Here is a 54038-nt window from a genome sequence, read left to right as displayed (position 1 = left end):
CCTGAAGTACCTTCTTCAAAATCCACTTTTAGTAGTACCAAATTAGTCTTCAATAGAATCTTCTTCGAATCACAATCAGCTTTGTCGAACATAGAAAACTGCTTCTAATAATCCTTTGAGTAACAAATTGGATTGGGTCATCAATGTAATTCCATTACCGGTTCTGAGAATCTGGTATTTGAAAGCCCGGTGTTTGTCTTGTAATCTGTCAGCCTGATCTGTCTCAACTAAATGTCAATCTAATTTATCTTGGAGTAGAATAATTAAAAAGGTTACGGGACACTTGATTATTTAAATTAAGTTTAAATTATAAAGAAAATAAATTTTTAAAAAATAAGTTTTAAAAGATAAAAGAAAATAAAGTATAAAATAAACTTAATCAAATCTATAAAATAAATTTAATTATATTTAAAAAATAAATTCAAATAAATTCATAATAAACTGAATAAGTTTAGAATAAATTTATTTCAAATTCATTTAGTAAATATATTAAAATTTATTGTATAAATTTAATTTTTGAAAATATTCAAGTGTCTCGTCTCCAATTAAATCATAGCTTTCAAAACAAAATAAATTGAACCCTTGAACTTGAACTTATATCCATAATCAGTTAAATCCTCTTAAATTTATATTCTAGATTTTAACTTAAATTTAAATCATAAACTATACAAATTTAAATAATAAATTTATAAAAATTTATGATAAACTTGATAAAGTCTAAGAGTAAACTTTACAAGTCTAAAATAAATTTAAACAAATTTTATAATTGAATTTAGTAAAGTTTATAAAGTAAATTTAATTAAGTTTATAAGATAAATTTAATTAATTCATAATAAACTCAATTAATAAGTTTAAAATAAATTAAGTCAAATTTATAAAATAAACTTTTTAAAATTTAAAGTATAAATTTTTAAGTCCTGGTCCAAAGTTCAGTATCCGACAGATAATCCTTGCTTAGGCCTACAGACAAATTCAGCAACACAAACCGGAAGAACATTTCCCCTAATCAAATATCGAAAGCAAGGTTCTTGATTTTCCGTACGATTAGGATCCTGATTTGTATATCAATCAGCCTGCTCTGATGCCAATTGTTAGGTCCAAAGTATCGTAGAAGGGGGGGTTGAATACGATACTCACTACAATTTAAAATTCTTTCGAATCTTGCGGATAAATAAATTGCAGTCCTGTAATGGGTTTCGTGTTCCGGATATTTATTAGGTCGGTTTCTGAGGATATGAAAATATTAAACCAACACACAATATTTTTCAAGGTATATCTGTATATTGATAAATACCTCGAAGGTGCTATAAATCCAAACCCAAAGGTTGGCTACAATGGCTACTACTACTTACACTCACAAACCCTAGCTTCTAAATATATATATAATACAAAACTAAGCTAGAGTTTATTTGTGTGTAGTAGTGTGCAAGGCACAAAGCCATTCCACCATAAAGGTGGTGGAGAGTGTGTTACAAATGAGAACAAAATCCATGGGTATTTATAGGCTTTTCACTAACTAACCCTAGTTAACTTCATCAAGCCAAACTTGCGCCAAGATGTATATATATACACAAATGTGTATATCAAACTTGCGCATGAGTTCGTCCCTTTGAAGTTGCGCCAAGTTTATCAGTGTAGAAGAGAAGGTCAAATGTCGTGCTGGTCAATTGTTGCGCCAAACTTCACAGATCTCAGTATAGTGACTTAGAAGAAATTCTTCTAAGTGTAAGTCAGTCAAACTTTGCGCCTGGGAGGGTCAAAAGCTGCGCTATACAGTGTGACACTGTGTTTGGGACTTAGAGGAATTTCAGGGAGGTCAAATGATGCGCTGAGATGGAGAGTTAATCTTAGGTCAATTGTTGCGCCATAGTACACCCAGAGTATTCATATGACTTAGAAATATTTGGGAGACTTGAACTTGCGCTTGGTAAAGCACTGCCACTCTTCTCTCTCTTCAAGTTGCGCCAGAATACATATATACACATATATGTATATTGAGTTTGCGCCTCAATGGGGTAAACCATCCACTGTTCTCTCTCCTAAGACCTTCTTTGATTTAAACTTGCGCCAAGGAGACTCCTGTATACTACTGTTATCACTCCTCCTGCAATGCCTTAGAATATAAATCAAGTGTGTGTGAAACCCTAGCTCAGGAGAGACACATGCAAACCCTAGGTTGCCCTTGACACCTGACATCATCACATGCATGCATAATATATATAATATAATATATTATGTTGTTATTATATTAATAAATAAAAGTATATATAAATATATACACACATATATATTTTATTTATATGAACATATAATAATATATGTATATATATTTAAATATATTCTCATATATTTAAATATATATAATATATAATTATATGTAAATACAAATGTAAATATATATATATAAATATATATAAATATATATATAGTTATTTATAAATATAAATATAAACATAAATCTATATAAAGAAAAGTATATATAAATATATACATATATATAATATTTATATAAACATATAGTAACATATATATACACATATATTTAAATATATTCTCATATATTTAAATATATATAATATACATATAACTATGTGTAAATATAAATATAAATATATATATAAAGATATATATAACTCTCTCTAAATATACATATATTTATGCACATAATATAATATATATACACTTAATTATATAATTGCTTATGTAAAATATAAATACATATATTATATACATATATATTTATTTAAATATACATACATATAAATATACATATACATATGTTTAAAAACATATATACATATATATTATATATATTATATTTAATTAAATATACATATATACATATATATAAATATATTTGTACATATACAAATATATAAGTGCACACATATAAAAGATAGGTCACTTCCTGATATGGCTTTGTGTGGAAACTTGACAGTTGAGCAGTAAGCATTGGCATAGCTTGTAAAAGGAGAGCATTTGGCTTGGCTTGGCTTTGGAACAAATGACTTGATAACTTGATCAATTTCTTCGATCGATAAATACTTTGCAAAGCTCCGTACGTGCTGACGCTTAGTGCACTGGTCTGGTTCACAAGCGACTAACACTGAAGTCAAACATTGTACCTTCTTTGTCAGCAACCATTGATCAGTCGGTTCCGGGTTAGTTTATGCTTCAGTTTGTTGATTATAAATAACCAACCAAGATATATAGAAATATCTTGCTTCAGGGGTTGCACTGAAATCTTTCGAGTACTTGGACAACATCTTCATTGCTTCCACAATCTTGAATACTTCAATCTTTATTCTTCACTGAGGCATGAACATATTAATGAACTTCTTCCAGTGAACTTATTCCTTCAAGACTGTAGATGGCTTCTTCAACCTTTGTCTTCGTATCTTCCGATTCCGGTGCAGGCGTAGTGTTATTTACTTGTCCTGTTCTATTTGTTGAGTTATCATCCCTATGTAACAGATAGGGTTGTCTTTACATTTAGACTTACAGTTTTTAAGTTGTAGTGGTGGCAGCATATCAATCTGCCCGACGTTGCAACTTCTCAGTGTCTACATCTGAGCGTTCTACCCGATATATACTTATAATATCGATATATTGAAACTAGTGGTCTAGTACTAGTACTGTGGAGTGTCCTGGATTTGTTTTGCATTTTTCAGTGTCTAATGTACAAGTGTCTAAATGTAAAACATTCAGTGTTGTTAACTTGTTATAAGGCACTATATAACAATGACATACCATGTGGAACCTTTAAGGGTCATGGACCTGTTACCATCATGTTTGTGTAATATATTAATATTTTACTGCACAAGTTCATGTCTTGTTTTTCCAGTTGCATTTATTTTTGATTAAATGTTAGTTATAAATGTTTTTATCATATACTTATTGGATATAAACCCGAACAAATAAATTTAGTTTGCATACAATCTCCAAAAGAATATAACATATGCCTCTTCATATACTTCTCTGAAACACAGGATGACGGATAAATCAGTGATCTGTCTTGATCACTAATCCCATGGACTCAATGAACACTCCTCAAGCAAGGTTGGGAACCTTTTTGTGTCCTTGCAGTAATCATAAATAACAAAGTTTATCTCAACCAAAGCAAAATCAGTCTTCTGGTCCTTGGTAAGATGTCAAGATTCATATTGATCCCACCAGTTCTTTGTTGTAGTCGATACACAGGCAGGGTAAGGGTCTTCCCACTAGCATCCTTCGACGTTAAATTCCTTGTATGTCGACACGAATGGTGCTTTATTCCAATCTGTCTTCTCCAGTCCCCCTCTTGTTGCCCATTCATCTGCATTCGAAATGCTCGAAAACAAGTACATTAGCTTCTCATTGGGAAAAAAATTATTCTCGTAGTAAAATATAGATAGTGTGATAAATCCTTTGCAGTGGTTATCCAAGGGCAAGAAAATATTACCTCTAAATGTTGCGTATTTCTCATTCTCTACTTCCATAATCTATGGATCCTGAACTTTTGAATTTATATTTCTTTACTCTTGATCTTGTACCTACCATCATTAGATAAAGTTAGTCAAGAAAATATATTAATCAACCAAACAAATAATTCTAGACAATTCCTTATTTTTATACAAATTATTTCTATAACATAAAATGATTTTAAAACAGAATATAAATTTGATTTTAATATGGAGTTGTAATATGTAATATAGTACTCTATTGGACAATCAATTCAAAATTTTAATCGACAAAATGAATAGTAAGTCGTGCTTAGGTGCGGTTTACCTTGGTTCACGTAGTTTGCAGGCTATTGCGTGAGCTCGTGGGTTTACCTAGTGCGCACCCAAAGGGTAGCGGCTGCGGGTTCCTACGTAAAAAAAAACATGTATTCCATAGTAAAATTTCCTTGCATAGATTAAATCTATCCCATATTTCTGACCTTGTATTATATCAACACAGGTAGTGTATTGAGGGTTGAGGGAAATGGGTTGGCTATTTACTATTGAAACGATTCAACTATAAGAACTTATCTCTATGGTGTATATAAATTCACAAAATAATTATAGACAATGCCTTGTATCTATGAAATATTTTTCTATAGTATAAAGTGATTTTAAAACTGAACATAAAATTGATTCTAATATGAAACTGCAATTTGTAAAACATTACTCTATGGCAGAATCAATTCAAAATATCAATCAATAAAGTATTGTAATCTATAAAATTACAATACTTGTAATTTGCTCTCTACTTTAAACAAAAATATTTTATTGTTGAACGTAAGTATAAAGTCATATTACACATTTAATCTGCTCTCTAGTATAAACAATGATTTATTCTACCGTAGAACAAATTTGATATATTGGTAATATATTCAACTGTAGAAGCAAAAATACTTTATTGTATAAATCAATTTATTCTAATATAGAACAAATTTGATAAAATTGTAATATATGCTACTGCAGGAGTAAAAATACTCTATTGTATAAGCAATGAATTTATTCCACTGTAGAACAAGATTAACAATGAATTTATTGTATAAAATCTATTGTAATTTACTTTTAAATATAAACAAAATTTCTTCTGTTATAGAATATGCATGCTTGGAATAGCATTAAAGGATATATATATTCTATTATAGAACAGGCTTGTCCCGAAAAAAAAAGACAAATGTAAATTCATATTTTACCTATTTGCCGGTGCATCTTCAAGCTATTATTGCTTCTCCAAACAATCTGAAACAAACAAAATGAACAAAGAATGTTATAAATACAAATCGAAATGTTCTAGTTTAGAACTTTGTCCAACCAAAATAGAATAGATTTTGCTCGATTAGATTCTAATCACTTCGATTTTATGTTGCAAATCTTCGATCTGCTCTTAAACAAAGCTCGATTTCGTATTGCAAGCTCAGTTTTATCTTAGTTGTTGTGTATCTCGGTCCCTGGAATGTGTGTATTGTAATGTGTGTATATAGGTCAGAACAGTTTTTAAGTTTTAAGTATATTACAACTAAATAAAACATCTTTAATCACAGCCGCTCATTTTATATTTAATAGATCAACGGTTCAGATGGTGGTGTACTATATAACTTCATATAAGGAGCCCTCTCTAGAATGCCACCCTATATATATATATATATATATATATATATATATATATATATATATATATATATATATATATATATATATATAGTTGGGTTCCTTGGAGACCCACATAATTGGAGTCTTTGAAGACCCAAATCTAGACCGTTAGATCTACAACACAAAGGACAATTAAGATTAAAAATTGTGAATAATTACAATATTTATTAAACGGCTTAGAATTTGGGAGACAGTGTTATGTACCCGTAAAAAGAAGAGCAAGAGCAATATTGTCCTGCACATCACTCGACCAATCTGGGCAGTTACAAATTAAAATTATCTTGGGGACGCCATCATGAAAGCAGCAAAGTGGAGATAAGTGGTTTCATTGAATTCATACGATGAGAGTGGTAAAGTCTTGTCACCCACATGTGTTTGCTTATACAATACTGATATTGACTTATCTTGATTTTGGTTTAAGGTTCCTCTTGATTCATTAATTGCAGAACAATAGAACATTTGAGTTTGGGAGAGATGATAAAAAAATAATGAAACAATTTTGAAATACATTGAAGGACAATTACGCGCACTGAACAAGGGAACAAAATCCATGTTGAAAGCCTGGCTCTTTACGGATAAACCGCCCTGCACGAAGATTGCTTGCAAGTGAGTAACAATTTTAATGATCTATCCATTCCTCAGCCGTTAGATCAGAAAAAGATGGACGGTCTAGATGGAGGACTCCAATACTCCAAATATAAACGGTCTCCAAGGAACTTAAACCTATATATATATATATATATATATATATATATATATATATATATATATATTATACATATTTCCCAGAATAAAACATTTTGTAATGTTCAATATAAAAAACGTATATGATATTCAAGATTCTAAATGAAATAATGATTTTGTACAACATGATTCGCAAAACTATTCGGTTTGCAATATTTTACTTGCCGGACATAAGTGGTCTCCACGGTCTCCAATAAAAGTGGTCTACATAAAACTTAACTATATATATATAGGGACATGATCAAATAAAAACTTTTTTAAGTTACAAACTTACAAACTTTTTTTTTGAATTTTTTTTATTCTCCCAGCCTGTTAATCCTTAGTTATAGAAAGTATTTATGTTCAAAATTATTGAAAAAACGTCACAATTTTAAAAATAACGCATTGATAAATCGTGCATTCAACACATTTGTAACTGAGGTTCAACATTAGGTGTAGAACATTAGTTATCATTGTGTTGAATACATATATAGAGATGCTTAAATTATACCTCTGGGTTTGGGTAGGGTCTAGAAATATAAATATTGGTTATATAATAGGTTTAGCTTAGTTTTTACATTGAAAAATTGGTTTATGTACTTCTCCAACACAATTTTGATCGATGTTCAACAAAATATCTTAAAAAATGTTGAACTCAAGTTATATATGTGTTGAACAAAAAAAGTTTGTAAGTTTGTAAGTTTGTACCAGAACCCTCCCATATATATATATATATATAGAGCTTTACTCCAATAGAAACCTCCTTATTCTAGAAACTAGAAACTATCACTAAATTTCTAAGAGAATATCACTAAATTCTCAAACAACCCCATTTTCTGCCTTCTTCTTCTCCAACCCACCAACCCTCCACCCCACTTCCGGCAGCTTCACCCTACCACCCTCGCCAAGTCTCTGCTACTCTCTCCACCTCCATGCCGCCCGACCCTCCATAGCCACCACCTCCATGTCGGCCTCCATTATTTATATCACCACCAAATCCAACCCCCCTCCGGCCTCCACCGCCCCTTCCATTCCACCCCCACCTCCACCTCCACCTCCACCTCCACCTTCGTCCTCACCTCCACCTCGGTCTTCCTCACCTACAATACCGTATATCTAGCTTAATACCGATTTAAATTCCAGATCTTTGCCAAAAATCTGCCGGACAAAGCTAAAGGCTCCTTCCATGTCCACCACCTCCATCTCCACCTTCACCTCCATTATCTCCACCACCGCAACCACCACCTGAATCGGCAACTAGAACAGATTCAGAAATTCTGGGCAGTTTCCGCAAGTTTTCACTAATTCGTGCAACACATATCACTAAATCGTAAAGAGAATATCACTAAATTGTACTGAGGATATCACTAACTTGTATTGGTTTCTAGTTTTTATTTTAAAAGTGGTTTCTATTTGATCATGAGCCTATATATATATATATTGACAAAAGTTATATGGAGTTCTATATATTTTTGGAGTCTTGGAGTCCCAATCCAGGCCATCCAATTTGTTTTAATCCAATGGCTGTTATGTTTTTTGATGTAATCTTTTATTTGTTAGTTTTATATTTTTTAAACACCAGCCTGTGCATTTTTAGAGTAAATGTCACGTGCTCCTTATGTCATGCGGCAGTTACAACTGCCTGTGACTGTTTCCATGAGAGTTCGTAGAAGAAGGTCCTGCACTGCTCAAACCATTTTTTTCCTTTCGTTTTCTCCTATTCGTATTTTCATAATCAGGAGGCAATATCTATAATACTTGGATCATCTGTGTTTTTCTTTATAACAAGTGTCTAATGTCTAGTAAGAAGGCCGAATCAAGTAAGTTTTGCGGATTTTTTACAGCATCTTTTGTTCATTTTAAATCCTGTACTACAAGCTATCATGTGCCTTAGTTTTTGTGCAGGATTTGTTTGCATTATTACAACGTAATGGTTGTTTTTCGTTCTGCATATTTTATTATGCGTCTTTCGTTGTGTTCTGCACATATGATTAAGTGCTTCTGTCGAATTTGCAGTACTTTGTTTTGATGGTTGCGTGGTTCACCGTGTAATTTTTGTACTGTCCTTTCGGTTATGTGGTCGTCTTGCAGTCTTCTTCCCAGAGCTATCAAAGCGCTCTCGAGGAGTGACAAACTCATCGTCTTCTTCATCAAGAACGTTCGAATGCATCCTATCTACATCCATCCTTTCACTACGTGTGTCCAATCTAGGCAATTGTCTCGACACCTCCACTTGGGACTTGCTGAACACGCTTCCACGTACCTTTTTCTTAAGCAAAGTACCGCCGGAAAAAATTTCGGCAGGCCTGGAACTATAGCCGCTGTCATCAATACTTATGTATTCAGGTTTCTTCTTAGTCCAGTTGTATACTTACGGGCTACTGCTTCTTCTTCGACCTAAGCAAATGAGGTAGAGTATTATACACTTAGCAAGACACGTAAAGAACACCTAACTTCGTGCAAAATTAACAAAAATACTAGCATTAGTAAAGGCTTTTCAAACACTAATATTATATTCAAACAATTAAAGTTGAATTTCATGATCATGTCTCTCTCACATTAGCTGTACAAAGTCACAATAACATCACCAAAATCTACTTCGGCAACATAGAAAGGCATGACATAGCTAGTAGACTTTTACCAAACAGAAAAAAAAAAACAATAAAAAAACCAAAGCTCCAAACTATAAACAAATGTTCTGCGATGTCTTACTGCAGCACTCAAGTTAAAAAAAAATAACATGTATGCTACAAATGGAGGTTCACAATGTACCAAATATCCACACAAAACATACAGAGTTCCTCTAGATATTTAAACCACAACCGTAATACAACCCATTAGATATTTAAAATGGCATATTACAAGCTTGCAGGACAGATTTTCTCAATTTTAGAAGAGTTTCCGTGTGTGGGGAATATCATCAAACTGTTTGCTCGCATCATCAAAATGCAGAACATCAAAAGAAATTTCCAGAGGGCATACATAACTCAATAACAAAACAATTACCAAGTGCAGAACAAAACACCAATTTGCATTTTAAATTTTAAGAATAAAAAACACAGCTTAAGACCCAAATTCACCGGAAACACTAATTAGTCCTAAAGATTACAATCTACTGAAATTTAGTTGCATTGCCGACTTAAAACACATACAAACTTAAATGCCCCCAAAAAAAAGAGGGGATCTACGAATTAAAGCCATCAAGTGCAGGACAACCCACTGAAGCGTGCTGCATGGGTTCATAAATTCCTGCAATTGAGTGGCGAGAAAACCGACATACAAGGCGATTGAAGGACAAAATGATGAGAAAGCAGGCATACCCAAACTCATTTCCCCACAATATTAATTCGTCCTGCACACCCACAAGCAGAAGGTGATTGATTATGGTCAATCATTGCGAAAAATAAGGGCTTCTTGGTAACGGCCGCTCTTGTATCTGTCACCGGAGAATGCGGGATACGACTCTGAAGAAACGTGCGCGGAAGCCAAGTTTAATATTGGGTGAAATTTGTAAATTGTATTTTATTATTCTTTAAATCTTGACCGCAGGATCTGTTTCTAATTTAACGGTGGATCTAAGGGATTCCAAATTCTCAAATGTAATGGATACCCACAGAACTCCACTTATATTTATATTTATGTAAATTTATATTAGATAAACGTTAAAATATCCCGCATATTTCCAGTTGATCAAGCTTCATAACCAAATTTATTTTTAAGAAAAAGAATATGATAATATATGCATCATATATGATACTCCTTCTGCTTCATAATAAGAGGCGCTTTGATTTTTTACACGTAATTTAAAGTATAAAAAAACATAAATCTACATATTATTTTTCAAAATTTTTTTTTGAATAAAAATTTAACAATATGTAGAAGCATATTATTTTTATAACTCAAATTACGCGTAAAAAGTCAAAACTGATAGGGAGTATAACATTATAGAAGTTTAATTAAATAAAGAATTACTATTTGTTTTCATTACACACATTCATGAAAAAAATTCATGAAAAAAATGCAATAAAAGAAAATAAAACACACACACACTAAAAATTCCCAAAAATCCCAAAAACCCTAATTCAACCTCCACACTCAATCACCGATCACAAAAATGCGCAACCGGCGATTCGCGCAAGTCGCGATGAGCGACGACGAGGACGACGCTCCGGCGAAGCCTCCGTCTCCGGCGCCGCACTCCGACGACGATCACCGCCGGAGCAAGCGAAAGCGTAAGCAAATGAAACTAATCGACGAAGAAGAAGAAGAACAGAAATCTCCGAGTCCTAAAAAGAAGAAAACGAAGCAAGACGAGAGCGAAAACGAGGAGGATGCGGAGGAGGAGGAGGAAGAAGAAGCTGTGGTGGATGCGAAGCCGATTGGCGAGCCGGTTAAGTCATCCGGAAAGGGGAAGAAGCTGCGTAATCATTTCGAGACGTTCGAGTATGACGGATTGCGATATGAGCTCGTAAGTGTTTTAATTCGTTACTTTTGAAGTCATAACTTTTAAATGTAGTATAAGCTCGGTGTTTTTTTTGTGTGTTATTGCTTCATTTCAATGTAATTATTTGATATGTAGTATGATCTCGGTGTTTATGATATGTACTTGCTCGTTGTTTACAAACTCGTAGGGTTTTTATTTAGTCTTTTTGCCTGGGCACTTTTTGATATAGTGAATCTTTTATTTCGTTTTGTTGCTTCATTTTGTTGTAATTATTCTTCTATATAGCATGTGATTGCTGTTTATGATATGATCTTGACGTTTTTTATTAGTTTTATTACCTGTAAACAAAACATTCTGTGATTTTGTTTGCTCATATAATTTCGTCCGGTTACTGCATTTTGTTGCAGTTATTTTATTATATGGTTTGAGGTTGTTGTTGTTTATGATATGATCCTATGAGGTATTTATATAGTTTTATTGTATGCGATTATCATTTAATACTCACAGACATGCAATATGAGCAAGCATTACTGTTATTAAATGCGATGTGGGCACAAAAACACAAAATGCCCCTGGCAGTGTTAATTAATGGCGCTTTGCGCTTAGACGCAGGATGTGCAATTTAAGTATTAGCAATTTAATGTGATTCTGAAATCAGCAAAAAAGTGTTCAAGATACGTGTTTAAGCGCTGAAAAACTCTAAAAAGCCTCAAGTTCAGTGGGTGTCCACGAAGACAAATGCCTTAATTAGAATGATTTGTTTATTGCTTGTGGGGCTAAGGAACTTCTTTATCATAGGAGACACTTGACACTTCTATGCCTCAAAATTCAACTCACAGGCCTTTATTTTCAATTTTAATAGATGAAGAAGAAGAGGAAGAATGAGAAATTGAAGTACCGGAATTTAAACCAAATGACTCCGAAGCTTTTGAATTATTAAACATCATTGATAAGTACTTTATTATTGATAATTTTATTATATTAGACATGCTGTGCTATGTTTGAAAGTTGAGAATCTAATAATTAATATATATTTGCCAAAAATTATAATCTTATTGTTTCGACAAAAAAGTGTGCAATCAATGGTATATACATATCTAAATGGTATATAATGTAGAATATTGTTAAGTTACAGATACGGAGACACATAATGAGTAAAGAACCCAAATTCATCATCATATACATTAAGAGTGAACAATTTAAATTCAAAGTAACAAAGAAATGCAAAGTTGGTCCATTCTTCTTCCTCTTGGTCATCAACATTTTACAAAATAGTAAAATATATATTTTCCTTTTTGGAACGCCCCACTTAATTATATACATTCCAAAAATAGTAAAATTTTATAATAATAAAAATTTAACTACACCCACTATTTTCTTTCAATATAGCCACTTCATATACTCCCTCCGTCCCAATGAATTATATACATTGGGTGTGGACACGGAGACCAAGAAAAAGTGTAAAACATTGAGTAAAGTTAGATGAAAAGTGGGTAAAGTAGAAGGACCCATTTATATTTAATTATAGATTTGCAATAGTGGAGGAAAGTAGTGGGTGTAATAGTGTTTATATTATTATAGAATGAAAATAGTAGAAGAAAGTAGTTGGTGCAATAGTATTTTATATTATTAAAAGTTACTATTTTTGGAATGTATTGAAATGATGGGACACCCAAAAAGAAAATTGTATAGAAATGGATGGGACGGAGGGAGTATTAAATAGGGATTTTCTACGGTGTGCCCATAGGCACACAATAGTCACTAACTTTCATGAGAATGTTAAGTTTTGATTGGTGGATGAATAATAAATGTTGATGACCTCCTGCATGCACACAAAATCCACCAATAAAAACAAGCCATTTTCATGAGAGTTGGTGCTTATTGTGTGCCCTTGGGTACATATTAGAAAGGTCGTATTAAATATTAGTTGGTCCCACCACTTTACCCCCGCTACACCCACTTTATATATTAAATACTAGTTGGTCCCACCACTTTACCCACTTTTCTTCACTAAACTACATTTTTTTTAAAATCCGTGTCTCACCCCATGCGTATACTACTCCATGGGACGGAGGGAGTATTATTTGGATCGGTGGATCCTCAACAAAGTGTTCTTCATCGTCATCCTCAAATCATATGCATAAATACAAAAAATGTATGTATATACAAATCTGTATATACAAGATATGTGTATCTATACGCAAGAATCATATAAGAATAAGCACTCAAGGCACATAAAAGCAAGCCCATCACTGATCTCGCATATGCGCGCTTCTAATAGCACTGAGTATAATACAACAGTTTATGATATGATTTTGCAAGTTCTCATTTTGTTTTGTTTGTCGCTTGTTTTATCTTGATTTTATTATTTGATATATGATATGTACTAGAATTAATGAGTAATATTCAGTAAAGTTGATGTGCTATATTTTATTTTATAATTTTGTCGATATTTTGGATGGTTTGTTCTCTTTTGTAGGAGGACGCTGTGCTTTTAGTGCCCGAAGAGACGAATCAAAAGCCTTATGTGGCTATTATTAAGGTACATTGTTTTTTTGTAAAATGTAGGGCTGTCAAAAAAATTCGAAAAATCCGATATCCGTCCGAAATATCTGTATTCGTATTTGGAAAAAAACGGATATTATCCGTATCCGAAGTGAACCGGATATTATCCGTATCTGAATTCGAATGTTTAGGATACGGATACGGATATAGGCACATCCGCATCCGAAAATATCCGAATCCGAATAATTAATTAATTAATATATTTATTATATATTTATTAAAATATAATATTTATTTAAGTGTTTACTATAATATACGAGTATATACTCAAGTATTTTGATTTTTGGATCATATATTCCTATTTGATTAACAGTTTAACATCACTCATGACTCACTAGTTCACCCTAGAATATAAATCCCTAATAGACTTACAGTCTCCCACAGCCCCCTGCCTATTCATTTTTTTCTCACGCCGCCTCCCACGATCTTCTCTGAATCTTCGATACTCTCTCTCTAAAAGAAGGATCGATCCACAACTGACTTGCTTGGCATCTGATGACTGATTGTCTGGGTTATTTGCAAGGTCTTTGTAATGCTCCTGGCGGAAATAACTATTTCATTTATCTACAAAACTTTATCATATTTTTTTGCTTATTTTTTTTAGTATTTACAACTTTTATTAAAAAAAAATCAATTTTTGATAAATGATTTCGGATCCGGATATTATCCGAATCCGGATAATATCCGACGGATTCGGATACGAATATTCATTTTTCGGATATTTCCGGATCCGGATACGGATTCGGATACGGTTCCGGACTTCCGGATTCGGATTCGGATATGGCTGTATCCGTATCCTAATTATCCGTTTGACAGCCCTAAATGTATAAATATTTATTTTTGAAGTCTGCTACAGTTTTTTATGTTCGGTGTAATGCATAATTAAGAAATTAGCTTGTTCTTGACTACATATAATTTATAGAAAGATGGTATCTGTGCAATGCAAGATATAAGAAAGCACTTTAATGTTCTGATGCTCTGTAATTGAGAAATCTTTGCATTTTTGTGAAGCCCCCAGCTCATTTGTTGGGTTGTAGTATTGCTGGTGTCTTTAAATTTCTGCCCTTGGTAGTATTTCTGGGAAAAAATGTTAGTTAGAATGATTGACTAAATCATTATGTATTATGTACTTATTTATGTAACATAATAGAAGGGTCCCATATATGTAAACAGTAGGTTGTAGGGCAGAGCACAAAAACGGACCAAGGAGCTGGTTACAAAACCTCTCGACTCTCAGACACAGAGTTACACCTGTCTGATAGAATTAGGTGAGACCTCTGAGCAACAAACTTCCTCTCGGAACAAACTTGGGAGTGGAAGAACTTTCCATTGAAGAAATTATGAAGAGATGGGTATATTCAGCCTTGTTTTATTCTGTCCCAATTGAACATGGAGAAAGTAGCACTAAGAACATTCACTTAGAGAATGAAGATATCATATATGAACTATTATTTGATAATATTAGTTGATAAAAGAAAATAAATAACTTCTTGAATTGTGTAATGCTCTCAATTTCATAGACTAAATAAAAAAAATCTTGGGATTCTTGACAATTGAGTAAAACAAGTAATTATTTAAGTAAAATTGTGACACGAAGGGACAATTTAATCGATTGTTTGGTTTTAAGTTGAACCGTTCCCACCGACTTGTTCGGGTTGGTTTTATCTGGCCTTACAAAACTTACAAAACTGACCAATGCTCTTCCCTGTTGGAAGTAATGTCATCGAGTGTACTAAGATGTTACAACTTTGATCTATTTGATGGGATTGGACTAAGAAAAGATATATAGATACAAAGAGGAAATACTTTTACTATTAGCATAGACATTCTCTATGTCGGGTTTTTTTTTGAAACTGATCATGGTTTTGGCAGTTCTTACCACTTTATGACCATGCCTTACAACCTGTTTGTCTGGGCTTTAAGCCGGGGGTTTAAAGCTGTTTCTGACTTTAAACTGAAAAATGTGTGTTTGTGTAATAAGCCTGAAACTGACTTTAAGTCAGAAATAAGCCAGAAACTGACTTAAAGTCAGAAGTTAGTTTGAGGTACTTTTTTCAATGACTTAATTTTTTAAAACAATTTTTTTGATAAAAATTATTCATAAGTTATGAGTTATCCAGGAATCACTTTTATTTTTTATTATTACATTTTCAATCATCCACAAGTCATTAGTAAGTCAAAGTTATCCAAACAGACATTTTTTTTTTGATAATGAGAATGAATCTCAACGAATATGAAGCGGCAATTCACCGTGATAATTCTTTCATTCAAGAAAGTATCCAAACAGACATTTTAACCTCTCAGCTTGTCACATTAAGTCACGTTAAGTCATAAGTCACAATTAAGCTCGGCCAAATGGGCTCTTAGCCCATTTACCTCGTATAGTTTTAGGTCATATTTCCAGTAACGTTTGTAGAGACTATCTAAGATTGGTGTTCTTTGATACCTGCATCCTTATTTGTCTATACTATTCTATCGGCAGGATATCATGCAAGACAAGGAAGGTAATGTGATGGTGCTTGGGCAATGGTTTTACCGTCCGGAGGAGGCTGAAAAAAAGGGTGGGGGAAACTGGAATTCTTCTGATACAAGAGAACTCTTTTACAGTTTCCACCGTGATGAGGTGGCTGCAGAATCTGTAATGCACAAGTGTGTGGTACACTTCATTCCTTTAAACAAGCAGATCCCAAAGCGTAAAGAGCATCCAGGATTTATTGTCCAGAGAGTATATGATACTGAACAAAGGAAACTCTTTAAGCTGACAGATAAAGATTATGAAGATAGCAAGCAACATGAAATTGATCTTCTTGTTCAGAAAACCTTTTCACGGCTTGGAGATGTTCCTGACATTGAGACTGAAGATGGTGAAGCTAATCAGGAGGATCAGTTGAGAAACAAAAGATTGTTAAGAAGAAAAAATATGCTCCCGTTAGATGTTTCAAGAGTGGATGAAGACCCTGCCAAGTCTGGAATGTCTAGTCAACTCCAGAAAGCAGAAACACCAGGAAGCTGTAACAGTAATGGCTCAGAATATTACAAAATTCTGGCCAACTTCAAGGTCTTGACCGGAGAATCACAGCGTGATAAATGGCTAGAAAAGCTTCTCGAGGGGATTCAATCTATATGCACCCCTCCAGCAAGCAGTCAAGCTGATGGTAAAGAAAAGGCGGAAACTGAAGGCAACAATGTTCCAAGTGAAGAAAGTGGAAGTGCTCCTGAGGAGAATAGTAAAAATGTAAGTAGATGGTTTTTGCAGTAACTGTTGCGTTGGTCCTCGACTCCTCGTGAAACGTAATTTTGTCTTTCTGTTGTGTTGTCTTTAATTAAAGTGACAGCTTTTTACTTGGGCTTAATAGTTGGATGTGACTCCTGATTTCTCTCTTAGGGGAAGCCTACCTTTCTTTGGCCTGATGCTGCTGTTCCTGCTATAGCTGCTCTAGAGAAGGCATCACATGAAACTTTTTCTGGTGTTTTTGAGAAGTATAACCAGAAGATGCGCCAGCTATCATTTAATCTCAAGGTAGATAGAGGGATCCCCCTTTGGTTATTGTATGTTAATATTTTGGATTCTGAGAAGTTTGATCATGATTGCCTTGGTGAGCACATGTAAGAGGTGCCTGTGTTAAATTTCTATTTCGCAGTTCTGTTGATTAATTAGACATAATCTCGAAAGATGAAAATAGATAACCATGAAACTAAAATTAGTAATTTTAAATTCGCTGGAGTCCTTTCACAAACTTCTTATATTTTTTAATCGTTCTACTCTCGTAAAATAAGTGTATCACATATCAGTTTAGGGAATGATTATGTGAATTGAAATGGTAAATTGACAAGCAGCAGACAGCAGACTTTTTAACTGCGAGTCAGGAGTCTTTTGTGAAGATCTTTCTCTGTTGCATGAGTATGTTAAATTGTGATTTTCTGGAAAAGGTTTGATTTTTAAACTCATTTATCTTTACACTAATGCAGCAGTAATAGATGAGTAACAGAGAAGATGCTGATATGTATTATATGCGATGGTATTTGCACTGAACATTCTTTTTCTCTTATTCTTTGGCAGAACAATGCACAGTTATCTCGGCGTTTACTTGCTGGAGAGTTGGAACCTATAAAAATACTAAAAATGTCCAGTGTTGAGTTGAAGGTATAACCTTTTTAGACAGCTTTTGCTGATTGCTATACTTCATTTATCTGAAGTTCCTGTGCACTGTGCATACTATATCTCACTATATATTGATGATTATTATAGGTTTAAAATTCAACTATCCTAAAACATAAGTTATATCATCAAATATTAATATGTTACTGAAAAATCATTTTTTATTCTTTTGAAATTATATACATGCCTTTCTGTATTTTTAGATCATGTTGATATATATGTTGCTTGCAACATAGAAAATTTGAAAAACTAAGATCACTTCTGGACTTATAGATATAGACATAGTTTGGTTTTATAAGTTATAATATATTCATTATTATTTCAATAAATATAACCCACTGTTGCAATTATATAAGGATAAATGCCACTCGCTGTTTTTTTTCAAGTTCCATTCTTTATTGGTCACATCCGCAACTTGTTGAACTAAGACTGGACACTACAATATCATTCAAAAGTCGGTACTTACTTTTTCTTTCACCATTAGGAGGGACTTACTACGGAGGAAATAGCAAGCAAAGAGCCAGAAGAGTCTGCACACATACAGGTTTGCTGAATTTTTTCTTATGTTTGTTGAGGGATCTATTAAACTATCTTGTACTGGGTTTTCCATGATACAATTAAGAGCTTATTACACTTTGTAACCCCACACTTTGGCTGATTAGCAAATCAGACCCCACACTTTGAAACGTGACAGTTTGTAACCCTAAGTTTCATTTAGCTTTCGGTTTGTAACCCTGGCCCACACATCCGTTAAAAACAACCGTTAATTTTAACTGTTTGAGAGGTGACAATATGTATATTAGTTTCTAACAGCTACTTTACCTCCTGTGACCTCATGTATTATATTTTAAATTTTTTCTAAACACACACAACAATATATATTAAATTACAGATAATTTTTAAAATATGTATTTATTTTAAAATTTTAAAATAAGTTACATCGTTTATGTAAAAATAAATAAATTTTCAGATTCTAAATCTAAATACATATTTTAAAAATTATTTTAAATTGTTTTACATCGTTGTGTGTGTTCAGAAATAATTTCCAAATACGATACATAAATTTTGAGGAGTCACGTGGAGTAAAGTAGCTGTTAGAAACTAATAGACACACTGTTATCTCTCAAACAGTTAAAGCTAACGGCTGTTTTTAACGGATGTGTGGGCCAGGGTTACAAACCGAAAGCTAAATGAAACTTAGGGTTACAAACTGTCACGTTTCAAAGTGTGGGGTCTGATTTGCTAATCAGCCAAAGTGTGGGGTTACAAAGTGCAATAAGCTCTACAATTAACTATTTTATCAAGACTACTAATTGCTAATTTGCATTAGAGACTTTGATTTTTCTTCAAAAAAACACTTATTAAATTGATTGCATGGGTTTGTTCGTAAACAGATGACGGATGCTCGTTGCAAGAGATGCATGGAGAAAAAAGTGGGTCTGACAGAAATCATCCAAGCTGGACATGGAGATCGATACCGGGTATCTACATTGATCTTGTGCAAATATCAACAAGTTTTTCTGTATAAAGTAGCCAAATAGTTTTGGACATTCTACTAGTGGTGATATGATTTTTCTCTTTTAGTGCTAATTTGGTGTCATGAGAGCTCCAGGTTATATGTAGAGACATGATATATAAGTGGTTTGATCATGGGGAAAGGGGATAGAGGAGTAATTGTTTGATCATGGGTCCTTTTACCAGGCTAATTTGCGAATGCCCAATATTAAGCTCCTCTGTATTTCTTAAAGTTATCTTATTGTATTTTCAGCTGGAGTGCCATGCTTGTGGTAATGATTGGTGGACATCCAGAGATGAAGCATCTACACTCACAATAGATGGGTCAAATTCTAGGAACGTAGGTACTGCGCCACTGGCCACTGCCAAGTTTGAAGATGTTGAGAAGCTGGTTAGTCCCCGTGAACACAAGAAGTCTGCAACTGATCTTCTTAAGAAAACCACTGAAGCCAAGATGCCTGTCCTTGATAACCAGAGATCTTTCAACAAGTCCAGATCTGAAGATAATGTAGCAGCTACAACTGCCGAATCTTAGAATATCTCCTCATGCTCGGATCCTGCAAATGGTTGCTTCACTGTTAGTAATAGAACATGGCTTTGCTTAATTCTAGAGGTTGGGCTTTTGTGGAGTCAAGTTTGACATTACTTATATCGTGGTATTACTGTTTTGCTGTCCAAGGTTGGTGCCTAAAGATGGCAATGAATGAGTAATTATAAACATGGTTAAAGAAGGATCTTATTATAGCATCCTGTAGACGTTAAATATTACATAAACTGTTCCTTTAATCTTTTTCTTATGCATGGTCTCAGTTGCATATGATTCAAGAGAGAACTCAGAAAGAAAGATCTTCGATCAGTGCTGCCGATATCCGGTACCAGATAACCAGCGGTGCTACTCAGGTAGTATGTGGAAGCTAAGAGTGATCATAGGGGAACTATATATGCTTTCTTTCAAGTCTAATTCTGATAATGTAGTGTTTCTTATTAGTTGGGAAATAAACAAATGGACATTTCTCCGATGAATGTGGTTATTGTCATCTGCCTAATTGCATATGTACATGTCCCTCGTTCTAATGTGACCGCCCACCGCCCACAAAAATTTGATTCCTCCCGCCTAAATCAAATCACATGACCCATATGACCATATGCTTTAGTAAATTGTATTACTCCCTCCGTCCCACCAGGTTCTTTACAGTTACCTCTTTTGGACGTCCCATCCATTTCTTTACATTACAAAACTTTTCCAAAATAGTTAATGGGTCCCACCACTTTATCACTTTTCCTTCCTTTTCACACTACTTTTACTCCACTATCTCTCTTTTATATATTAAAAATCGATGGGTCCCACCACTTCACCCACTTTTCTTCCTCTTTTTCACTACTTTATACATATTTCTTAACCTCCGTGCCCAAACCCAATGTAAACAATTGGGTGGGACGGAGGGAGTATCATTTAGGGCTGAGCATCCGGTTCGGTTAACCTGATACCGAACCAAAATTACCGAAATATTTCGGTTTTATTTCGGTTATAGTTTTCTGTGTATTTTAGTATTCGGTAATTCGGCTCGGTTTTTACCGAATAATCGCCCTATTATCATCTCAGTTTGTAATATCAGTCGCAAAATTGACGGATTGATTGATAGTCCTATTTGAGGGTGTTGTTCCGTTATCACAATTTCACATAATAATGACTCAAGTATCATGTCCGAAAAATTTGAATACTTGGAGGATAATAATGTTTGGAAATAATAATTCACAGTTTTTCCATGTATTTTTTATTGGTATATCAATTACACACCATTGGGTTGTCTTGTATTTTCATCATACCTTGTTTACTGGATGCACCCACCCAACTATTTTTTCCCGAGCATGAACCTAACCTTTTGGACAAACTAATTAATTGGATTCGGGTGTTAACAACAGGAGTAATCAGTAACTCTAGTACTAAAATCCAAGTAAATTATTGCTTCCCCTGTTCCCCAAACATTAAAATATTATCGTGCGTCAGTTTTTGTCTACAATCTATTCACATGTCTCCCGCATTTAATACTCCTAATCTACCGCTTACAAATCATTCTGCCTTAAGTGTTTTAATTTATCTTGTCAAAAAAAGGTGCTCTGATTTAAATTTTATTTTGATACAAATGATTCTTAATTATACACATTTTGTAACTAACTATTTATTAATCAAATAGTTATAAACATGTTACTAATATATATTATATAAATTATTTAAATATATTTTAAACATATTTTTTCATAAACTATACAATAATAACTGTTTTTTATGTAGATGATAAATTTTTTATTCATATACATTTTTATATGACATCATTATTATTAATAAAATTGAAGCTAATATAAATTTATTATTTAATATTATTTTCTGCCGATACACCAGAAAAATCGTAAGTTTAAAATCTAAAATTTCATATCCAATGAAAATTTAATATCAAAGACTACTGTACACAAAAATGTAGTGCAGGTTCTATGTAAAAAAAATGGAGTATCATTTTTTAAGTGTTTAACCCAATCAAGATTTTTTAAGCCATGCCTCCACTTTTCTCTCTCTACTCCTTTGACTCATTTTCTCTCTCAAGAAACTTTCTTTTTGGTGTTTTTCTTTTGTTGGGTTTTCGTGGGTACTGTTGTTTGCTTCTGTCTCCATCTCTCTCTCTCTCACTGTTGTTTTCCATCTCTCTCTCTCTCTCTCATTTGCTTTTCTCTGTGAATTCTCACTGCTTTTTTGTCATTTTGGACATTTCTTGCTTCACATTGCTACAGGGCTTCTAATATATCAGCAGCTGCATAAGCACTTCATTTTACATATAATCAAGAAGACTTAAGCTCAAAGTGTGTAAATCATAAATATATGATTGCTTCAGTGCCCACCATATGTTTGTGTTGGGGCTTTCTTTGCATTCACTTCTCTGAGATCCACTGTTGCAGGGTGTGTTTTCTTTCACATTTGCTCTTGCCATTTGATTTTTAGTTATTTCTATGTTTTCTTGAATAGAAAATGTGCATAAAAATTGAATCTTTATTGCTTTTGAGTTGGGTTTGGTTGTTTTTAATGTTGTTCACATTTCAGATGTTATGAAAGTCACTGATTTTGAATCAATGGGTTTAGTTTTAGTGGATTTGTGTGCCAGGGTTTTTCTGATCTGCTTTATTAGGGTTTGTTTGCATTTTTATTGACAATGTCTGTGCTCTTGAGTGTAAGTCTTCTATCTGGTAAAGCTTCTAATTTGTACTTGTAGATTTACTGGTATAGCTGAATCTTGTATGTTTGTATTTGAATACTTATTTAGGTATTAAGGTTTTGTTTCATCTTTGTGAAGAGCAGACACTGTACATAAGCCTCTACTTGGGCTCGAACCTCGACCTCGTGTTACGAAGAAAAGAGAGAATTAAATGTTTATGCTCCACAGATTAATTTCCTTTGGTTCGGAATATGTCTGTAGGATTTCATGTGTTTGTTGTTTTGATTTGGATATACAATGTGTTAGTTTTTATTTACTAAAATTTCCACTTGCGGCCATTTTTTTGCCTTAATTATGCGTATAATTTATGATATCCTAATTGGTTGAAACTTGTCCTCGCAAGTCATATGTTTGGATTTTCACTACTTTTTTTCATTAATAATAGGTCGCTGATTCATAAGTGAAACTGGGAATGGACCTGGATTTTGATAAATACTGTGTACTAGATGGAAGTCCTGATACTGTTCTTCCATCACCTCGGCATTCTTCCAAATCTGACAGTAAAAAGGTTAGAGGAATTCCCAAATGTGGAAATGACCTATTGAGCAGAAAGAAGGGCTTTGCGGATATTAGTTTTCAACGGTATCGTAGTGCATCCTGTAAAACCATCCAACATAGAACGGAATGTCATTATGAAGTGCAAAGGAGGGGTTCAGTGTATCAAAGCTCTCAAGAAACTAGGAATATGAAGGAAATGCGAGATGATGGTAGTAGGAGGAAAATAGAATTTCCACGAAGTAGTGCCACTGCCTTGTCATTTGGTATTATTGATTCCCTGTGTAATTCTGATGAGGATGACATGGAAGTAGAACAGAATAGACCCACATTGAAGTCAAGAAACCGAGATTCTTTTACATCGTTAAAAAAGGCTCAAAACCTTCATCTGGCTCACCCGTTACGGCCTATTCTAGAAAAGGGGGTCTCAGCAGAAGCAAACCAATTAGCTGAAGAAGTAGAGAGACAGATGGTTACGGGTTCCAAGGGCAGACATGATCCAGTTATCCGTCCTCTAAGAAATGGTAATAGACCTCGAGAAATAGATTCTTCTTTCACTTTGCACAAATCACTTTCTGCTAAACTAGCCCTGCCTCATTCACCTTCTCACTCAGAAAGTGATTGCTCTAATTCGAGCAGTCCCAGATCCCGTTTCAGCCCAATTAGGAAGGTGTTTGATCCATTTACAAAGTCCAAGTTACAGAGAAGTTCTTTAGACTCTGCCTCCAAGTGTGTTGAGGTGTCTTCGGTAAAGAAAGGTTGCAATACCAGGGCGTTGTGCAAACCTCCGCTGCATGATTCTTCCAATATGTTTTCAGATGCACCATCTGATTCGCAGTCCATCGAGAAAGAGTGTGATAAGACCCTTAGATCTTGTTCACCTGCTCATTTATGTGCTACTATGAAGTTACTTAATAAGCATGGGGTGCTATCATATGAGTTTTCCGTACAGAGTCTGGAACAAATTATCGTGGCAAAGGCATGGCAAATAGGAAATGCTCGAGATTGGGTGTATACCTTTCATAATTGTCAAAATAAAAGGAAAAGCCATGCTAGTGGGCGGGAATTTAGAGAGGGCAACAAAGTATCCTCTGTGGTGGGACAGATGCAAGTTTCATGTTCTTTGTATGCAGAACTTGAGGATGCCAGAGATTTTGACAACTCTCTCCGTACAGAGTTCGTATTATACGATGTTGCACAAGTAAGAAAAAGTTTATCTACCCAAAGTAGTTCTCTCTCTTTACTTGACACTGCTACAGCTCCCATTGTTTCCAATGAAGCTTCAGCTGGGGGAGCATGCAAGTTGGATGTAAGTACCGAATCAAACAGTATTAAACATCGGCAGAAACATTTTTCTGAAGATAATATTCTAAGACCGACAGAATTGCATACAAATCTTGAAATTGCAGCCATTGTTATAGAAGTTCCATTTGAGAAGAGGGAAAGCCTGAAAGGGAAGAAAGGGGATCAGAAGAGTGATGAACCACTTCACGACTTGCTTGTCCTTCCCGGGACTGAGCAGAGAACAGATTGCTCGATTCCTGCAAAGGTGAATGTTGTGACTACTTCCGGAAATCACAGTATGCCGACCACTGAAAGTCCTGGCCCTTCAGGGCTGCTAGATAGATGGAAGTTAAGTGGAAGTTGTGACTGCGGTGGCTGGGATATGGGGTGTCCCCTTGTTGTGTTTGGCAGTTCAGATATTCAATGTGCTAAAGATGTTCCCATTGTCACGGGCCAACAACCTTGGGAGCTCTATGCACAGGTAAGCTTCTCTAATAGTAAGGATATAGAGTATATAAGCATAGCATGGAATACAAGTGCCCACACATAAGTATTCTGGATATTTATATATAACTTGATTCTGTGTGATATTTAAAATCCCCTATCCCTCATAATTAGCAAACAAGTCTGCAAATCGTCCCACATGCTCTTGATTTTACTTCTATTCTAGACCCTCAATTTACAAGGGAAACAAGACTGTAAACTGTAGAAGGCTGAAGAATTTGGTTAACTCAAATTCTTGTGAATTAATCATGTATAAGAGGCTTTCTTCTATAAAATAAGAAAGCCAAGTAAAACAAGTCATGTAAATTATGTTCTCTGTTTGTTGACTATTATCGATAGACACTATCAGAAACATATATTCTATTTGCATGTAGCTCTTGTTATTAGTCTCGGCAATAGGGAAAGAAGTTTACCAGCTTACATGCTATGGAAATGGACTAGCTTGAGCTTACTTACATGTAAAATATACCAAAATTGTCCTTTTGCTCTTGAAAGTTGCATTTTCAAAAATCAGTGTACTTAAATATATTCAAGTTTCATACTAATATGATAAGAAGGTGGTAGCATTTGGTTTATCAGTCACAGATATTTAACTGTTCTCTCATAAATCGAAATGATTGCTTGACTGTTACTATTACTGCAGAAAACAGAAGTTATTAGAAACCTTAACGTTATTCTTGGATATCATCGTATTTGAAATGCATCATCGTTTCATATAGTTTTGAATTAGATTTCTAATTGTTGTTTGATCATACTTGTGATCAGGGACGGAAAGAAGAAGCACTGTCATTCAGAATGACAGTAACTAAGGAGGGAGAGTATGAAGTTGACTTTCATGCGCAATTAACCACTTTACAGGCCTTCTCTATATGCGTTGCTATCTTGCATTGTACAGAAATTGCAAGTGTGCATGAGAGAAACAAGAAGTTGCTGAAATGTGATCCACTCAGGTTTTTTGTAGATGAGGGTGTTAAATGTTTAATTGATAGTATCACACTCGGGGAAAAGAGAAAAGCAGGTCCAAAGATTGAAACACCCCAGTCTTTTAAACTCGATCCACCTTTTTCCCCAATAGGCCGAGTGTAGAATTAAAATATATGCTTGGCATTGTTGAGATACTGACCTGGAAGTTTCCAGCTAGATCTAGAGCTGCAACATACTATGTTTTAGAGTTTCAAAGATGCCTTATATCAAATATAGACCTCCCAGAGTGTGGAGGTTAAGTACGTGGTCAGATTTGTTGAGATGAAGAGCTGGGAGTTCCCAACGGGCTTTCGAGCAGCAGGACTCTATGGTTTAGAGTTTCTAAGATGCCAAAGATGAAAGATCAACTCTGTACCAGGTTTGTAAGCCTCCTTTCCTTTGCTTATATAAGAGTTGCTGCGAAGATTTCAACATATTCTTGCGGCATACACAATTTGTCAAAGTGACACTGCATATAGTTAGTTAGTAGTGAAAGAGATGTCTTCATTCAAATTTTTCGGAGGTAGTTATTTATGTATCTATGTAACTTATTATATTAGAGTAGAAATGCAAAACAAGAATATCGCATACATATTGATGTATGTTTGAATAAAGAGTTGAACCCATGAATCATCCCTTTTACGCCAAACATTATAGAAATCGGGACTTTACCTGTGCCTTTCATGATCGTAAACTCTGTCTCGCCTCTTGGATGCTAGTAGATGGTAATGGAGTTAAGTGTAGTAAGCTTCTATGATTTTCAGCCTGAAGGAGCTAGTCATTTGGAGTCAGATGTGTGCATAGGAGGGGAGTGACCATACTTTCATTTTTTTTCGGTCTTTGTTGATAGTTCGATTCTTGTGCTCGAATGGAAATCTTTCCCTGACATCGCAATACTCCCTCTGTCCCAACGGATTGTAAACGTTCGAATTGTAGACGTTTGGAACAGAGGACTCGGCTTCTGCAAGCTATACAAAACACTGTATAAAAATGAGCGATCGTTGAAAGGGGCACATATATTTGGAAAAAGGTTTACACCTAAATCCTAATCCTATCTTATGGTATAATCATGTTTGGTGAACCCGCTGGCCCACAAAATATACGCAATGTTTATTTGCCTTTTCTCTGTGCCTTCTTGAAGCTAGCATATTTTAGAATTTCTTAAAGATGAAGAGATCGGGGCAGCGGCGTTTTTTTATATATTGAGTCGAGAAAATTTATTTTTACATTCAAAATAATTTCTAAATTTAAATATTTGGTCATTTAGTTGAAATTTGAAATATAACAAAATTTAAAAATATTTTATTCTGAATTATAAATTATGCTTCATATCTATATCGAATCCGACCATTAATATAATCCATAATTTAAAATGACGTTTGTAATCGCTTCATCAAATTTATAATATATATTTAAAACTTAGATTTGTTATAAAATTATTGGCTTAATTTAAGCGAGAATCAATCCTACCAACTCCCCTAAATTTTTTTTTTTGAAAGCAACTCCCCTAAATTTATGATTTATTAAAATTAATCCATACTCTCTTAAGTATTAATTGTTTAATTCTGGGTTAATAAAACAAGCATTGAAATTTAGATAAAATTATTTCGTAGTTTACTTATTTTTATGTTGGCATCTTCATATTTAATACTACGTATGAAAAGTATTCCAAAAACATAACTTTCTGAAAATCAACATTTAATTTAAAAAGAAAAAGAAAAAAAACAAGAAGGGAGTTGCCAGTTGCCACTCTCAATTCAAAGTTCTTGAAATTTTCTTGTTTGTATTTCATCACCATTTTGTCTTCACACACCCCTCCCCCTTCTTCCCCTCTTTTCAGTTTCAAATCTAGGGTTTCTGTGTACTCTTTACAGCCCATTCTTCCCTTCAAAATTTTTGAGTTTTGCTCACATTTTTAATCAAACCCTTCTGTTTTCAACCAAGATTTCTCACTCAGCAGCCACTAGAACTATAAAGATTCAATCTTTATCATTTTTTAGGGCTTTTAGAGTGGTTTTTAATCAAACCCATCTTTTTTCACTCAGCAGCCACTAGGAATGTAAAGTTTCAATCTTTATCATATTTTAGTGCTTTTAGAGTGGTTTTTTTTTCATATTCTCATGTTTTAGAACAACCCCATTAAAGCTTTTGTCAAGATTTTGGTAAATTGTATTGATATAGAATCTGGGTTGGTGTTATTTTGTCTTTCTTGAGTGAATTGCTGAGTAAATGCATGGATAGTAGAGAAGAAATGACACTTTCAGGGTCATCACCTTACTATTTTAACGGAGGGATAGGTGGGCCCGTCCTTGATTCACCTGAATTTAAGGACTTCTCAAACCCTAATGATTCAGTTGAGACCAATGTGATGGTTAGTCATCTGGGTCCTACTCAAAATGTTGAAAATTTGGGTACTAATTTTGGTGAGGAGATGAACATGGTTATGAATTCTGGTGGTTATGGTGGTGGTATGGCTTCGGGGGAGGTTGATTTAAGTAAGAAGAAGAGGGGGAGGCCTAGGAAATATGGGCCTGATGGGGCCAATGTGGCTTTGGCATTGTCCCCATTGTCGTCGAATCTTTCAGCTGGTTCGGGTACAGAGGTGGAGAGGAAGAATAGAGGGAGGCCTAAAGGGAGCGGAAGGAAGCAAAGATTAGCATCTCTTGGTAATTTTCGGTTTATTGAATTATTGTTGGTTTAAATGGATTGATTGTAGTGGAAGGAAATCACATTAGTCTTGTTAATTTTTGTTTGGAATAATGTAATTTAAGGAGATGACTTATAGTTGATGTTTTTTATTGCTAATATATGTAAGGTTGTTTGCCACTATTCTATTTACCACTGTAGCTATATGTATAGTGTATTTGTTGTAATATTAAGTACTTGAAAATAAATTACTTAAGTGGCACATTTTTTGTTGTTATGAGTATTTGGTGTGTGCTTTGCATTTTTTATGAGGCTTCTTATTTTTGTAAACTTTTTATGGTCAGTTTAATCATGTACCGGTCTTATAACTTTATTTTACGGTTATAAATTATAAATTCTAGAGATGGAAACGTTGGAGTAAAATCCACTTCTTGAATAGGCTCTCAAGTAATAGCATAAATATTTTTGCTAATTGCAAAATCCATTTTTTTGCAGGCGAATGGATGAATAGTTCAGCCGGAATGGCCTTTACACCACACGTCATTCACATTGGAGCAGGAGAGGTACAAATCTGTGTGACAACGCCTTTGATTTAGAAATAGGAGAAGAGAAAGTGAGAAACAAACCTGTTCGAGAGGTCTCTGATAATATTAATCAATTTGTAGAATTTTTTCAATTGCCTAGCGTGTAATTTCTGTATATGTTACGAAGCACCCAGAAGCTGATTTTACATGTATCCGTATCTTCAAAATTATAATAGAAGTTATAATGCAAAATGAAAATGAGGAAAATAAGAGTGGACACAGTCAAAATGGCTGTTCTCTGCAAGTCGAGACAACAAATACTGACATGTTGTAAAAAGGCTATATTTACGCGGCACATCTTAGATATCGGAATTGGTTGCTTCTAATTAATTGAGAAAAATAATTAAGGGTATTTTAAAGAGGGGGATTGGCTGATGCTACTGAAAATTGGGGCAGTATGGGGAAGAAAGGAAGGGTTGGTTGATGGTGATATTTGAGTATAGTATATCTTCATGTTACTTCTCAAGCAGATATAATTTTTAAAAAAAAATTAAATTGCTTTCCACTAATACTTTATAGTGATTGGACTGGTGCTAATCATGCACCGATTTAAGTTTCTTGGCCTTGTAAAGGTAGTTATGCTATTCTATACTGCAGGATATTGCATCAAAGATTTTACTCTTCGCTCAACAGAGACCAAGGGCTTTATGCATTATGTCTGCAAATGGCACAGTTTCTGCTGTGACTCTAACCCAGCCTGAATCTTCTCATGACTCTGTCACATATGAGGTTAAACTTCAAACACATGTTTTATTTTTATATTTCTTATGAGGGGTAGATCTCATTCTCTCTTATGAGCCGAAATAGTAACAGTTTGGCATATTAGCTTTTTATTTCCCGAAGGCGACAATAATTCTAATTCTTAAAAGAGTAATTTGATACAGTTCATCTAGGCCAGGCTTTTAAAGTTATACTGTGGATGCATGCATTACGTTGGCCAGTTTAGTTAATTTTTGTATAACTATTTTGGTCATTTTTTGTTTGGTGCTTGACGTCCATTGTCTTCATAACTGTATTACAGCTCATAGCTATTAATATTCGCATGTGATCTTGTAGTATGCAGCTCCTGCACTTTTTATGATTTTTAATTCTTGATGACGTGTAAGGCGCATATGGGTTTTTATTGGATTATTGATCAGCCATTTTTGTATTAGTTAAGTCTGCAACTTTAAGTAATTGGATACATTCTACTGTTACATGCTGTTTTTTGACATAGATTTATGAATTGCAACTTCTACCAAATTTCTGATCTTTGACTTTTTTCTTGATAGAATAACAAAATTATTATATGGATTAAACAAGAACTAAAAAAGAACCCCATGAATTATAGTGTCTAGTTGTACTCAAATTAGCTGCCGCTAAGTTTGTATAGGGCACTATGCGAGTTTATAAATGGTTCAAGATTCAAACTTGAAGTGGAAATACAAAGCTGCAATTCATTTACCAAGTAGCTCCAAAAAGAAATCAAATTAATTTCGACCGTCAATTATTAGTATTATCATTTATTCTTCTCATGACTTGTCCGGGATGAAACTTCTGGATCAGTAAACAATCTTAGAAGTTGGACGTGTGTCTTCAGGTTTTCATCATTTGTCTTTTATTGTCCTTTTGTTTCTGCAGGGCCGTTTCCAGATATTGTGTTTGTCAGGTTCATACTTGCTCTCTGAGGGTGGCGGACCACGTGATCGAACTGGGGGTCTAAGTGTATCTGTCTGCAGTCCTGATGGCCATGTGATAGGAGGTGCAGTTGGGGGAAGGCTTATTGCAGCGAGCTTGGTTCAGGTTTTCCCTTGGATCTCCCCTCATTTAATTATATAAAATCATAAAATATATGTGATGTCAAGCGTGTTCTCGCAATTATTCATGTAATTTTGAGTTTCAACAGAGTGTGTGTTGAACATCACTTGTTGCAGGTCATTGTTTGCAGCTTTGTATATGGTGATTCAAAGGCAAAGATCAATCCAAATGGGGCAGCGGCCAAAGCTGACCTTGATTCCGAAGTGCAACCCACAGAAAAACTATCTACTCCAGGTAGTGCAGGGCCCAGTGGAGATATTACCCCCAACTTGGCACCAGCTGGTGCTGAAGATATTTCCCTTAAACCAGCAATTGCTGATTGTCCCCCAGATTCTCAGCCGGGTATTACTGATATAAAAACGGAAATTGACCTAGCCCATGGTTGAGGCATTTACTGCAACAATGATGTGGAGAAGTTGATCATACCTTGTTACAAGAGCTTAGAAAATGGGTTTAACATAACTGTTGATGTAACAGAACGCCATTTTGGGGTTCTCAAAGTAGGAATATTAGGAAGTTGGTGTAGTTAAACGAGTTATCGTATGTTTTGATGACAATGTAGGTTGGTAGTTGTTGGAAGCTGTTTAGTGGAAACTTTTAGCTAGGCCTAGTAAACTGTTGATGATAATGTTTGAATTTGTTCTAATTTGTGTCGAATTGTGCTTTGTATGGAGAAACGTTTCCGCATTTTGCAAATTAGGTTGTAAAATACTCCTATTCATCCTGATCATTTATTTACCTTTTACTTTTTATAAATATCCCATTTTTTTTACATTTAAAAATTTACCAAATTTAGCAAAATTTTGTAATATATAAATTAAGTAATCATACTATTTTTCTTGACTATACTTCATATATATTAAATAGATCCCATCAATATACTCACTTTTTTAATTTTTCACTCTTATTTTACTTATTTTCTTAATTCCCGTGCCCAACCCAAATGGGTGGGACTGGAAGGAGTATCAACAGCTGCAATAAGGCTGGTCAGAGGCCATCAGCTAAGGTTCAATCTTGATTCTTGAATGTAAATGTTTTGCAATAGACAACTGATAACCATATGAAAATTGAAGTCATTCCTCTAGACATAAGTTGCCTTGTAAAAATGGAGTAAACAACTGTGATTAGTTGGCACATTTAAATTACAAGACAATTGAACAAAGTATCTTCATCAGTGGCTAAGAAACATGCAATCTCAGCTTGTACTGTATCGATGAAGTTACTGAACATCTGGTATAACACTCCGTATGATCAACAAGAAGAACGGCCTTAAATGCATTAGTGACCTAACAGATTCCTTACATCCCTCTGCAACAGAATCATTGAATCAAATGAATCAACAATGCAGAATACTGGTGTTGCATACATTTATGCAAAGTGAGAGAAAAATATTAAGCTAAAGAAGCGATTAATTTTATGTAGTGAAGAGTAGCTTACCTCAATGGTAAGAGGGGAAGTTGTAGGGTAATAGCGGTCAACAGCTTGCCCATCCTTATTCACCAGGAACTTGGCAAAGTTCCATTGAATTTCATCGCCAATAATTCCCCATTTTCCTGTCTTCAGAAACTTGTACAGCGGTGCAGTATTGTCGCCATTTACTTCAATCTGGTTCATAAAACCAACAATCTTCAATTTAGTATCCTTGAAAACATGCAGCTTATTTTTTTCAGGGCCTCGACTCAGGTATGCAATAACTATAGAGTTGTTCATTGTAAATGTGACAAACAAAGCTACTACACATTTTACAGTTTGTCCACTATCAATAAATGATAGGCTCTGGCATTAACAGAGGAGACAGTAGAAAGATTTATCATTTGCATTGTATTATACCAAAAAATAGAATGAATCACTTTTATGCTAGTAACTTACCTTATCGAAGATAGGGAACTCTGATTTGAAACGAGTGCAAACAAATTCTAAGATCTGATCGCTGCTTCCCGGTTCCTCCTCACCAAATTGATTGCAAGGAAATGCTAATATCTCAAAACCTGTGTTTAATGTTTGTTAAAGATGAATCATCAACCTTTTTTATTTTTCAACATTTCGAAAAATGCAAACTAGTTTTCGACACTATTCTGTGAAACAAAGGACTGTATACAGACTCGTCCAATAGGTATATTTACGAAAAAACCTCACTGTTACATATAGAGTCGAAGTAGAGCCCCTACTCTTTAATGTACTATAGGAGGGGAAAGAAGCTAACAATTCCACATAATAAACTTGTGATTAGTTTAAAAGACGAGTTTGGCAACTGCAAAGACCTCAAAATCACAGACCTTGGTCTTTATACTTTTCATATAACTGATTCAACTCGGTGTAGTTTGAGTTCGTCATTCCACTGCAAAACCATATATACATATAATATCTGTAGACATCAGAAAATTTAATAATCATCCATCAAAATTAAAAGTTCTGCTACGAAAGACTGAATGATTATGACGATGGCTGTTAACATATAAACTTGAGTGCCTAGATCAAGATGGATAAGAGCAATGAAAATTTGTCAGACAAGTTGAAAATGGGTTTTTACCATTTAGAGGCAACATTGACAATCAGCAGGACTTTTCCCTTGTAAATGTTGAGATCCACATCCTTTCCCATGGCATCCTAGGGATTTTATAAGAATTCCACATCATACTTTTAGTTACTGAAAGATCTGTGTAAAACATATAAATCGAGGTCTTGCAGCATATTTCACATAGAAAACATCTAACACGAATCAATAGTGTATATCTGCAGGTTTAAAGTAAAAGGAAACTGCACCCGCAAATGACAGTAGACTATAAAATTCATCGATATAAATGTTAACCCTATCTACTAACATCAGAAATGTATTGAATGACACAAACAGTAAGCCTTTTTTTTTTTCTTCCCAATATTACCTTTCACCATCTTACTCAAACAATGCTTCCACAAGTGACACTGGCAAAAATCATACATCAATGTGACAATAAACGAGATTAAAAAAAAAGTTCTACTAGGACTAAAAGACCATATAGGATTACATTCAAGTGATTCGACATCATCATATCGCCCTTTTTCTTGAACACGAGTCACATGATTCCAATTCCCATCAAAATCTCCTCTAACCTAATATATTTTTACTTTGATTATATCTACAACAATCGCTTCACTTGCCAAACTATTTCTTGCGTCTGCAAGCTTAATAATTTTCAATTTCTAAAAAATCAAAATTCTTTTTCCTTTACACTTTAAAGAGTTCCACAGCTTACAGATTCCTAAATTGTTACTATTAAAATTTAATGAAAATGCTGGAAAGATGTAACACACAAACAAGCTAATCAAGAACCAACAAATGTTACCACTAATCAAATTCAAATTACGATCTTTATAACACACAATTATTCATATTTTTAAACTCAGTGACAAGTTTCGACTCGACATCCCGAAAAGGGAGAGAAATCATGAATAAGATCTTAATAACACACAATTGTTTATTTATATTTTAGAGATTGTAAGGTTATAGAAAGAAGCAAACCTTAACAGTAAAATCATAGACTGAAACTGGGTTCTTGTTTGTTTCACTTGCCATTCAGACACTTCTTAGTTCTTGCTGTGATGTTTTCACCTGAGCTGCCAAATAAAACCAAGCAGAGAAGAGAACCTATTGTTCTTGTTGACTATTTTGATGTGACACAAAGCTGATGAACTGAAAATTAATATGATAGGATATCTAGATTTTTATAAAAATATATTTTTATAGCATCCTTTTATCAGATGTTGAATGAAGTGTTAAGAAGAATGCTTCTAACCTGGAGCTGACACCTTTTTGACACAGTTCTAGGCTCCTCGCCAAAGATGTCTTTGGAATCTTCCTCTGCCTTGTTATGATTTTCCCCTTTTTTTTGTTACAAGAGCAAATCCAATGCAAGATGCAAAATAGCTATAACTATTGTTATAATTTAGCATTAAAAAGTGTTTTTTGTTGCTAAAATTGAACTTCAACTCCAATGCTAGATGCATTTTGCATCCAAATAATTCCAAATTTAAGTAACTTTAGTCCCTCTCTCCTAAACTTTATTTAAAGCTCACCACTATACATATCAATTATAACTAGTTGATGATGTGGCATGGATGCATAAATGCATCCTTGGTTTCAAATTTAGAACCAAGGATGCATATATGCATCTTTGCATCCAAATATAGAACCCCATTGGAGTTGAGATTTTTTGCATTTGATTTCAAATTATAGAAATGGCACCACTTATAACATTGCATTGGACTTGCTCTAAGTTGCGTTAATATTAATCCATCTCATGAGGGCTTCCAATTTTATACTCCCTCTGCCCTCTTTTTCGCACAAACTATGAAATATATTTTCGATTTTTTAGAAAAATATTAAAAAACTTAATGATATTTGGGGACAATAGTTTGACACACATTCTAATGCTCCAAAAAAACAGAGTTCTGTAACTTACTTTTGAGTAAAATGCATTGTGTGTACCTGCACTTTAAGCGAGACACCACTTGTAATACTACACTTCTAAAACCACCATATGCAATATCACATCCCGTCTATAAATCTTAATGCTGTTAACAAATAAAAGGGTATTTGTATAATTTCACTTTGTAATGGCTCTTTTGTGCTTCTTTTTGCTATTTAACGAAGCTGCAATCCTCCCAAATCATTCAACAGCCTCAAACCATCCTAATTTTCTCCCAGTTGTCTCATATGCTAGCTAGAAAGTTAAGGTTGCGTGAGGCTGTAGAATGATTTGTGAGGGTTGCAGTTTCGTTTAATGACAAAAAGAAACACAAAAGAGCTTACAGAGGTGAAATTATACAAATATCTCTTTATGTGTTAACGACATTAAGTTTTATAGACGGGCCTGCCGAAATTGTATTAAATTATGGACTGTGATATTGCATGTGATGGTTGTGGAAGTGTAGTATTGCAGGTGGTGTCTCGCTTAAAGTGCAGGTACACAAAATGCACTTTACTCCTTACTCCCTCCGTATCTTTTTTCTTTTCCTATTTGTAATGTCGGTACTGTTCATAACATGAGACAAATTACTAATTTACATCTAATTTATAAAACTAAATATAGTCATGAGTGATCTTGTTAGATTCGTATTCACGAGTACTTTAATACAGTGAAGTTTTTATATTTAATGTTACTACGAAATGAAAGATATTAACGATCAAAAGTGTGTGTTGGCAAACGTGAAAAGTACAAATAGGAAAAGTATTTAGGGACGGAGGGAGTATTTTTTAACTTTTTCTTTTGAATAAAATTTAATACTTGAATTTTTATACAATTTTTTTTTTAAACAAGTTACGAAACTATATTTATAAGAGGTTTAAAATGCATGTCGAGTATTGAAAAAAACACTAAAGAAATGAGAGGGACGGAGGGAGTATTTAATTTGGTTTTAATTTTTTGTACGTAGATTGAGGTGTGAAACAAATATTATTTCATATATTATTTTTTAGTTTTATTTAAATTAAATTATAAATAATAATTTCTTTTTAAAAAGAAAGTTTGAAAATAATATGTAAAATATATTTTTATTTACAACTAAAAGATGAATCTTATTTTGTAAGATGAAGAGTAACTTTTAAATTACTCAAAAAAAGAAAGAATAACTTTTAAATATTTTTAGTATATTTTTATGATGGGGCCAACATGGGCTGATAGAAAGAAAAAAAAAAGAGAGGTTAAGTTAGGCACGGGCTTTTATGATGAGTCCCAAATCCCTTGTTATACGGAAAGTCGGAAACATCAGCGACTTATAATCAGGGTTTCGACAGTATACACATGCCCGGTGGATAAACCCTAATACTCCTTCCGTCCATGTTAACTGCTTTTGATTTTTTTACACGTATTTTAAAGTGTTAAAAAAATCAAATCTATATATAATTATTCTTTATAAAATTTATATCAAATAAAAGTTTAGAATCTAAACTTTTATTTGATATAAGAATTGAATTTTTTTATTAAGGGTAGACATTGTCTTTTTACATCAGTTAAAATGGGACAGAGGAGTACCTAATATACACATGAAGAGGAAGAGGAAGATGAAGATCCCAAATGTGTGCTCCATCGAAAACATACGAGATGAATTATGTGCACCAAGGCTCGAAAATAAATATGATATGAGTTTTGTGCCTATCAAATTCATGTACATCAAGAAGTTAATAAATGTTGTTCTTGATCTTTACAATGTCCAGTATACTCAATGGTCTGCTGTTTTTCGCGACGCTGCTAGGGCTCATAATCTTCTTCATCATATTGATCCCGCTATCATTAATAATATTGATCATAGCACTACTCTTTGGCGTCGACAAGAGGCCATTGTTCTTTCATGGATTTATGCCACAATCTCCCCTTATTTACTTGTAAGGCTGGTCACTGAAACGCGTGGGACTATTAGTGCCATCAATGCCTGGGAATTTCTCCGTGATATGTGTGAACAATATTCCAGCTCCGAAAATAAGAGAAAGAGAAGGTTCATTCACGTTGACCTCGATGAGAATTATCAAGGGGGTGTTGATTTAATAAGCAATTTACCTGATGAGTTGCTCGTGTGCATTCTTTCTTTGGTTGCTGATATGAAAAGTGTGGGGAGAACATGCCTTCTCTCTAAGAGGTGGACACGTCTTTGGACTTACCTTAAGCATCTAGATTTTGGCGAGCCTGAAACTCTTCTGAATTATACATGGTATCCGCAATCTAAAATGGACAAATTTGTTGAAAGGGTTAACAGGGTTATAATTGCAAATCGAGCTCCATATCTTGATGCCTTTAGAATAAAGTTTCCGCTTAATAGTTTTTATTCTGCTCATATTCAGAGTTGGCTCAAATTTGCATTTGATAAACAAGTTTGCAATTTGGACCTGGACTTTCTAGATATGTGTTATCCACCTATCCATTTTTCCAACATCTTTTCTACGGATCCTGCCTTGATTCTCAATACTACACTCACATCTCTTCACTTGAAATCAGTGACTCTAAAAGGACCTTTCCTTCAATGGGTGTTAACTAACTGTATTAATCTTCAGCATCTGTTGTTTCACCGCTGTAAGGCCAGCTCTGATGATGACACTGCATCTTCTATGCACCACCGAAGACTTGTTGTCTCATCCCCTCAGCTGAGGCACTTGGAGTTTTATCACAGCTTAAAGTCACTTAACATTCAAGTGCTCTGTTTATCTGCTCCAAATCTTACTTCATTTATAATTTACGAATCTAAATATGAAGTGGAGTATCGTAGTGTTCCATCACTTGTGGATGCTACTTTTGGATGGTTATATTGTCATCACCTTTTCAAGAATCAAGACTCCATATCTAGTTTCTCTTTCCAGCTTCAAAAGCTGTCAATTTGGTGGCACATGGTTAGTTCACTGCTTTCTATTATGTTATGTCTTGCTAATTGTTCAATTAAGCGATAATTTATGTTACTTAGACCAGAGTACTGCTATACTTGTTTCTGTGCTCAGCATCAATGCTTTTGATCCATTTTCATTTTGTAGGAACACACCGTATATAGTCAATTCCCGAATTTTGCTAATGTTCAGCAATTGGAGATAATATCCAAATTGGGGCACGGTGACCTCATTCTAGCGACCTCCTTGATAGAAGCGTGTCCTTTGTTGCATACATTCAAGTTAAAGGTCAGATGCATCTTTTGTTGTCATAAATTCTATACAGTACCTTGTTTTTTCTCTGGCATGGAGGACAGACATCAATTTTTATGTTTTACTTTTTTAACTTGTCCAAATCATTCGATTTCTTTTTGTAACTGCTATGCCATCCAGTATTGACACGAATTTATGCTGGTATTCAGATGATGTGTAGCTACGAGCTAGAATCGACAAGGCAAATTTCAGCTCCAGACTATGCTCAAGAGAATGCAATACGTTGCCATCAGCACCTTAAGGTTGTAGAGTACCTTGGATATGAGGGTTGTGCATCTGCTGCCGAGCTTGCAGTTTGTCTTGCTAGGCATGCCCCCATGCTTCAGAGGTTTATCTTTGATACTCGTAGGCCCCACTCTATAGAAAGCTTATGCAGAGACACGGCCTATGATTATAGGGATAAAGTGGCAATTGCGAAGAAAACAGAGCTTCTTGCAAAACGGATTCAAAGGAGGCAATTTCCTCTGGATGTGGTGATTTTATGATTGATTGAATTCAAGTTTTTTCATATTCTAGATTCAACAAAACCTCTGAACTTGAAGCACTATCTCATGCATGTCTTTCGAATATTAATAATCTTGTTTACCTCTATTTATTTTATAGCCATAATATTTCAGTTGAATGGAGCTTATTTTGCATTTGGCCGTGTCTTATGAAAATTATTTGTACACAATTTTGTGCACCTAGCACTACTCTTTTAATAGTCAATTCCCGAGTTTTGCTAATGTTCAGCAACTGGAGATAGTTATACATAATAGAATGCAATGGGGGGAAATTGAAGAATATCAAGCATCATCGGACCATGAGATCTGCATTGATCCCCATTCGCTCCTCGGAACACCTAAAGCAGTCCAAACAGCTTCAGAAGCATCAACAATATTATCATCACAAGGGGGCTGATAAGCATGATCTTGATCACACCCCGTAGTCGAATCACATTCATCAACCACCACTGCTGTCACACTCATTCCATTACCGTAAATAACAATGTTCTTGTTACATCTACTCATGTTGTTAAACCATCCAGTCGACAGAGCCACTACAGGAGTCTCATTCGAATGGTACTTCTGATCACACTCAGATGGCGCGCCGCCATCTCCATTATCCTCAAAACTGTTCAAGGTTAGAGTCGCGGTTGTAGCTCCCGAAAGAGGTGGAGAACATGTGAAAATGTCATAAATCTTGTCTTGTTCGCAGCATGCGGCTCCATAGGCTGTGTTGCATTGGCCATTTGGAGGGCTTGTCCCTGCAATTGTCCCACTTGACTGGCATTCTTGAGCTTCAACACTAATAAATGACAAATTATAGAACACTAGGAACTGGATTAGACAAAAGTAAATATGTTTCATCATTCTTTGCAAGGAATGAGCAAAGCAGTCTTGTCTATATAGAGGCAGAGCTGATATTACTAGGCAACTTGGATTTATGGATGAATTGAGTGCATGGAAAAGTTATTTACATAAGTTAACTTGCACTTTGTATTTTTTCTGTTTTGATTATGTATTGTCACAATGTGCCAGGTTGAAGCCAGGTTATATTACAATGCTGGAACCACCTGGACCTGAACAAAGGACCGGTCTGCTAGGCCCGGGTCTGGTCTTTAAAAAACCCGGGCTTTTTCTGATAATGCTAGGCACTGCACTAGCTCATGCATGTGATCTTGCAGTATGCAGCTCCTGCACTTTTTATGATTTTTACTTCTTGATGACGTGTATTGATTAAACAAGAAGTAAAAAAGAACCCTGTAAATTAAAGTGTCTAGTGTACTCAAATTAGCTGCATGCTAAGTTTGTATAGAGCACTATGCAAGTTTGTAAGTGGTTCAAGATTCAAACTTGAAGTAGAAGATATTGTGACATCCTTGCTATTGCTAAACAATATTTCCGGCAACAAAATTGTGGTTAGATGTTTCTCTGTATCATCAAAGCTTGCCTGAAGTTCTTCTTTGTATATGTTCCTAGGATTCAGGGAAGATAGGTCTGTTAACAAGAAAGGTTCTCACAAATTCATATAGTATTGCATGAAAATAGAGCGCCTGGTAATTTTGTACTGGAATCTAAGATAGTGGATGCATCAGCAGGTTTCATATATCCAGCTTTGCCGAAACATTTCACATTTTCATCCAATATCTGGATCGCATGATGTTTCTCAGAGTGCATCGATTCAGGTACTTACTTCAACCTTAACTTTTAATCAAATAAATATTTTTAGGAGAAAAACTCCCCCTTTTTTATGATTACAAATAAATATTTTTAGGAGAAAACTCCCCCTAAGAGCATCTCTAATGGTTGACGCCCTTCAAGGGGTGCCAATTTTGACACATAACTCAAAATATTATATTTTATATTCACACTAGTTGAGAAACCGCGCGTTGCGGCGGCCTATAAAAATTATATTAATGATTCAATATTAATATTTGTAGAATAAAAACAAACAGATAATGCATGAATAATTTTTTCCTATATACAAAATGAATCATATAAAAATTAACAACAACAAACATGTCCGATGAACAAAACAAATATTATAAAAGAATAACCAACAAACATACATCTATATCATCCATCAATATCATGTCAAGACTGTATTCTTTTCCCGTGTTTGGATATGTCGACTCATATCAAGGGAGAGGAAATTGTGTTTAGATGATCCAAAATCCTACAATCTACAAAGGTATTTATAGGTGCAGAGAGACTTGTATGCTACTCTTTCCCATAATTAACTAATCTGAAACAAAATCATATTAAAACTTTCAAGCTATTATCTTCCATAAATAATCTGATACAAAATCAGAGAGACTTGTGTGCTACTCTTTCCCATAATTAAATAATCTGAAACAAAATCATATTAAAACTTTTAAGCTACTATATATATTCCATAAATAATCTGATACAAAATCATATTCTGAAACTTGCTTCTAATATACACGAAACTAAAAAAGGTAGTTCTAATTTTTGATATTTTTCATCCAAAAATTCCAGAAAATTAGAAAAATAGAACAGAGCGATGTGAGAAGCGCCACTTACACGCCCTCGCTTCTCCTTTATATAAATTAAAATTAAAACTTTCAAGTTATTATATTCCATAAATAATCTGATACAAAATCAGAGAGACTTGTGTGCTACTCTTTCCCATAATTAAATAATCTGAAACAAAATCATATTAAAACTTTTAAGCTACTATATTCCATAAATAATCTGATACAAAATCATATTCTGAAACTTACTTCTAATATACCCGAAACCAAAAAAGTAGTTCTAATTTTTGATATTTTTCATCCAAAAATTTCAGAAAATTAGAAAAATAGAACAGAGCGATGTGAGAGACGCCACCTACACGCCCCACGCTTCTCCTTTATATAAGTATATTGACTCTTTCAAATCATTTTTAGCATCCTTATTTCAAAATACACTCCAATGGTTGGCACTCCAAGATGCCAACTTTATTAAAAGATAAATAATATTTTATGTATTATTGGGATCACAAATCTATATTTTATGTATTATTGGGACCACAAATGAAGTTGACACACTACTTTATAGGTTGCCAACTTTTAGCACCCAGTAGCACTCCAACATCTCCAATGGGGTGCCAACGAGAGTGCCGGTCCATGTCATGCCACATGGTATTGGCACTCCTCTTGGCACCTCCCATTGGAGATGCTCTAAATCCCTGCAACTTAGGCACAATTTCAAAAATAAATAGCCTTGAATGATAATTCATAGTAATAAACATAATAGTTCATCAACAACTTCACATCACGGATTATAAGACACTATAAATATTTATAATGTGTATAATACTAAGTTAGCCAGCTAAGTTGTAATCATCAAAATTAAAAAGGTTTCAAAGTATTCATATCGTGGTTTGGATCCCTATTATACTTTCGGATTTGAAAAAAAAAAAAACCTATTATACTTTTGATTTTTAGTTGGAATTGGTTTAGAATGAGCAGTGGGGCACTTTGAGGTCGGGAGTGATATCCCCGTCACGATTCCCAAACCCCGAACTAGAATTCTTCCCCTCCCCGATTCATGTCGCAAACGGGGATCCCGAAAGAATTCGGAAAATTTTATTTTTTAATAAAAAATATAATATTATAATATATAAATATATTTTTTGATAAAAAACAATCTACTAACTCGTAATATACTAATAAAGTGATGACATTACCCCGTATTTTTAACATTAAATCATATTAAAATTGGTTTTTAATATAAATAAATGACAATTTTTTTGTAAGGAAATAAATGACAATTTTAAACTTATAGAATATAAAAAAATGATGAACAAAATTATAGATTATTTTTTAATTTTAATAATATTACAAATGTTATTTGTTTTTAATTTATTTAGTATAAATTTACATAAATATATTATTATTATTATTATTTATTGCATCAGGGTCGGGGGATTGTGGCAAGGAGATACAAAATCCCGACCCGTCCCGATCCCAATTTTTTTAAAAAAATTATGTTCCCTCTTTCTTCGAAAAATTCACTGATTTTCCGATCCAAACGAAGCGGGGATTGGATCGAGTTTGAGCGGGGCGGTCGGAATGCCTCACGCCTATAAATATCCCAGATGAACACGAGTAAAAGACAAAACATAGAGGAAGAAAAACAAATCAAACTACAAAGTAAGAAACAATATCAAGAATTTAAGAAAATAATGGAAGATGGGGATAATTATAGTCATCAACTTATGGGTTTCTTTTTTGTTGAAAGAATCAAATTATAAGTATTTCAGTAGCAATGATCAATGCTCGTCATTTCCGTCAAGCGGAAATAGATGGTGATGCTTGAAGACATGGTGGCTCAAAAGGCACAAATTTAGAATGAAATTATTGTGTCTAGGAATGAATTAATGAGGCACTAGTCTCGACAACTTGACATCGCAAATTTTAGATTTTCTCAACTGAATAGGAGAATTAATGTCTTGAGACAGGGACGGAGTGCAAGATTTGTTACAAATGAGCAAATTATTGCAATATTTGTTACTGATGTGCTAGAAAATATACCTTATAAAATCGCAAGCGCACGATCACCGTTTTAATATTTATGATTCGTCCACAGAGATTAAAATTATTTTCCGCAAATTCCTTTACTTTAAATCTAGGCGAATTAGAACAATAAATTTGTGAGGGAGGTTTTTCTTTTAACGAAATCTAAAATGTAAGTCTAAAAAGAAATTAATTAAACTAAGTAACCAGCCGCAAATCCACACAAGCTTTTTATAAACCAAGATTCATTTTAGAACAGTGAAGTTATAACGCGTACAAATCCAGGCATAATTTGACTAGTTAAACATATAAAGTCAATCGCACTCAGCAACAACCAAAAGGAAAAATGCAGGCCCTTATTATACTATTACTTAAACACACTTCTGTAAACTCAGGCCGTAGACTTGAACAAAACTGTGGCCGCATCTAACCCAGTAAATCATCAAAACTCAAAACTGAAAACTACGACAAAGACTCGGTTAATCGGAAAGTGACGAAGTGGTAACAAAATACAGAGGAAGTGACTCGGCAACAGCAAACAGCAGGAAAAGAAGAACTCGGCGATTTGAAACAAACCCAGCACCTTAAACTCGCTAAAACAGTGGACTCGGAAACAAGCAAAACTCACAACAGAACGAACCAATGACTCGACTATACTGCAGCAACAAAACACAGCAACGAAATTAAAGACAAAGCACACTAAAGACCTGATTCTAAGCAACATAAACCAAACCCAACTAATGAAGCAGACATGGCAGACTCGGTGACTCAGTTCAAAAACGAAAAAGAGCAGAAACATAAACTAGGAACAGACTCAAGCACAGCAGAAAACACAGGAGTCAACTCGGTAACTTAACAACTGCGGGGCTGACTCGGTGCTTAAACTCGTGAACACAGACTCGACTCCTACTCGGTGAAATCATCAAGAAAAACGCAGTAGTGAAAAAGAAGGAAAGAAAGCGACAGACTCGGTGATAACCAACTCAACACAACTCGGAAATTCAGAACCTAAACAGGGCCATGACTCGAGAAGCAAGAGACAAAGCAGCAAAAACAATTAGCTAAATCGACCCTAACTTGTGTAAAAGAAGATCAGAACAGTGGGATGCACACAACTTCGTATTTATTAAAAAAAAACTAATGAAAACAGGGGAGGTGGGTTGTTGTTTAGAAACAGAGCAAATCATTCCGTGGCTGCTGATTTTGTATAATAAAAACAAACGAAATCTTGAGTTAACACTAATATATGATGCTCTTTAAATCTAGATTTTTAACCCCCTCACAAATCATTTTTGTGCTAGAGTTTAAGTTTCTACCAAAATTTAAATCTAAAAAGTAAGAAATCTACACTAATCACAAGTTTAATGATTCTTCATTTCCCAAAAGCTTAAAAGCATGTGGTGGTACTTAGAAGAGTCATTCAATCTTGGAGAACATATATTAAAAAGACAATACAAGATTAAGATAAAAGAGATTTGCATAGAAATTAAAAAGTGTGTACAAACTTGGAAAGGAAATTGGGGCTAGCAAAATGTAAATCTATCTAAGATACTAACTATAGAAATCACTAGGTAGAAAAGGAGAGTAGGTGGCTAGGTTACTAGGTTGGTGATTACAAGTAAAAGAAGAGGGGTATTTATAACTAAAGAATTAGGGTTTAGGGGTAGGGAGGCTCAATCTTGACCATCCATGTGCCTTGAGTGTTGGGAGAATTGTGGCCATCCATGTGTCCTTTACTTGCCAACCCTTTTTTTCTTTTTCTTGCATTTTCTCTTCTTTCTTTATTTATCTACAATTTCCTGAAATAAAATAAATAAGCGATTAATACTACGAAAATAAACAAAAAATAGGCACTTAAATATGCAAAAATATGGACTAATCAAACTTCCCCATACCTATCTTTTGCTCGTCCTCGAGTAAAAATCAAAAGAAAAGAAAATAAACTAAGAAAACTAGATGCGATTCCTAGGCTCCTTTTCGTAGGCGTGACGGGTGATTTTAGGTTCACCAACCCGTTAAACTCGTAGACGATCTCTACAAGAGGAGTTTTGTCTCCTAAGGGTTTACAGAAGATATACCCATAAAATCTTCGAGACATTCTAGCAAGTGTCTACTCGACTCTACCCTAATTTCGTCGGTGTTAACAAAAAGCGTTTTTAAGGAAAATACGACTTAAAGACTCATCTACTAATAATCAAGATACAGTTGTCTCTAATCTACTTGACTCGACACAAAAATTTACTAGAAATCCAAGGAGTGTAAGTAATTTAAGGCCTTTGATGGATCCTAATCGTCTAATAACATTTTCTCTTTTTCAACCAATTTTGAACTAACCCAATCTCTATCGAAACAAATATCTAGCCCAACTTCACAAATTCTTATTCTTCTCTTTTTTCTTTTTTTTTCTTTTTTTTGCATCGACTTAATTTTGTCCGTTTTCTTAGGCAAACAATGTTACCCATGTAGCGAGCTTTGGGTCAGTGACTCCCAAACCAAACGGTCTTAGGGCACTAGGTTTTGAAATCCCCCTACGAACTTAATTGCTCGAGTAACAAAGGCCACAAAACGAGACTAGTCAATCTACTTTTGCCCATTTATCTAAAGATTTTATCTATAAAGAACAATGGGTATTGAAGTAGTTATTCCTTCTCTTCTTTTTTTTTTCTTTTTTTTTTCTATTTCTTTCTTCTTTTTTTTTTATTCGCAAAGGTTCGATTCGACATTGTTTCAACATGTGGGTTCTCTCTCAGGTATCGAATAATATTACTAGACAATCTCTCCATCAAAGGTCTCGTGCAAAAGTGTGTGCCATCTTGGAATTTAAAGTACAAATCGGTCGATACAAGCTTCAAAAAGACAACCTTACTCAACTACGTTCAAATTATCTAAAAGACACTACATATATGTACTTTTCGAAAACATGCTAAACACCAACTACTCCTAAAGTTCGAGTGAGGGAAGGACAACTTAGCTAAAAGTATCTCTATTTTTGGATTTTTCTAATTTTTCATTTTTTTAGGGTTTTTAATTTTTTAGAATTACACTAAAGCCCTCCCCATACCTAAATCATGCATTGTCCTCAATGTATGCAAAACAGAAAATTGAAATGAGAGAGTAAAGAGAAAAATACCTGAAATGGATATGAAGGGGATTTTTATTAACGAACGAAACACTAACAAGACCCACACACTCACACATTTCCTTCCCCATACCTGAATTTCACGAGGGAAGGTTCGAAGGAGGAACCACTTCAGCCGATTCCGGAAGGAAATATGGGAGGAAGCTTCGAGAAAGAGTCAAAATGTGTACGAAAATTTTTAGGCACAAAGACTTTCTCTAGCATGTGACCATCATTCACTCCTGTTGGACAAGTATCACTAATGTTCTCCCTAAACCAACTTAATGCTTCTTTATTATCAAGCAAATTAGAGACAATTAAATTTTGGTCGAGGGATAAATCACTAGGAATGATGTAAGAAACAGTGTCATCTCTTCCTAAGGCACTATGCGAATGATGGGACAACGAGTCAAATGTCGGTGATTCACCTACATAACTCTCAAAATTGGGCCTAGGGTCAACACGAACAATCTCGGGCGGAGTTTCCCATTTTGAACAAATGTCGTTCAATTCTCCTAACAACTCCTCCGAGGTCAACTCTTTCAACGACTCATGATATTCCCTATTGTTCTCGTTGTTGACTTTGAAATCCTCGTTGAGAAGAGACTCAATCTCACTATCCTCAAAACTGGACCATGTGACAAACTTGTTGACCACATTAACCCCTATCGGTTGTTCATAAAGCTCATTGGGTTCTTTTCCTATGTTGAAAATGTTTAAGTCAATGGTCATGTTTCCAAAGGTGAGTTTCATTGAACCATTCCTACAATTGATTAAGGCATTGGATGTAGCAAGAAAAGGTCGTCCTAAAATGATAGGAATTTGGTTCTTAGGATTCGAGACGGGTTGAGTCTCGAGAACAACAAAGTCAACGGGAAAGATAAAGTCACCGATTTTTATCAACACGTCCTCAATAATCCCCTTTGGCATTTTAATGGAACGATCGGCAAGTTGAAGGGTCATATTGGTGGTCTTGAGATCCCCTAATCCTAGGGCTTGATAGACCGAGAAAGGAAGAAGATTCACACTCGCTCCTAAATCAAGTAAAGCTTTATCCACAAAAGTGTTGCCTATGACACAAGAAATTGTAGGACAACCGGGGTCCTTATATTTCACGGGAATTTGATTCGAGAGAATCGAGCTTACTTGCGAGGTCAAAAAGGCTTTCTTTGGAACATGAGTGGTTCTCTTATGGGTACACAAATCTTTTAGACACTTGGCATAAGAAGGAACTTGTTGAATGGCATCTAAAAGAGGAATGTTAATCTTGACTTGTTTAAAAACCTCTAGAATTTGTTCCATTTGGGCCGATTGTTTAGGAGGAATGAGTCTTTGTGGGTAAGGAACCCTCGGCTTATAAACTTCTTCGTTGGGCTTTTGAGAAATGGACCCGGAACTAGGTTCATTCATAGACTCACGGACTCTAGAACATTCGGGCTTATCCGGGATAGGATTCGACAAAGAAGGATTTGGTTCAGGAATCGACTCCTCATTTTTATTCACGTTCTCACCAACTTTGTTATCCACTTGGTTTCCCGACCTTAGAGAAATAATCGCATTAACATTCTCGTGAGGTCTTTGATTGAGAGGAAACTTAGGATTGACCTCGGGTTGACTTGGCAACTTGTTCTTTTCTCGCTCACACAACGCGCTAGCTAATTGACTCAATTGGGCCTCTAACTTAGACACGGCTTGCACATTAGAATGCAAGATTTGCCTATCTTGGGTTAGGGTTGTCATGAAAGTTTGTTGAGATTGGGTCAAATTAGTTTGCGATTTCACTAAGGCTTCCAAACTTTTTTCTAAGGAATTGAGGCGTTTATCCGAATCATTGAAACCGGGAGGATTCAAAGGAGTTTGAATTGGGTTATGACATGAATTTGGACCTTGATTTGGGTAAGAATTTGGGTTGGGCCTTTGAAAATTTGTTTGAGGAGTTTGAAAAGAAGTTGGGCCTTGATTTTGAAAAATTTGACCTTGGGTCCATGAGAAATTTGGGTGATTTCTCCACCCGGGATTATAAGTGGGTGCAAACGCATCATTCCTAGGATTTTGAAACATCGCATTTACTTGTTCAAGTTCGTGCGAAGGTTGGGTTCCGGGATTTTGAAAATTGTAATTAGGGAGCATCGACATTTGTGGGGGAGATTTACTAGTTTCTAAAGCTTCAAGTCTCCTAGTTAGGGTGGCTAGTTTGGCATCGGTTGCCACATTATTTCCTATCGAATGCAAGCCCCTAGCGCTAGATGACTGAATTGACTTTTTGGGCTCCCTAGTTGACTCCCACATCATAGTCTTTTCCGCTAAATCCTCGAAAAATTCCCACCCTTGATCCTCATCTTTTTCCATGAATTTACCTTGGCACATAGACTCTAATAACGCGGTGGTTTGACTATCTAAGGCCTCGTAAACTATCTTGCAAAGTCTCCATTTTTCTATTCCGTGGTGGGGGCATTGTGAGAGAAGATTTTTGAAGCGGTCAAAGAAAATCCAAAAAGACTCATTTTCCTTTTGATGAAATTGATTTATTTCATTTGTAATTCGAGTAGTCTTATGATTTGGAAAATACTTTTTAAGAAAAACCACCACAAACCCCTCCCACGTGGAAATAGAATTAACGGGAAGACTATATAACCATTTTTTCGCATTCTCCTTAAGCGCAAAATTAATGAGCCTAAGTCTAATCGAATCTTCCGTTAATTGGTGGAGCTTTTGGAGGGAACAAACTTCCTCGAACTCTTGAATAAAAAGATAAGGATCCTCACCCTCACTCCCGGTAAATTTAGGTAACATGCTAATATGATGAGCTTTAATTTCAAAATTGTTCCCATTTACGGGAGGAAGGGTGATGCACGAAGGTTGACTTGAACGAGATGGATAACAACGATCCTTGAGTGAAAGGGCCATGTTTACTATCGGTTCTAGAACTTCTAGGGTTTCGGAATCCGAAGAGGACGAGGGAATCTCGATTATAGGTCTTACTAATCTGGATGCTTCGTTCCTAACCCAAGTAGTTCGCATAAACGATAAACATGTAGCAAATAAGTGCAAAAATTAAAACACACAAAAGAAAGGGTGTAAAAGAGAAAGAAAAACCTAAATCTAGGGTTCCCTAAAAAAAATGAACTAGACCTTGCTCCTAACGTTAAGGACCACCAAAAACTCGATAAATCCAAAATTATTCGGACCGGTTTGGCCAGTTTGGAGCAGGCATTGCCAAGAGGCCAATCTCCGCGCTTAGACACCAAACCTTAATCGGCCAGATAAGCTTTCGCTTGCCTTAGACACCGAAGAGTCGGAATAATTAAAGATTACCTCGTTCTTTAGGTACCTTCCTAATTGAGCGCGAAACCTAGGGGCTAACGTCTAATTCAATTTTATTAAAAGGCTAGGGAAATGCAAAATGTTGAAATTAGTTGTTGTGGGCCAAGGAAAGAGTGATGAAATCCCTCCCCTTATCTTGTGATTGGGTTTTGCCCTTAAGATTTATTTAAAATGATGCACCACACAACGAGATAATTAAAGCTATAAACAAATATGGATGCTTCTACACTACGTGATTTACTCTAAAGAAAGGAAGAAATTAACGCACCTTAGGGTCCTCCAGCGATCACCACAATTTAAGGTACGAAAATTTAAAAACAAAAATTAAAATCTAAATGATGTGCCCTAAGTGTAAAAATGCATGATGCAACACATATTTAATTCTAACTACTATTTTTGGATTTTAAATTTTTAATTTGTTTGTGTTTTTCAATTTTCAAATTTGTTTGTGATTTTCTAAATAAAGACGAAAAAAGTGGAGAGATACGAGATACCAAAGCAAGCTTCCAAATCCGAGCAAAATTTGTTCACTTTACTCCATGAATCCCGACTCTTTCTCCTCGAAATAAAGAACAAAAAATAGTGAGAAAACAAGCTAATCCGAAAGATTAAAAATAAAGGAGCGAAAAATAAATTTTAATCCCCGGCAGCGGCGCCAAAAACTTGATGTGCTAGAAAATATACCTTATAAAATCGCAAGCGCACGATCACCGTTTTAATATTTATGATTCGTCCACAGAGATTAAAATTATTTTCCGCAAATTCCTTTACTTTAAATCTAGGCGAATTAGAACAATAAATTTGTGAGGGAGGTTTTTCTTTTAACGAAATCTAAAATGTAAGTCTAAAAAGAAATTAATTAAACTAAGTAACCAGCCGCAAATCCACACAAGCTTTTTATAAACCAAGATTCATTTTAGAACAGTGAAGTTATAACGCGTACAAATCCAGGCATAATTTGACTAGTTAAACATATAAAGTCAATCGCACTCAGCAACAACCAAAAGGAAAAATGCAGGCCCTTATTATACTATTACTTAAACACACTTCTGTAAACTCAGGCCGTAGACTTGAACAAAACTGTGGCCGCATCTAACCCAGTAAATCATCAAAACTCAAAACTGAAAACTACGACAAAGACTCGGTTAATCGGAAAGTGACGAAGTGGTAACAAAATACAGAGGAAGTGACTCGGCAACAGCAAACAGCAGGAAAAGAAGAACTCGGCGATTTGAAACAAACCCAGCACCTTAAACTCGCTAAAACAGTGGACTCGGAAACAAGCAAAACTCACAACAGAACGAACCAATGACTCGACTATACTGCAGCAACAAAACACAGCAACGAAATTAAAGACAAAGCACACTAAAGACCTGATTCTAAGCAACATAAACCAAACCCAACTAATGAAGCAGACATGGCAGACTCGGTGACTCAGTTCAAAAACGAAAAAGAGCAGAAACATAAACTAGGAACAGACTCAAGCACAGCAGAAAACACAGGAGTCAACTCGGTAACTTAACAACTGCGGGGCTGACTCGGTGCTTAAACTCGTGAACACAGACTCGACTCCTACTCGGTGAAATCATCAAGAAAAACGCAGTAGTGAAAAAGAAGGAAAGAAAGCGACAGACTCGGTGATAACCAACTCAACACAACTCGGAAATTCAGAACCTAAACAGGGCCATGACTCGAGAAGCAAGAGACAAAGCAGCAAAAACAATTAGCTAAATCGACCCTAACTTGTGTAAAAGAAGATCAGAACAGTGGGATGCACACAACTTCGTATTTATTAAAAAAAAACTAATGAAAACAGGGGAGGTGGGTTGTTGTTTAGAAACAGAGCAAATCATTCCGTGGCTGCTGATTTTGTATAATAAAAACAAACGAAATCTTGAGTTAACACTAATATATGATGCTCTTTAAATCTAGATTTTTAACCCCCTCACAAATCATTTTTGTGCTAGAGTTTAAGTTTCTACCAAAATTTAAATCTAAAAAGTAAGAAATCTACACTAATCACAAGTTTAATGATTCTTCATTTCCCAAAAGCTTAAAAGCATGTGGTGGTACTTAGAAGAGTCATTCAATCTTGGAGAACATATATTAAAAAGACAATACAAGATTAAGATAAAAGAGATTTGCATAGAAATTAAAAAGTGTGTACAAACTTGGAAAGGAAATTGGGGCTAGCAAAATGTAAATCTATCTAAGATACTAACTATAGAAATCACTAGGTAGAAAAGGAGAGTAGGTGGCTAGGTTACTAGGTTGGTGATTACAAGTAAAAGAAGAGGGGTATTTATAACTAAAGAATTAGGGTTTAGGGGTAGGGAGGCTCAATCTTGACCATCCATGTGCCTTGAGTGTTGGGAGAATTGTGGCCATCCATGTGTCCTTTACTTGCCAACCCTTTTTTTCTTTTTCTTGCATTTTCTCTTCTTTCTTTATTTATCTACAATTTCCTGAAATAAAATAAATAAGCGATTAATACTACGAAAATAAACAAAAAATAGGCACTTAAATATGCAAAAATATGGACTAATCAGTTACAAATGATATATAAAAACTAATGTGTCTAATCCAAGGTTTGTAATTCAGTAGTCAAACTATCATTTATATTTTAATTTATATATTTTTGATAGTTATGAGACACAACCAACTAATTCACTGAACATAATAAAGGAATATTATATTAATAATTATTATACTCGGCCAATTACAAATAATAAAAATAATATACAAACACGTAATTAATTAAAGTGATTTTTCACTTATAATAACAATGTCTCATGTATTTATTTAGTATTATTATAAATTATACTATTATTTTCATACATTTTAATATAATATCAAGTTACATATTTACCGTTGGATATTGTAGTATTAACTTATATATTTACCGTTTCATATTATAGTATCAACTTACATACCGCATAAATACAACAAACTCGTTATGAATCAGAGGTACACGAACAATTAAAATTTACAGACTAAGTAATGTATAGTGTGCAGTACTCAACATAATAAATCAAAATCTGGTGTCAAAACAAAAAATAAAAATTAACGTGTTGACAAATCAAAAAATAATCCAAATATTAAATATTAATCATAAAAACAACCTTTGAATTAGAAAAAAAATACCTAATTTCTCACGCATACTAGTTTTTATATTTCATACAGATATTACGGCAAATTATAATTCCTCAACCTTATTATAAAATCTAATAAAAAAATTAAAAGGTTGGTATCAAGTTGAGTAATTCTTAAATTGGTCATATCTCGGTATTGTTGCCTAGTTAGTTCATTCCTAGGTTGACGAAGTTGATTCAGAAAATTCATCCTTTCAGCCCTCATATCTTTAAACCGCTTCATATCAATATTTGTTTCGATTTGACGGAAACGACAGACTGTTATTGTGATCAGAGTATTTCATACATTTATTATGTTTGTCTTTTACTTTTACTCTTATCCATCTCTTTATATGTTTTATAATGTGCATGGTATGTTTTAAAACAAATCTGATGAATAATCATGATTATAACAAATATATGTAAACTTAAAAAAAAATCAAACTCACGCTTTATGTAAACTTCAACGAAATACGAATTTAAACCATAAAACGAATAGTTAGAAGGTTGTATACAACTGAGATTTAAATAAATTATATAATCTATAAATTTTAATGCATTGTACCTGATTTTCATTTTATGCGGATTGTAGGTAAAAAGTGAAGTTGATACAGCGTCTTTAAGATTTAAATACGATGTTTCAACGCATTTTGTTGAGATTTTAAAAATTTTAAAATACACTTATTAATCCCACAAAATCTATCATTTATAAAGTCCAAAAAAATCATCAATA

The 54038-nt window shown here is 34.5% G+C and overlaps 8 protein-coding genes across 12 annotated transcripts; 4 read left to right on the top strand and 4 right to left on the bottom strand.

The window, feature by feature from the left end:
• Positions 1 to 7832: 7832 nt before the first annotated feature.
• Positions 7833 to 9036, bottom strand: LOC108215958 (uncharacterized). Its single transcript, XM_064086193.1, has 3 exons — positions 8913 to 9036; positions 8049 to 8174; positions 7833 to 7951 (listed from the first exon to the last, which is right to left on the bottom strand). The coding sequence occupies exons 1-3, from the start codon at positions 9034 to 9036 to the stop codon at positions 7833 to 7835; spliced, it is 369 nt and encodes a 122-aa protein (XP_063942263.1).
• Positions 9037 to 10887: 1851 nt separating this feature from the next.
• LOC108205057 (ASI1-immunoprecipitated protein 3) lies at positions 10888 to 20331 on the top strand. 2 transcript variants are annotated; one of them, XM_017374830.2, is made up of 8 exons: positions 10890 to 11319; positions 13775 to 13837; positions 16343 to 17095; positions 17246 to 17380; positions 17921 to 18004; positions 18504 to 18563; positions 19414 to 19500; positions 19788 to 20331. In XM_017374830.2, the coding sequence occupies exons 1-8, from the start codon at positions 10966 to 10968 to the stop codon at positions 20067 to 20069; spliced, it is 1818 nt and encodes a 605-aa protein (XP_017230319.1). In that variant the 5' UTR covers positions 10890 to 10965; the 3' UTR covers positions 20070 to 20331. The 2 variants fall into 2 exon arrangements, with proteins under 2 accessions (XP_063945813.1, XP_017230319.1); XM_064089743.1 differs by lacking the exon at positions 13775 to 13837 and having other exon boundaries at positions 10888 to 11319.
• Positions 20332 to 22140: 1809 nt separating this feature from the next.
• Positions 22141 to 26737, top strand: LOC108203489 (uncharacterized). Its single transcript, XM_064089738.1, has 3 exons — positions 22141 to 22484; positions 23183 to 25057; positions 25846 to 26737. The coding sequence occupies exons 2-3, from the start codon at positions 23210 to 23212 to the stop codon at positions 26164 to 26166; spliced, it is 2169 nt and encodes a 722-aa protein (XP_063945808.1). The 5' UTR covers positions 22141 to 22484; positions 23183 to 23209; the 3' UTR covers positions 26167 to 26737.
• A 1022-nt stretch (positions 26738 to 27759) lies between these two features.
• LOC108209315 (AT-hook motif nuclear-localized protein 5-like) lies at positions 27760 to 31824 on the top strand. Its single transcript, XM_017380154.2, has 5 exons — positions 27760 to 28709; positions 29185 to 29252; positions 29871 to 30002; positions 30894 to 31055; positions 31187 to 31824. The coding sequence occupies exons 1-5, from the start codon at positions 28277 to 28279 to the stop codon at positions 31454 to 31456; spliced, it is 1065 nt and encodes a 354-aa protein (XP_017235643.1). The 5' UTR covers positions 27760 to 28276; the 3' UTR covers positions 31457 to 31824.
• Positions 31825 to 32129: 305 nt separating this feature from the next.
• On the bottom strand, positions 32130 to 34967 carry LOC108205025 (probable glutathione peroxidase 8). 4 transcript variants are annotated; one of them, XM_017374772.2, is made up of 7 exons: positions 34844 to 34967; positions 34570 to 34664; positions 33601 to 33677; positions 33347 to 33408; positions 32940 to 33058; positions 32508 to 32675; positions 32130 to 32378 (listed from the first exon to the last, which is right to left on the bottom strand). In XM_017374772.2, exons 2-7 carry the CDS (start codon positions 34621 to 34623, stop codon positions 32349 to 32351), a joined length of 510 nt encoding a protein of 169 aa, XP_017230261.1. In that variant the 5' UTR covers positions 34624 to 34664; positions 34844 to 34967; the 3' UTR covers positions 32130 to 32348. The 4 variants fall into 4 exon arrangements, with proteins under 4 accessions (XP_017230261.1, XP_017230260.1, XP_063945804.1 ...); XM_017374771.2 differs by having other exon boundaries at positions 34570 to 34740; positions 34844 to 34948; XM_064089734.1 differs by having other exon boundaries at positions 34570 to 34732; positions 34844 to 34923.
• Positions 34968 to 37066: 2099 nt separating this feature from the next.
• Positions 37067 to 39371, top strand: LOC108205023 (putative FBD-associated F-box protein At5g56400). The gene is made up of 3 exons (XM_017374769.2): positions 37067 to 38427; positions 38566 to 38706; positions 38880 to 39371. The coding sequence occupies exons 1-3, from the start codon at positions 37093 to 37095 to the stop codon at positions 39213 to 39215; spliced, it is 1812 nt and encodes a 603-aa protein (XP_017230258.1). The 5' UTR covers positions 37067 to 37092; the 3' UTR covers positions 39216 to 39371.
• A 132-nt stretch (positions 39372 to 39503) lies between these two features.
• LOC108205024 (kiwellin-1) lies at positions 39504 to 45053 on the bottom strand. The gene has a single exon (XM_064089730.1). The coding sequence runs from the start codon at positions 40080 to 40082 to the stop codon at positions 39516 to 39518; it is 567 nt and encodes a 188-aa protein (XP_063945800.1). The 5' UTR covers positions 40083 to 45053; the 3' UTR covers positions 39504 to 39515.
• A 138-nt stretch (positions 45054 to 45191) lies between these two features.
• On the bottom strand, positions 45192 to 52718 carry LOC135151347 (uncharacterized). Its single transcript, XM_064089724.1, has one exon. It carries the CDS (start codon positions 49869 to 49871, stop codon positions 46983 to 46985), a length of 2889 nt encoding a protein of 962 aa, XP_063945794.1. The 5' UTR covers positions 49872 to 52718; the 3' UTR covers positions 45192 to 46982.
• Positions 52719 to 54038: the final 1320 nt, after the last annotated feature.

The sequence above is a fragment of the Daucus carota genome, chromosome 1 (genome assembly GCF_001625215.2).
Source record: "Daucus carota subsp. sativus chromosome 1, DH1 v3.0, whole genome shotgun sequence".
Taxonomy (NCBI): Eukaryota; Viridiplantae; Streptophyta; class Magnoliopsida; order Apiales; family Apiaceae; genus Daucus; species Daucus carota.
Note: the sequence above shows the minus strand (reverse complement) of the source record. Positions and strands in the feature narration are given on the sequence as shown.

What these genes read in the sequence shown, in the direction of transcription:
- LOC108215958 (XM_064086193.1), bottom strand. Translation starts at nt 9,036, where the DNA reads ATGGATGTAGATAGGATGCATTCGAACGTTCTTGATGAAGAAGACGAT. An exon ending in ACCACATAACCGAAAGGACA is followed by an intron (nt 8,175 to 8,912) that starts GTACAAAAATTA and finishes TTTACGATTTAG; the next exon opens with TGATATGTGTTGCACGAATT. An exon ending in AGGTGAAGGTGGAGATGGAG is followed by an intron (nt 7,952 to 8,048) that starts GTGGTGGACATG and finishes ACGGTATTGTAG; the next exon opens with GTGAGGAAGACCGAGGTGGA.
- LOC108203489 (XM_064089738.1), top strand. Translation starts at nt 23,210, where the DNA reads ATGGACCTGGATTTTGATAAATACTGTGTACTAGATGGAAGTCCTGAT. An exon ending in CTTGGGAGCTCTATGCACAG is followed by an intron (nt 25,058 to 25,845) that starts GTAAGCTTCTCT and finishes ACTTGTGATCAG; the next exon opens with GGACGGAAAGAAGAAGCACT.
- LOC135151347 (XM_064089724.1), bottom strand. Translation starts at nt 49,871, where the DNA reads ATGCGAACTACTTGGGTTAGGAACGAAGCATCCAGATTAGTAAGACCT.
- LOC108205023 (XM_017374769.2), top strand. Translation starts at nt 37,093, where the DNA reads ATGAAGAGGAAGAGGAAGATGAAGATCCCAAATGTGTGCTCCATCGAA. An exon ending in TGTCAATTTGGTGGCACATG is followed by an intron (nt 38,428 to 38,565) that starts GTTAGTTCACTG and finishes TTCATTTTGTAG; the next exon opens with GAACACACCGTATATAGTCA. An exon ending in TGCATACATTCAAGTTAAAG is followed by an intron (nt 38,707 to 38,879) that starts GTCAGATGCATC and finishes GCTGGTATTCAG; the next exon opens with ATGATGTGTAGCTACGAGCT.
- LOC108209315 (XM_017380154.2), top strand. Translation starts at nt 28,277, where the DNA reads ATGGATAGTAGAGAAGAAATGACACTTTCAGGGTCATCACCTTACTAT. An exon ending in GCAAAGATTAGCATCTCTTG is followed by an intron (nt 28,710 to 29,184) that starts GTAATTTTCGGT and finishes ATTTTTTTGCAG; the next exon opens with GCGAATGGATGAATAGTTCA. An exon ending in ATGACTCTGTCACATATGAG is followed by an intron (nt 30,003 to 30,893) that starts GTTAAACTTCAA and finishes TTGTTTCTGCAG; the next exon opens with GGCCGTTTCCAGATATTGTG.
- LOC108205024 (XM_064089730.1), bottom strand. Translation starts at nt 40,082, where the DNA reads ATGATGAAACATATTTACTTTTGTCTAATCCAGTTCCTAGTGTTCTAT.
- LOC108205025 (XM_017374772.2), bottom strand. Translation starts at nt 34,623, where the DNA reads ATGGCAAGTGAAACAAACAAGAACCCAGTTTCAGTCTATGATTTTACT. An exon ending in GTCAATGTTGCCTCTAAATG is followed by an intron (nt 33,409 to 33,600) that starts GTAAAAACCCAT and finishes ATGGTTTTGCAG; the next exon opens with TGGAATGACGAACTCAAACT. An exon ending in TGAAAAGTATAAAGACCAAG is followed by an intron (nt 33,059 to 33,346) that starts GTCTGTGATTTT and finishes CATTAAACACAG; the next exon opens with GTTTTGAGATATTAGCATTT.
- LOC108205057 (XM_017374830.2), top strand. Translation starts at nt 10,966, where the DNA reads ATGCGCAACCGGCGATTCGCGCAAGTCGCGATGAGCGACGACGAGGAC. An exon ending in AGCTATCATTTAATCTCAAG is followed by an intron (nt 17,381 to 17,920) that starts GTAGATAGAGGG and finishes ATTCTTTGGCAG; the next exon opens with AACAATGCACAGTTATCTCG. An exon ending in AAGAGTCTGCACACATACAG is followed by an intron (nt 18,564 to 19,413) that starts GTTTGCTGAATT and finishes GTTCGTAAACAG; the next exon opens with ATGACGGATGCTCGTTGCAA.